The following is a 67,866-nucleotide window of genomic DNA, read 5'->3' as shown; positions in this document are numbered from 1 at the left end:
GTCTTGTTGCAAAGTAAGGGTAAAATTGCGTACGATAAAGATTCCTCTTCCGATCCTCACAAAGCGAGGAGCCTTGTTGACTTGAAATCGCCTTTAATCTTATATATTTATAGAACAAGTATAGAAGTTGTATTTGGTGCTTAATTGTAGTATAACTCCATAGGTCATCTCCAATGGAGAGGGTTAAAGGTCCAAAAGCCAAAAAATAACTTGATTTGCCTAAAAACTCATCTTCAACCAATGACTGGACTATAGTTGTATAGAGTCTACTAGACCATTATTTGGCCAAAGGGGCATCAGGCTGGTCAAATATAGCCCCCTTCTTAGCTTTTTTATTATTTATAATCAGCTCCTCAGTTGTAATAATTGATTCAAATTCAATGGTTAGATTTGAAAACATCCAATGATAATTTAACTAAATTAACCAATAAATTTAAAGTATAAACTTAAAACTAATCAATTATTGAGAGGGCTATGTTTAGCCCCTTTGGTTGAAAATTGTATACGAGTATGACCTGACACTACGATCTATTGCTATCTCTCTTCACTTGTAAGTAAAAAGTTTTAGCTTTGATTCTCGCCAAAGATGATTTTGAACCACATTATTGCTAACCCATTATGAGATTTAACTTACTCCCATCCCCCTTAATGTAGATAATTAATATCATTTGTTCAAAAAGTTTTTTTCTTGCAGGGCTAATTCTGGACGAGCTATGTTTAGTCATTTTGGTTGGAGATGGCCTTAAAAAAAACATTTTGTTTCCACCGAGCTAAAATAATTTGTCGATGTCCTTGGTAAACCAAAGTCATTGTTTAATAGCCATTTTGCTTCAATTTCCATAATACAAAGTCCAAATTAAAGAATTAGTTATGATTAAGAAACAACTTTCCTTCTTTATCTATGGATCCTTACTCATACTCATTCAATTAGAATTATTGATCTAATTAAACAAAAATTGTGTTTCAGAATCTTATAATCCAATTTTTCAAGTTTTAATTGATTATTGGATACAAGTCAATTAGTGGATACAAATCACGAGAATGTATATTTTTCGTTAAATTTTTCATTAAGAGGTAAATGATTAAATCTTTTTAAGAAACACAGCTTTTGATCGGAATGAAATATTAATTAACTCGAAAGACTCTTTAAATAAATAAAGGATTATACAACAAATCACACTTTTATTACTTAACCATGTACTCCATCTTTTCATCTAAATTCGAATTTTTTACTTTATAATTATTTTGTTAAAAAAAAACTGAAATAATAAAGTAGAACATTTTGGATGCTTCTTCTTTCACACATGGCTTTGTAGTTTGCGCCGCACGTTTATGGTAAAGACAAATAGAGCTTGCTGAGGTGTTGGCTGCAACAAGAGTGACAAGAGACCATCATCTGCTTTCCAAGTCATCTGCTTCTGGATTTTTACAGTAACTTGCAGTCATACAAAAGGTGCTGAATAAGACAGCAGCTTATGTGCTAAGCTGCTTTTAATCACTTTCACCATGTGGGTTGTTTATTTATTATATATTGAGCATGGAGGGACAGTTGCTTACACGGATGTCGGACCAATGCTGACTCATAGAACATGGCTTTTATATAAAAGCACTTCCCAGACTGTCAGGTCTCAGAAACAGAACATAATTTCAGCTGGAAAGTTTAAACATTGGAGAAAAAAGGAAAATGGATTTTAGCCAAGGCTGCAAGGTAGCAGACTGACTTCTTCTTTTTCAGCTGTAGAATCATTCACTTCAATTTCATGGGGGAGATTCTTCAGTCTCTCCCCGACGCCACTCGTGTATCCCTCTTCTTGTATCTCTTATTAAGTTACGTGATTACATTACTTGATTATTGTTACATGACAAGAGAAATGGATGAGATATATACGTTTCTCCAGTTGCATGCAAGATTATCTCCGATTTCGTGCCAATTATACGTGTGATTTGTAGATTTGTTGGGACCAAACCATCTATCCCTTGAAATTAACATAGTTCTAAATTTTAAGGTTGCTTACTTTATTTGTAATGTTCGTTAGACAAATAAGATTTCTTGCAAATGGAAAATTATGAGCTGCTAATCAAAGCTTTCCTGTTGGCTAATGCCTGCTGGAGAAGGATCAACCAGATGAAACTACATTCATAATTGATAAACAATAACAGCCGTACACTTGTCAGTTGATTAGTGCAAACTCATGACGTATGATGTGATTCTTATAAAGATGGTCTTCTTATTTAATGTTTGTTTAACTTTAAATAATTGCGTGATTAAGACCATTTTAATTTCTTGATAATGTTCCATTATTTTAGTTGACATAAAGTTCACTGCATAATGCAGACGTGACTATGATAAAATATTTGTTCCTTTGCACTTGATTTCAAACTTCTCTTTCGATAAATTAGATAGTGTACAATGTCGATTTAGGTACATTTTCATCTTCTAGGACACGATGTACAGATCTGTCTTAGTAAAAATCATGAATGAGATGAATGTTGTTATTGACACTAGGACAAGAAGAAGAAAACCATAGACCAGTCCATGCTACTGTGCTGCAAGCATTTCATATCTGAATTACGAAACCTCGCTGTTCTCGACGCCATTGAAAGTGCTGCCAGGCTACCCGAAGTCCGTCATCATTAACAAGTTTGAGGACCGAGCATACAATAGGGTCTGGTACACTATAATGTCATATGTTATGCATGATAGCACAGGAAGTGCCATGTATAGCCCCTTGCAGCAAACTGTCATGAAAATGGCTGAAGCGGCATTTGGAGCCATCAACCTTGAGCAGCACTCCGGGGCTCACCCTCGGTTGGGGGTTGTCGATGACATTGTCTTCCACCTGTTTGCTCGGGCATCATTGGATGAAGCTGCTTGGCTTGCTAAGGCAGTGGCAGTGGACATTGGTAATATATTCCAAGGTTGGTCCTAAGGTTTCAAACACCACTTTTATGTTGAGTTTAAATCTCTCTTCCCGTAGTTTATATTAATTTAGCATAGATTGTAAGAGAAACTCATTTTTAATTATGTACTGCAGAACCAGTTCGTTTGCTGCAGCACACCTTACAGGCAAGGCACTAGACACAATCGGGCGTGAGCTAGGCTACTACAAACCCAATTTCATGGGGAGCCAATGGGCAGGATGGCCCATGCCAGACGTTCTCCAAGAAAAGCCCACTGAAGGCCCAACAAACGTATCCCCGGCAAGAGGGAATCTCAATGATCAGGGGACGTCCGTGGGTTGCCTTGTACAACATTCCCGTATTGTCCACGGATGTTGCGGCCACTCAACTGGTTGCACGGATGGTGAACGCCCGAGGGGGCGGACTTCCAACCGTGCAAACACTAGGCCTTGTGCATGGTGAGGACTCAACAGCGACAGCTTGCATGCTCTTAGAGCCCAAACCAGTTGGAGTGGACCGGGTCCAGAACCACATCGAGATGCTTGCGGCACAAGAAGGGTTGGATGCGGCGAAGGGGTACTTCACTGATCACTCACCCTATATGATTATTGAAAAATACATGAAACTAATTTCATCTGCAGAACAATAATGCCAAGTGGATATTGTGAACTCGCATCTTCTATTTATATTTCTCAAAAAACAAAAAACAAAAAAAAATTAATGTCATTTTACATCAGCCTTGTAAATATATGGTACAGTAATGTACATTTGGGTTCTTTTGTTCCAACTCTTACCTCTGCTCTGTCATGTACATTGCTTTCTTCGAAAATCTTCGGATATTAGTGTGTGAAGCAGCTCTTGGAACCTCTCTGAACCAGGACCTGGCTTAAACACTGAATCATTACCACGCACCGAGCATGGGTCAGCCCCGCCTTCAGGGCTGCCTATGCACCACCCCCCAGGCGCAAACCGGCTTGTGCGACCTAGAAGCTCTTTATCAATTTTGTCTAACACTGGGTCATCCTTTGCAAACTTTCGAGCAAAGGGAGCGTTGCTCTTTACCATTTTGTCAAAGTCCTTCATTGATAAAGAGATGGGATGCTGCTTAGGTGGTCTGTCCCAAGCAATGTAGTGGAGATCGTGACTTATTGCAGTGTGGCGATATTCCTCGTTGTTGCAAATAACAGTATGAAAATAGCCTTCCGGAGAAGAAACAAAATTTGTGTAGTACATAAGGATCGTGCGTGGGAGGTTATCCCATCCCCATATACAATACTCAAGAAATGATCGCGTTAGCATTACCCACGCTGAACCTGCACACAAAGAGAAATGCAAAACGAGGGAAGCTATTTATTTAAATACAGATTGACTGCTAATTTCAAAATGAAAATTGAAGTCATAAAGACTATTTCTAATCAGCCAAGTGAATTACAACTTGCAGAAGAAACAGAATTTGACATGTAAAGTTTTCATCTTCGTTCTATATCCCCCCTTTGTCGGGGCTGAGGAAGGCGGATAGTTCTGGTGGATCATTAGACATACACACACACACACACACATATATATACACAAATTGAATGGCATGTGATTTCTTTTCACAGCAAATCAGACTAGACCCACCTTCAATCCTGGTTCTTGTCCAATCCAATTTATCAGTGTGTTCATTTAGCCCCAAGTAGGACGATTAAAACTCCCTTGGCCAGAATTAAACGAGCGGGAAAAAAAAGCATTTCCATTCTAATACTTATTAAGTTTGGAAATATGTTTATGCTATGTAATTTTATAATTATTCAACAAAAAAATGCAATAAAAACTTCATATAAATGAAAATGGGCTGACAGTTATAAAGTGTGCATATATAAAGGGTGCTCTATATGTATGTGTATACATATATACCTGTAAACAACTTGAATGATGTAGGAAGGGATCGGCGCTGAGTAGTTAGTGCAAGGTCAGATTTTTTTGATAAGTACAGGCCTGGATCAATTATGATTGGTTTTGCTCTTTGGTTCCTGCAAAATAAGGCATTATAGCATAACCATGATTACGTAATGGTTAACTCCAAAAATGAAATACTCTCTTGTTAGGCTATATGCACTTTACTTACAGTTTCCATCCAGTGATCTGCATATGTTCAATAAAGTTGATATTTCTGGAAAGATTGGAGAAAGCATGAAGCAAATCTGCACCATTAGGAAACCGATCAATTAAGATAGACTGAAAATCGTCACATGACATACATTAGACTGTATCACACAGGTCCAAAGCTAATAACAAAAGTTCTGGGTGCAGCTTAATTAAAGAGTGTTCACGAGATTGCACTGGTAAATCAACAGGACGGAGCAGTTTTCACTCCTAGAACCAGAAAAACTCACATAAATGAAAAGTAGATAGATAGGCATCAGAACTGAATGTCCCAAACTAATATCTTTGAAATATTATGATAACTGCCTTGTAGGACTCTAGCACACAGGCTCTTATAAGAGTATTTCATAACCATAGGCAGGAACAGTCAATGAAAACAGACGTCATCAGGTATTCGAAGAAAAATGTCACTTCATGGGGTACCGATAGAGCACTGTGTATTAGCAGGCAAAACTTAGGTATACATAGGGTTCATTAACAAACCATAATTATCAACAATTGCGACATAGTAAGAGATACAGAATATATTGATTCATCAGCAGCCACAAACTCTGCTAGCACACTACGAGGGTTGAAAAGTTTGTCTTTTGAAATCCCCAACCCATCAATCTCAACAATAAACTCATTTTAACCCATCACCATATACAGAACCCCGCTTTCCCTTTCTGAGAAAGTCCGTCATAATTAGAAGTAGCATAATGGAGAACATGCAGCTACACAAATCCACACTACGACAACTAATGCTTCACAATTCAGGCAAAAAACAAAGTTCTTAAAATGAAGAATGTGGCCAGCAACGTTTTAACAGGCCGTAAAGAAGAAGAGAAACTCAATTTAAGTAATGGAATTGGTACCACATGCACAAATTATGTATCAAATATCTCTAACTATCGAGGCAGGAAACCTTATGCAAGCATACTACAAGATCGATCATGATCAAAAAAAGTAACAACAAGCAAAGAGAAAAGTCTGATACCATCTTGTGTCATGAGAGGATAATCTGATGCACTGAGGTTTATAAACCAGTCCCACTCTGAGCTCTCCTTTAATAGAATGGAAATGGCTTGCAGAGTACAAGCAATCATCGTAGGGCCCTTATAAGTCACCAAATTGGATTGAGACATAACACGCACATTCTCCACGTCGCGAAAAGTAAGATCAGCCCGCACTAAACTTGCCAATTCCAACCTTTCACGAGGCGGAGCCTCAAGATCCAAATGCAGGATATATTGATTTCTTGGATGATACACCGCGCTTAAAGTCCTCATCATCCTATGACTATCACCCCTTGTGCCGGATATAAGATACGCAAATCTAGGTGCCCCAATTTTGGAACTCCCATTGGTGTCCAATGATGTTTTCAAATCAGATTCGACATAATACTCACTTGTGTCATCTGATTTTGCGAAGGGAATAATGTCGAATGACAAATTCTCTCCATCGTGTGGGGAGGTAAAGAGCCCGGAAATGGCAGAGAAATAGAGGGTAATGAATATGATAAAGCTAGTAATGAATGGAATAACCCAATTCCTATCACCAATCACCCTTGCTGAGTGATGATTCACATACTTCCTCATACTCGTTTACGGTTCCTGTCTAACTAAACTTCGGCTTAGAACCCTAAAACTCTATCAGCTCACAAACCCAGAAAGGTTTATCAAATGCAAAGCAAAACCCCCATATATCCTGAAGATTCTAGAGCTAAAGAGGAGTAAGGAGGTTCGGTTACCGAACCCAAAACGCCATTTTAATCAGCAAATGAATAACATCAAAGGCGGGGGTTCACAATTTTCAGCAATAAAAAACATGGGTTTCGATCAAAATTGCATAAATTACAGAACTTTGAAATTGAGGAGCTACGATTGCCAAAAGGGCAGGGGAAAAATGTATACTTTTTATAAAAATAGATGCTTACAGTGATACGTTGGCATTGAGGAGAAACGTCAAAATGAAAGATTTCAGTTTCAGAGTTTCATGAATGGTGAACGTCTCTGTCGGCTAACTAACCCAGATCTAACTTACCCAAAATTGCATACAAAGCCAAAGTTCTAAGCATAGAAGCTTCAAGCTATGAAGTTTGGCAGAGGGGAGAGAGAGAGAGAGAGAGAGAGAGAGAGAGAGAGAGAAAGAGAGGGGACCCAGAAAAGATTCAGAAACAAGAAACAGCCATAGAGAGAGAGCTCAAGGCTCGATATAGAAATTTGAAGGTTCAAGTGATAGACTTTTGGTAATGTGGTGATCAAAAAGTGGGCAGCTTTGAGAGAAAATTAGGGTAGAGTGGGAGGGGAATCATGGGTGATTAAGTACATGAATACTTTGCTTTAATTGGGGGCAAAAGCAGAGTTTAATTAATCAGCTGATAATTGTTTTAGAGTTAATTAGATTATAGGAAGATGAATGTACAAGCTACAAGTAATGACATCAAAGATGTAAAAACCCCACCTCCATTATATTGGATTCTAATAAAGTCCTTGTACTTGGTAAATGACATTTGTTATCATAAAACACTATCTCAAATTCCTTTTTAAATCAAACGCAGTAATGTGTTCTATAATTCATACAGTCTATCCTATTTAATAGAATAAAATTTTATTATTGTTGTTGGATAAGGATGTTTAAGAAAAAAAAATGCATTGTTATTGATATTATAAAATCAATGATGATGCACTATTTTTTATAATTATTAAACATTTGATCTTTTTTAAGTTTTAATAACAATTTCTAATGGAAACTACTCCTACAATATTATAATATAGCTCATATAGTTTTTAATTATTGAGGAATTATGACATTATACCTTTACATAGGTGAGGATAAGCTATGGCCCCATACTTAAATGCAATGAAAATGTTTGGTGAGATTTTGACAATGGATCACCCTAACTATATGAAATGACTATCTCATAAACAAAATTCACAATATTGTATTTAAGCAGATAAAATAACAAGGTGTGACTCACATATGTCATGTATCTTGTAGTGAGGATTTTGATATCCACAACCAAAAAACAAAACTTGCAGTCTCTATTTTTGTTTTGCTTATGGTATACCACTAATTTGTACATTATAATTCGCTTCGTAATTAAAGAGTGCTTCTAATTAAATGGTTATGCGTATAGTTTTTGCTGCTAGTCTATATTGTGATAGCTTAGATGGTATTTTTCTATGCTAATCTGTGTTTTACTTGTGTTTTTGTTATCTAATATGATTCTTTTCTTGACTTAATAATAATCCTTATTTTGTAGAACTTTTATTCATTCATTATCTTGCAAATTCTCTACGTTTTATATTTTGATATGTATATGGAGATTGTGATTAGCGAAATGATAAAGAGACTCTCTTAAAGTGAGATTTTTTATGCACTCTTTGACACTTCATAGTTTAACATCAATTCTTATGCTAACATTATGCAACATTATGCTAAAAATATAACATAACAGATAATCGATAGAGAATCCTATTTTTAAAAAAATCCCCTACCATTTCTCTTATGGTTAATATTTCGATATAAATCCCAAAGAAACAGTCTTAACATGAATTGCTCCGTGCATTGCTGCATTTATTGTTTCTAATTTGGAGAGCTGCTTTAGGGTCTAAACCCCCAACTCACCAACCTTTGAATTTCTGCCGACCTGGCAAAAATATAATAAAAATATCTCCTTTGTGTTGCTTTTGAGAAATGTGCTCGGCACAAGTAAAAAGAGCTTGTTCTGAAACCTGCCAAGTAAATCATGACAAAGAGGGTGTAGGGCTTGCATGCATGGCACGATAACTGATAAGCATCTTTATTTACTGTATGTCACAGTGTTAATAATATAAATCTTGATTTATACCAAAAACAAACAATGATTACAATGTTGGAGTTCATTGCATTTCACTACCGGGAACTTGGGTGCTAGTTATCCCACATCGGAAATTAACAGAACATATGTATATACTTCGCGTGTATACTTAAAAGGACTTGCTCATCATTCTTTGAACATAATTGGTGCTCTTAGTTTGTTCACTTTAGGTGAAGTCAAGTCACATAAAGCATTCATGTAAACAAACCCTCAAAACTTTTGTAGCTCCATCCTTGCTTGCGCTAGGGGAGTGTTTGTCATTGTTTTCGAAGAAATGAAACAAAAGATACGGTAAAGAATTTGACAAGTAATAATCAACAAATTGGAATTCATTTATCAACAGATTAAACATTTTTCATTCCAGTTGAATTCGTTTCAATAATTAGTAGCATCATATCAACAGCTAGAAGAAAACAAATTTTTTTTTTTTCCAAAGACAATGAGTATTTCAACTTCCGTGAAAGTATATATGTTTGGATCAATGAAGAAAATTTAATTCATTGTTTACTGTTTAGACTACAAAAGCTTATTATAACACTAATACTTACATTCCCAAAAGTTATCTCACTTCCCTTGTAAGAAAGAAATTCACTGTACACAAGTTAAATAATGGTCAAGTTTTTCAAGATGATAAATATTAAGCAGACTCTCAAAAGTAGAACTCTCTCTTGTTGGATTTGACATTAAATCAACATGCCTAAACTAAAAAGTATTAGGATAACTTGGACACAAGATATTTGGATTTGTGTTTCCTAGTTGGTTTGGGATTTGATTTTAGTATAGGATTTGGGTTCCTATATTCTAGGGACTTTGTGTAAACCTATGACATCTATTAGTATAAATAGATGGATGTGAGATAGAGTTTGGTGTGTGAGAGTTTTTGAGAGACATAAGTTTGTATACTTGAGAACACTTTGTGTTTGTGAGTTCTCTTGTATTTGTTGGTAATCAATAAAGCTTTCGTTGTTAGAAAGGTACTCCTATATTGGAGGAACTTTGAAATTGTTGTGTTTTGTTTATTGCTTGATTGGTTTTTGGTTTAGTTTACAACAAGTGGTATCAGAGCTTAGGTTCTTACGTGGGTTGTGACTATCAAGCAATGACGAAGATTGGTGATTCTACCAGTGGTGATGATGTTGAAGAAAAGTCTGGCACTAGTGGAATCAAGATGATTGGCCATCTAGAAGAGTTTAACAAGCTTCTAACTGAACTGGCAAATCTTGAAGAGATAATCAAAGATGAAGACAAGGCCTTGATTGTGACGAACTCATTGCCTGAATCCTATGAGCCTTTCGTGACTACTTGGATTTATGGCAGGAAGACAATTAAGGATGATGAAATCTCAAGTGCTCTTATGAATCATAAGGTGAGACACCTTGACAGGCAAGAAAGGAATAACTTTACTTTGATGGTGAGAGGGAGATTGACAGAAAAGAAAGGTTCGTACAGGGAAAATAATAACTCTCGTACTAGAGGAGTCTCAAAGAATAGGAAGTTCTTGGACAAAGATGAGTGTGCTTTTTGTCATGAAAAAGGACATTGGGAGAAAGACTACCCTAAAATCAAAGAAAAGACTAAAAAGAAGAATGACGACTCAGAAGGAAATATGGTTGAAGTCAAGGATGAGGAATTTGTCTATGCCCTAACTGCATCGAGCACTGTGGATTTTACAAAATAGTGTGTGCTCAACACAGGTTGTACCCATCACATGACTTCTCAAAGACATTGGTTTTCAAGCTTCAAAGTTAAGAATGGAGCTGTGTATATGGGAGATGATAACCCATGTACAACTCAAGGAATTGGAAGCATCAGGATCAGCATCATGATGGTGTGATTCGAGAATTGCATGGTGTAAGGTACGTCCCAAATCTGAAGAAAAATTTGATCTCACTAGGCATTCTTGAGTCATAAGGCACAAGTTTTACTCTGATAACAACGTCCTCAAAGTTGCTAAAGGAGCACTTGTCATAATGAAAGGGCCTCGGAATGGCTTACTTTATATGTTACAAGGAAATATTTTGGAAAATTGAGTGGTTATGGAATCTGATGAAGTGCAAAATGATAAAAATGACTTGTTTGCATTATGGCACATGAGGTTGGGACATGTAGGAGAAAAAACATTGCAAGGATTGATCAAGTAAGGGTGTTTAAAAAAAGCAAAAACTGAAAAGATAGAGTTCTGTGAGCACTACATTCTTGGTACATAAACAAAGGTGAAATTTGGCTCAGCTGTTAATCAAACGAAAGGGATTTTAGACTATGTTCACTTTGATGTTTGGGTGTAACGACCCGTCCTAAACTTTACGAAACGGAAGGGCATTTTGTTAATTTCACTGTGGCCGAAAGATATTTTGAAATGTTTACTTTTTGGGTCTTAATTAGTGTGCCTTGTGGGGCCCACTCCTTTTGATTTTGTTCCTCTGGCCTACTTTCCTTCTTCTCTCTTCCTTCCCTCTCCTGTGGTTAAATGCTCAGCTCTCTCATTGTCATTCTCTCCATCTCTATCTTGTGATTAAACGCTCAGCTCTCTTACTATTCATTGTCTTCTCCGTTGATATCGTGGTACACCTCAAGTTTTCGAACAATTAAGGCCTAAAAAACAATGTAGGTCATCTAAGATCCCCTTTTCACATTATTTTTGGCCTCATTTCAACCTTTGACACAGAAAAACCAGCTCGGAGATATTTCCCCAGTTTCCGGTGAAAATCCAAAGCTTGCAGGCCGTTTTCTGGCCAACTTCGGCCATGACTAAGGAACCTAATGGTATGATTCGAATCCTTATTCCTTGGGCTTCAATTTGGTATATCATATGACTTGTTTTGGTTAAGTTTTGGGGTTGAACGGAGCTTGGAAAGCTCCGGCTTTCATCTTCGTCAAAACCGGCCAACTTGGCCTGGAACCAAGTCAAACCTGACTTAGAACCATTAAACCGGCCCAAGCCTTTGGGCCATGCAACCTAGGCCCATCTATGTAACATGGGCCCAACATTTAGTTATCCGGCCCAAATATGTTACCCAACTTAATAACCAGAAGCCCAACCCATTAAACTAAACCTAACCAAATTCGGGCCCAACCTAATAACCCAGTCCAACCTAGAAACCCAAAGCCTAGACCCGAATCTGACCCGTTGACTATTGACCCAACCCGTTGACCGTTGACCTTGATTCATTGACCATTGATCATTGACTTTTGGTTGACTTTTTTGGATTTCGGCTCGGAGCCCTTCTAGACTAATTTCGACGTCCTGATTCCAAATCCGCGTTCCGTTTTCCCAAATTCAATCGTTTTAGTATAGTTTTATTAATTGGACCCTTTATGTGGTTATGTGCGTTTGTTAGTGGCGTTTCCGTCTTCTTTAATTTGCAAAGCCCTTCGACGACATAGTAAGGTGAGTGGACCCCTTCCAAAATGCATGATTTTTTTTTATTAGAAATGCATGCATGAAAGCATGATTTTATGACTACATTTTATGAAACATTTATGAGTAAATTGAATTTACATTTTATGAGATATCATGCTTTATCTGATTTACGTTCTTTGAAATATTTATGATTATATATACTTATGAACATGGTTTATGATGATGACTTGAGCTAGAATGCTCATACGATTTATAATATGATATTTGAGCTATTGAGCTCCGATGAGATATATATTTAGGAAATATTATGTTCATGATTTTCTGTGCTTATGTATGCTTACGGGCAAAAGATACATATATTGGCTTTGGCCGGGAGATGTAGCGCCTACGGGTGAAAGATATATATATTAGCTTCGGCCGGGAGATGTAGTGCCTACAGGCGATTGTGATACCACTATTAAACACACTATATATGATATATGTTTTATGAAGGTTTTATAGCATGCTAGGGTTTTCGGAAAGCTTATTACATATTATGCTATTGAGTTTTCATAAACTTTGAGGGTTGGTACGTTGTTGAATAACGGTTTTAGTATTACTATATATCAACTTGGTCTACTCATGTTTTGGTTTGCACCCCTCAGGACTTAGAATCGAGACGTACAATCCTGGTGTCAAGGCCCTCCCGCATCGGCATCTTTGAGTCATCTCGGTGTAGGACCCATCCCTTTGTTGATTTAATTTTATATTATTCCTTTTAGTATCTTGGATTAGTTGTATGCTCTAAACACATTCCACAATTGCATATTCATTATAGTTAAATTTACATGTTTTCTTTATGTTAGTTATTTCTTTCTAGTTCTCATGCATTCTATTATGGCTTCATCATCTTCGGGTGTCGGCCAACACGTGCCTACCTTGGTATTTGGAGTATATCAGGGTCGGGCATGTCAATTTGGTATCAGAGCATGGTTTGTTCAGAGTAAACTTAGGATCTTCTGTTACTGTGGTAGTGTGTCGACCTTGACATCATTTGGATGTCACGATTTTAGGATTTGATGCCTTTCGGCGCAGTTGTGTAAATCTTTTCTGGCTGATTTTCACATTTTGTTTGAAGTACAAGAATTCGCGTCGGGATTGTGCCTCATCGGTGATGAAATGGATTGATGGACAACTTTCAACATCGGACCTATACTCTACAACATGTGTTCCCTAGGAATGGCAGGTAGAGTCGGTTTTACATTGACGTGATGTGAAATAAAAAATCTCAGTAAGATGAAGTTTGGTTAAGACCAGCTGAAAATCCAAAATGGCGATGCCACTCTCCAATATGCGTTCCTTAGGAATTATGGGCAAAGTCGGATCTACATATGAGTGTTGGGAAACGGAAAAAAATATTAGTGGTATGAGTTTGGAGATCTAAAACGGGGATGTTACTCTGTGACATACGTTCCCTTGCAATGGCAGGCATAGTCACATCTATTTGGAAATTGCTCGAAACATTTGAAGTTCGTGTTGGAGAAAGCAAGTAAGCCCTAGTTGTTTACGAAGTTTAGCAAATGCTAGTTTGGTTGGACCAAATCATTGTTCTCGAACTTGGTGTTACCACTGAGGGAAATTCGTGTAAACCTTAGATGATTTCTCAGTGATTTTCTTATCGTTGACCTTCTTACTTACTCTAACAACAAGGTCAAATTCACTAAACATCGACAGTCAGTTTTACACCAAATTCTTCAAGCGTTGGCTTCGTTTAGATTAAATACTTTTCTTGGGAGACTCTTTTATAGCAGACGCTATTCTTATCAATTTCCAAAAAGGTTGCAACGATTGGAAATTGAAAATCCCACAAAATATCCTTGGTCTTGTCATTTTCTATCGGTAGTTCTTAACGATTCTTTGAAATAATCAATTTTGTTGAGTTGTTGAAGGTGAACAAAGTTTCTGACAACGGAAGTATTGTCCCACTAGATCATTGTTCTTACACTTTTCGATGACATCGATGAATTTCAACCCTACAGTGATATGTTATCGGATGTTTGGTTGTATGCTGATGAAGCATGAACGAGTAATGCGTGTCCATCTTAACGGTTGGAACCGCAAGATGTGAACAATCCTATCTATGACTAAAGCTGGTAACAATTTCCTTTGCTAAAAAATCTAGTGACGTTTTCTCTACAGCGAGAAATGTTACATCATTTTCTAACCAAAGAAGTTGTAGTGTGTTTTCACACAGAAATAGTTGAATTGGAGACAAAAAAAGGTATATGGAACTTATGGGTGATTTTGATTACACTTTTGAGTACCATCTTAGTCAGGCAAATATCGTAACTGATGTGTTTAGTTAGAAATCTTATGGATAGTTTACTTTCATTCGAGCTATCCATATCCCACCATCGTTTTCCCTTTGAGGAATTGGCTTGCTTTGGCTTCCGATCCATGGTGAGTATTGTCGGCTCACTTTTAAGTAGAACCTGTAATGGTAGATTTCAGGTAAGAAGCCCAAGAAGTTGATCAATATTGTGCGTGGTTGAAAGAGCAAGTGTTGGATGAATTGAGACGGGACAAGAAAGTTCGAGGAGTTGGAACTTTGTTGTTAAGAAACAAATTGTTCTTGCCTAAGGGTAAGGAAATTGTGAAAAGGGAAAATTCTTGATAAGGCTCATGTTTCAACGTATGCCGTGTACACTGGCAGTACTAGATTGTACCATTGTTTTCATCCGCTTTATTACTGGTATAGTGAATAGGATATCGTTGAATATGTGAGTAAATGTATGTTTTACTAATGAGTGAAAGAGGTAAAATGGAAACCATCGAGCTTATCTCAATTTCTTTCTATTCCTCTTTGGAGGTGGGAAGAAATTCCTATGGTTGTTCTTCTTGGGTTGTCGAGGACCCACTGAGGATGCGAATGAAAATGGGTAAATGTCACTATAGATTTCATGTACAAACTACTTTGTACACGTGGAAACTATGATGACATTTCAGAATTTATTGATCAACTCACTCAGAATATTATCTACCAATCCGCGAGGACTATACTTTTGACCACTTGGCAGAATTCTTCATTCTAGACTTGTTTGACTGACATCTCAATTAACATCGGTTTCGACCAAAATCCATGTTTCACCTTCTGGTATTGGAATGCGTTCTAGTCAACTTTGGGTTCGTGCTTACCCTACGACACTTCGTGTCTTTTCCTTAGTATCATTTCTAAAGCAGAAAGACTATTTAGGAAAACCACTCAGATCTGAAAATTTTAGCCGGAACCATCAGTCACTCAATCACCCTTTAATATCCTATTGAGCGAATCATTACCTCTGGTGATTAAATATCTTTGAGATTATCGTTGTAACAAGTTGATGTGAATTTTGGAGTGGGAATAAGTCTTGAGTTCCGGGCTATCTGATTACTTTAGACTAGCACTCGAGTCGAGTCCGCACCCAACCATCTTGACGTGCCACCACAAAATCAAGTTTTGTACTCACACATGTTCTTACATCAAAGTTACGCTTTCCATCCAGTTATCTTGTACCCTCAACTTGATGGACTTGATTTGACCCTTAAATTATTGAGTGTTCTTTTAGCCTTTTCGCTGAAGCCGAGAGAAATTCTCAACGAATCAGCTTGCTTAGGCTTTGTGAATCACATTGTTTGATTTTTTTGTATGTTGTCACTTTTGTACCTCATCGTGATGTGCATTTCACTTCTAAGTATCGTGAAGCTTTCTTGAAGGCCTTAGGTATTAAATTATTGTTCGATACCACATTTCATTTTTAGACTGTTGGACGGTCTAAACGAGTTATCTAGACCTTGGAAGACGTGTTGTGTTTCATTCATTTTGTGGTTTCAGCATGATTATATTTTGCACCGATTTCTTTTGGAATTGTTTATGATGATAGTTTTTATTTTCGGATTAGGTATGGAACTTTGTGAGACATGGCATGAGGATTCATACAAGCAACATTGGTTAGACAATAGAGTTTTGCAAACTGGTATGTGGATGTTTGAATTTTCGATATAGGAAATTGTATACTTCAGATGATGTCGCCTTGGAGTTAGATGATGGTAATTTTGATCATTTGAGAATTACTACTTGCTTATCGAGACAACAATGTGTTGTCGATATCGTGGGTGGTCAACTGTAATATCGATGACTTATACGTTGGGTTCGTTAAGTAAGTGGACAGGTAGACCTGTATACGGTAGTTGTTACTGATTAGTTATTGTTAAACCTCGATCCAGTGACGCCCACATTTATCCTCGATGTACGTGACATTACGAATGCTTGGGCTAGACCCACTTCCATTTTCGTTTATGACTTTTTTTCAATACAAGTATTTTAAATTACCTTATTATAGTTATATATTTGTATTTTGACATTACAAATGTTTGGGTGAATCTTTTCCACTTTCAGTTTTAAGTTCAGTACGAGTTTTCGGCTTCTGTATTAGTACATATCTATTTTGATGTCATCCTATTATGCGTACATATTTTGGACCTTACGTTATTATATATTTTCGACTTTATATCTTTATAAAGTTTGTTCCTACTATTATACTGATGGGGGAAGAAAGTGTGAGCTTGGAGGTATGAAAGAGGAAATTGCAACACGATCGTGACGATGTGGCATATTCTCTTTCATGCAACCACTCTGACTTGATTTCTTATATATATATATATATATATATATATTCTTCCTATCTTCGAGTATTATTGTATAGTAAGTTATTTCAATTTTCGGGGACGAAATGTTCTTAATGAGGGTAGATTTTAACAACCCGTTCTGAACATTACGAAATGTAAGGGCATTTTGGTAATTTCACTGCGGCATAAAGATATTTTGAAATGTTTACTTATTGGGTCTTAATTAGCGTGCCTTGTGAGGCCCACTCATTTTGATTTTGTTCCCTCAACCCATTTTCTTTCTTCTTTCTTCTTTCTTCCTTCCCTCTCCCGTGACAAAACGCTTAGCTCTCTCTTTCTCTTTCATCTCTCTCACTGTCCTTCTCTCATTCTCTATCCGTGAGTACCACCCACACACTGAGACCACCACCAACTCATATTTCTAATGAGTTGCACCACGTCTAACCCTCCACGTCCCAAACTTAGGCCAAGGCCATGTAGTCCCGTCGCCCCAAAAGTGGCAATGCCATTGTTCATTGTCTTCTCCTCTGAGAGCACGACGCACCCTTAAGTCTTCAAACAAGTTAGGGCCTAAAAAATGATGTAGGTCATCTTAAATCCCATTTTCACGTTATTCATGGCCTCATTTCAACGTTTGACATAGAAAAACCAACTCAGGGATATTTCCCCAGTTTCCGGTGAAAACCAGAAGCTCATAGTCCATTTTTTGGCCAACTCCAGCCATGACTAAGGAACTTAATGGTATGATTCGAATCCTTATTCTTTGGGCTTCAATTTGGTATATCATATGACTTGTTTTGGTTAAGTTTTGGGGTTGAATGGAGCTTGGAAAACTCTAGCTTTCCTTTTTGTCGAAACCGGCCAACTCGGCCTGGAACCGGTCAAACCCGACTCGAAACCACTAAACTGACCCAAGCTTTTGGGCCATGTAACCCAGGCCTATCTATGTAACCCGGGCTCAAAACCCAACTATCCGGCCCAAATATGTTACCCAGACCAACAACCAGAAACCTAACCCACTAAACTAAACCTAACTAAAGTCAGGCCCAACCCAATAATCAAGTCCAACCTTGAAACCCAAAGCCCAGACCCGGATCCAACTCGTTGACTGTTGAGCCGACCTGTTGACCGTTAAACGATTTATTAACCATTGACTTTTTTACTGTTGACCGTTAACCTTTGGTTAACTTTTTCGGATTTTGGCTCGGAGCCTTCCTAGACTAATTTCGACGTCTTGATTCCAAATCCGTGCTTCGTTTTCCCAAATTAAATCATTTTACTATAGTTTTATTAATTGGACCCTTTATGTGGTTATGTGCGTTTGTTAGTGGCGTTTCCGTCTTCTTTAATTTGCACAGCTGTTCGATGACGGAGTAAGGTGAGCGAACCCCTTCCAAAATGCATGATTTTATTATTAGAAATGCATACATGAAAGCATGATTTTATGACTATGTTTGATGAAACGTTTATGAGTAAATTGGATTTACGCTTTATGAGATATCATACTTTATCAGATTTACATTCTTTGAAATATTTATGATTATATATACTTATGAACATGGTTTATGATGATGATTGGAGCTAGAACACTTTTATGATTTATAATATGATATTTGAGCTATTGAGCTCCGATGAAATATATATTTTGAAAATATCATGTTCATGATTTCCTGTGCTTATGTATGTCTACGGGTGAAAGATACTTATATTGGATTTGGTCGGGAGATGTAGTGCCTATGGGCGGAAGATACTTATATTGGCTTCGGCTAGGAGATGTAGTGCATACAGGCGATTGTGATACCACTATTGAGCACACTATATATGTTTTACAAAGGTTTTATGGCATGCTAGGGTTTTCGGAAAACCTAGTACATATTATGCTATTGAGTTTTCATAAACTTTGGGGGTTAGTGCGTTGTTGAATAACGGTTTTAGTATTACTATATATCAACTTGGTCCACTCCTGTTTTGTTTTGCGCCCCCTCAGGACTTAGAATCGAGACGTACAATCTCAGCATCAAGGCACTCCCGCATCAGCATCTTTGAGTCCTCTTGGTGTAAGACCCATCCTTTTGTTGATTCAATTTTATATTATTCCTTTTTAGTGTATTGAATTAGTTGTATGATCTAAACACGTTCCACAATTGCATATTCATTATAGTTAAATTTACAAGTTTTATTTATGTTAGTTATTTCTTTCTAGTTGTCATGCATTCTAATATAGCTTTGTCATTTTCGGGTGTCGGCCAGCACGTGCTTATCTTGGTATGTGAAGGATATCAAGGTTGGGCGTGTCATTAGGGGCCTGCAAAGAATGTTTCTTTAGGTGGAAAAAGATGGTTTGTATCTTTTATTGATGACTATTCTCGCAGATCATGGATATATATGATGAAATGAAAGGACGAGGTTCTTGACATCTACTTGGAAGGGAAGAACATGGTGGAGAACAAGATTGGAAAGAAGATTCAGATACTAAGAAGTGACAATGGAGGGGAATATACCTTTGATCCTTTCTTCAAAGTGTGTAAAAAGGAAGGGATTACTTGGCATTTTAGTGTTAGACATACTCCACAGCAGAATGGGATTGCAGAGAGACTAAATAGGACCTTGCTCGAGAAAGTTCGTTGCATGCTATCTCAAGCTAAGCTACCAAAGAGATTTTGGACAGAAGCTTTGAGCCATGCATGTCATGTGCTTAATCAACTACCATCAACAACATTAGAGGGTAGAACACCCATTAAAGTGTGGTCTGGAGAACCTGCTCAGGACTACGATAAGCTATGAGTATTTGGATGCAATGCCTACTTTCATGTGAAGGAAAATAAATTGGATCCACGAGCCAAGAAAGCTGTCTTTATGGGATTCAATAATGGTGTGAAAGGCTTTAGACTTTGATGTCCCGAGTTGAACAAGATTATAGTAAGTAGATATGTGACATTCAATGAAAGTCACATGAAATTGAAGGAAGATGTTCAGATGGTGGAGCTTGGAGAACAAGTAATTATGAATTCATAGCTAAGTAAAGAAGTTGTGGAAGAAGAAAGACAAGGTGATTAACTTGAACATGAAGAAAGTGATCACGAAAAAAAAACACCATTAGAAGAACTAAAGATATAAGATGATTGCATAGCCAAAAGGAAGGGAAAAAGAGACATATCCATACTTGCAAGATATAAAGATTGCATGGGTTGCATGGTATATGCATTGCCAATAATTAAGGCTGAAATTCCCACTAATTTTGAAGAAGCAGTAAATAGTGAAGAAGATAGTAAATGGCATGATGCAATGGACGATGAAATGCTCACCCTTCACAAGAATAAGACTTAGGAATTGGTGGAGATGCCTAGAAGAAGGAAAACAATTGGCTACACATGGGTTTATGCAAAGAAGGATAGAGTGGATGACAAGAGCTTGGTAAGATTTAAAGCTAGGCTAGTGGCTAAAGGATATGCTTAGAAGGAGGGAATATATTACAATGAGATTTTTTCTCCTGTGGTTAAGCATTCCTCCATTCGAATACTACTTGCTCTAGTTGCACAATTCAACCTTGAATTGGTACAACTAGACGTGAAGACTGCATTCCTTCATGGTAATTTGGATAAAGAGATTTATATGAGACAACCCGAGGGGTATCAAGTGAAGGGCAAAGAAGGATTGGTTTGTAAGCTTAGAAAATCTCTTTATGGTTTAAAGCAATAGCCCAGGTAGTGGTATTTAAGATTTGACAAGTTTATGAAGGGTCAAGACTATACAAGAAGTCACTATGATCACTGCGTTTATCACAAAAAGTTGAAAGATGGTTCGTTCGTGTACTTGTTAATTTATGTGGACGACATGCTCATAGCCTTAAGCAATATTTCAGAGATAGAAAAGTTGAAGGAGCAAATGAGAAGGGAGTTCGAAATGAAGGATCTCGGTGAAGCCAAGAAAATATTGGGAATGGAGATCACAAAAGATAGACAAAAAGGTTTGGTGTGTTTGTCTCAGAAGCAATATCTTGAGAAGTTATTACAAAAGTTTGGAGTAACAAAAGCCATTAAGCCTGTAGGAACTCCATTAGGTCCTCACTTCAAGTTGAGTAGTCAACAATGTCCCAAAACTAATGAAGAAAAGATGAAGATGGAGATGAAGATGGATGGTATTCCATATGCTAATTTGGTTGGAGGATTAATGTATGTTATGGTGCGTACTCGTCTTGATATAGCACACGCAGCTGGAATTGTTAGTAAATCCATGCATAATCCTAGAAGAGAGCATTGAAATGTTGCTAAGTAGATACTAAGGTATTAACATGGAACAAGGGACAAAGATATTTGTTTTGAAAGATGTGATGAAGGAATTGATGAGTTCTTAGTTGGATATGCGGACTCAGATTTTGTTGGAGACTTAGACAAGAGAAGATCGATGACTGGGTATGTGTTTACTATGGCAAAGGGTCCTATATGCTGGAGATCAATATTACAACTAACGGTGGCACTATCAACCACACAAGAAAAGTACATGGCGATCGCTGAAGCTATCAAAGAAGCAATGTGGACTCTTGGGTTGTTAGGAGACTTAGGTGTAGAACAACACAAGTTGAATGTATATTATGACAGCAAAAGAGTAATTTATTTGGCCAAATATCAGGTACATCATGCTAGGACTAAGCACATTGATGTATAATATCATTTTGTGAGAGAAGTGGTAGTTGAAGGTGAGATTCGTCTAAATAAGGTTGCTACAGAAGATAATCCAACTGATATGTTGACAAATGTGGTTAATGCAGCTAAGTTCAAGCACTGCTTGGACTTGGTGTAGTTGAAGCAAGTTTGATCTTGCGATATGGTGGAGCAACGGAAGTTGTTGGATGCCTCGTTATGGATTTCATGCCAAGGTGGAGATTGTTGGATTTGGCATTAAAACAACATGCCTAAACTAAAAAGGATTAGGATATCTTGGACACAAGATACTTGGATTTGTGTTTCCTAGTTAGTTTGGGATTTGGTTTCCTATATTCTAGGGAATTTGTGTAAACCTGTGACATTTATTAGTATAAATAGATGGATGTGAGATAGAGTTTGGTGTGTGAGAGTTTTTGAGAGGCATAAGTTTGTATACTTGAGAACACTTTGTGTTTGTGAGTTCTCTTGTATTTTTTGGTAATCAATAAAGCTTCCGTTGTTAAAGAGGTGCTCCTATATTGGAGGAATTCTGAAATCGTTGTGTTTTGTTTGTTGCTTGATTGGTTTTTAGTTTAATTTACAACATTTCTATGGACTCTCTCCACCTCATGTTTTTTTGCATAATGTTTATTAATGTTGGCATAGATATTGTTAAACTGAGATGGCTGAGAGTTCATGAAAAGTCTCACTTTTAAGAGAGCTGCTTTGCATTTCTCTTTCAAGACACTAACATTCGACAATCAATTTTTTCAGTCATAATTTTTGGGAGGACGAAGATGCATGATTCAAAAGCAGCTCTTATTCCTCGTTATAGTTCGCTTGTAATGATTCGTCTTTCAACAACTTACGGCTAAGTACATTTAGCAATGCCCTCGAATATTGACGAGAAGCCATTTTCCAGTCCATGCCAGTTTTCATCATTCCTTTAAACTCTCCAAAACTTATTCGCCCATCCTAATAAAACACAGACCAAAATAATTAAATAAATCTGCAAGTACACTACTACGATACCAACTTAAATCTTCATTTTCTGGACAGCATCATACGGTATTCGCAGATTTTTACGACCCAAATCCTAAATCCTAAATTCTAAAACTTGTGTTAGTAATATCAGATAGCAGAAAACTTAAGTTGGTACTGATAGTATAAATCAGAAAGCAATCAAGTTGGTAAATTTGTAAGAAATGAAAAGGATATTCTTAAAAATTAATTACCTTGTCCAAGTTAACATCGAATATCATGTCTTGGATAACCTGCTCATTAGCCGGACCAAGTGTGTCATCGAGCAAGGCTTCTCTCAACTCCTCGAACTCAATATATCCGCTGTTATTCTTGTCAAAATAGCCGAAAGCTTGATGGAGAAATTCATCGCTGTCTATCTTTTTTAAGTGAACAGACACCATAACGAACTCCTCGCAGCTCAGTGTGCCATTTCCATCAGCATCCGCCTTTTGAATATGTACAAAGAGATTGTTAATTAGATATGGTAAAGGAAAAGAGAAATCGAAAGACAGAAAGGCGTCAAGCAAAATAAACTCACAGCATCCAACAACATATGCACATCAGGATCAGCAACATTGTGTCCGATCTTCACAAGACCATCTCAAAGTTCTTCAAAAGTCAAGTTTCCGTTGTTGTCAATGTCCATCATTTCGAATATCTGTCTGATTCCATCTATTTGATCCTCTGGCAAGTTATCCGCCACCACCTGAAGTTATGAATTATTCAACAGTTAACAATGATTGTGAAAGAATCAAAGAACCACCTTTAACAATTAGTGAAAGAAAAGAGATTCAGGAAGTTGCATACTCTAAGAACTTTCTTCTTGAACTTATTCATTAACGAGGACTGCTTGATCCTTAATGTGACATTTTCTCCCAGAGGAACATTAGGAACTTGATTTGCATTTCGTATCCACGGATGATCTTCATGTAAAATGATAGGGAATGGTTAGTACAATTTTTATGTAGTCAACTTCAGAACAACAAATGCACTTTTGAAGACATGGACATGCTAAGTGAAAGAAAGACAGACGACGTATCCGACATGTTTTGCTCAAGCATGTGCAAAAATATACATACCGAGGACTTCTTCAACTGTGAGCCTGTTGTGAGGGTTTGGATCAAGCATGCACCTCACTAGTTCTTTTGCTTCCTCCGAAACCTGTTTCCATGTCTCCTTCTCGAAATCTATGGTACCCCGAACAATAGCCTGTGCAATTCCTTCCTCAGATTCTGCACTAGGTATAAACCGAACATTAGAAAGCATTCTCGAAAACATTATATTCACTCATTTTTTGCATATCATATGCACTGAAGTTAATCAGATTCCTGAGAAGAGAAAACTTAAATTCAACCACAATACAAATTTAAAATGAATTTACCTGCCCAAAATGGAGGCACTCCACAAAGTAGGATGTATAGGATAACCCCTGCACTCCAAACATCAATTTCCGATCCATAATTACGCCGTAGCACCTCCGGAGCCATGTAATATGGACTTCCAACAATTTCAGTGAATCTCTGATCTACCAAAATATTGGCAAGATTCGAAACGAGCAAAATTAAAAAAAGCAATAAGAACGCGAATAAAAGAGAGGTCATGTTTTGGAAGATACCTGTTTCGAAAAATATGGAAAGGCCAAAATCAATTGCCTTCAATTGTGCATTTTCACTACTATCTGCAAAAAGGAAATTCTCCGGTTTCATGTTTACTCCATGCTTGTGGCATACCTGCAAAAATCAATAACAATCAATTAGATAAAACACCCCGACAACTATAAGTTTTATAATATAAAATAAAAACTTAGAGCGAACGGAACTCAAATTATACCTGGCAAACCTCAAGCATTGTCCTGGTAACATTGGCTGCAGCGCGCTCCGTGTAATGCCCTTTGGCCACAATCCTATCAAAGAGCTCGCCGCCTTCGCAAAGCTCCATGACAAGATAAACTGGCTCCCTATCCTCATAAGCCTCCTTGAAGCAGACAATAGTCAGATGCTTAGGCAAACGACGCATGATTCTCAGCCTCCCTCCTTACATCCTCGACATCTATCTCTGTATTCAGCTTGCTCTTCGATATGGTCTTGCACGCAAAAGGCTCCCCCTTCTCCCTGTGGACGCATCTGTAAGTGATTCCAAACTCCCCTCGCCCTAATTCCTTGCCAAATAGGTACTTGCCGAAGATGTCATCACCGCCAGTCTTGTCCAGCACCCATATAATACTGCGGTGATGGGGAACCGCTGCAACGGACGACTTGCGCGGTGACGAGTCATGTACACTGTTTTGAGGTAGAGGTTTGATGATGTCTCTTCGTCTGTGGTGGACACCTGCTTTCGCAGGTGTGCATAAGCAGCTTCCCATGGGAATGAAGAAGGTGTATTTGGTCAATTATATCTGCAACATCGATCCCATGGGAAGAGAGAGAAAGAGAGAGGGAGAGGAGAGAGAGAGAGAGAGAGAGAGCGATTGAATAGGGACACTAATTTTAGGAAATGTTTGCGTCTGGGAATAGTTTTGAAGAACAGTTGGTATTGGTTTTAAGGCGTCCCGCCATTTTCTTAGGGTTGTTTTGTCAGTCACACTTGACGGCAAAACTTTACTGTCGTTAGGTATATCCCGTTATCAGTCTGTCATTTGGAAGGCCTGCAAACTAACGCCGTCAAGCCAAATCAAGTGTGATCTTAGATGGATGACAAAGATAGATGACAATGGTCAAATGTGGTCGTTGCTTGGTATTTTGTTAAGCAAAAGCATTTGCATAGAGAAAATATAGCTTCATAACCATCACCAGCTTACTTTGATTGGTATTTTGAGATAGGTCGCAATTGTTTGACTTATTTTCTTTCCCTTTATTGCTCCGCCTTCTTCTCTTCCGCTGCTGTATTCCCTCGCACCTATGCAGCGAGCGTTTTCTTCTATTTTATTGTGTCGTTGATTCCAGCCATGGGTATCAAAGCTCAGATGGAGACAAGCCAAAAGCCTCCGGTCCATTTTTTATTTACATTCTCGTCTCCAATGAGGACAATTGTTGTACTTGGTGCAGATCGGTTTTTTACACCCAATGAGGTCAACAAAACATCTCAAGATATATTGATTTCTCGGATGACACACCGCGCTTAAAGTCCTCATCATCCTATGACTCAAACTTTGTATAAGGTGGCTTAGTTTCGCAACCCCCATCGGTGTCCAATGATCTTTTCAAATCAGACTCCACAAAAATCACAAAATACCCACTTGAGTCATTTGATTATGAGAATGGCAATTTCTCTCCGCCATGTAGGGCCGTAAAGAGCCCAGAAATGGCGGTCAGGGAGAGGGTAACGAATATGATAAAGCTAGCATAGAATGGAATAAACCCAAATCCCATCACCAGTCACCCTTGCTGAGTGATGATGATTCACATACCTCCTCCATATACTCATCTACTGGTACCTGTCCAAAAAATGATTCGGCTTAAGACAATCTCCAAATAAGATGTCAAATATGCCAAATAGGATTAAAAGACATTCAAGTGTTCTCCAATGGATACGTCATATATGATGTGGTATGTGACTCATTTAACTTCCTGCTTTCTAGCTACCTTTTTTTACGGTAAACAAAGAAGGAATCATATATATTTAATTTAATTTTTTAATGCATGGGTCCCATAAACAACCAATAGAATACAAACTAAAACTAATTTTGATTATTTTTTAATAGTTAATGTAACTCTAGGCCCAATAAAATAATAAAATAAATATTTGACATATCTGTTGGAAAAGAAGAAGATTTTGCACTTGCATTCAATTTGTCACATCATCCATCAAATAAAATTTTGACATACTATATTTGACATATCCTTTGGAGATGCTCTTAAAACCTAAAAACTTTATCAGCTCAGAAACCTAGAAAGGTTACCAAAACCCACAAATCTTCTTAAGATTCTAAACTTAATACTAATTAAACAATAATAGAGATGAGCCACTTATTACTACGCTTTAGTAGTATTCTTTTTCACTTGTTAGTAATATATCTTATATTTGATTCTCGCCAAAGGCGAATTTGAACAACATATTGCTGAGACAATGTGAAGGTAAAAGAGTACCACATTGGTGAAAGGAGAAACCTTGCAAGGGTTTATAAAGGTTGGGCTACTCTTTATATTGCTAATTGATTTTATGGTAAAACCTCAACTTTCTTCATGGTCACAGAGCAGGTTGTCTCGTGTCGCGTGTGAAGCTGAACAGCCACGCGTGCTCCACCCATTGTGTTGCCCACTTGTTAAGGCTTGAAAATTCGCCACATGTGAAAGGGCGTGTTAAGAAAAACAATAATAGTGAGAGATAGTATTTCATTTCTTTTGCTATGTAGGGATGCACCCTATAGGCGACACTGTTTGCAGAGGGCTAGTTTTTGTTTTTGGGCTCTAACTTGTGTTTCGACCCCCGCATTGTGTAATTTTGGGTCCATTTCTTCTGCTATGTATCTTGAATTTGGACCCCTTAGACCAACTCCAACCTTTGGAGTAAATCCTTAATTTTCCCTTCGACTCTCCCCTTTCATTCCAACCCTTGTTCTATAATTGGATTAAGCGTTAGAACCTAAAAAAAAAAAAACCCAAATACTAGCTAAGATTTAGCCCAAAATTAGTGGTGGGGCCCACAAGTGAAAGTGGAAAACCTGATGTGAAGCCTAAACTCCCAAAAACCACTCTCGAAAGCGCCAAACACACTAGCCACAGCACCAGCAGAACCCCTTCCACGTGGGCATGTCCCCTGTGTGTTAGTAGCCATAATAGCTTAACGGCTGGTTTTTGTGATCCAATGGCCACATTTAAATGGGCCGTTGGTTGATCCAACGATCCACGTTCAAATTTCTTTCTTTTTTTAATTTTTTAATATTTATATATTTATTGAATCCAACGGGTGAGATCGAATATAATCAAATCTAACAACCCAAATTTAAATCCAATGGCTAAAATAATTATAAAAAAAATTATTTAACTCAAAATTCATCCAAATTTAATGGTTTTTCAATATTTATCGAAATTTAAATATTTTAGGTTAAAATATTCATAAAATTAATTTATAATAGTCTACATAATTTTTTTAAAGTTAATTTAGAAAAAAAAATTAGCCTAAATTCATTCTTTAATAATATGGGGCTAAAATTTTAGGCCATGAGAGTTGGAGCAGAAAAACTATTTCTTGGTTAAAACCTAAATTTTCTAAGCTAAAAATGTTAAGTTTTACTTCAAAGGTTGAAGATGGTCTTATTTTAGTTGTTGTTGATAATAAAGACTTTACCGTTGTCAAAAAAATTAAAAAAATATAATTAGGATTGATTAATGGGAGAGATTTTTTTTGCCGATAAAAGATATTTAAACAATTAATCAAATAAATGAAAGAGGTTTTTTTTTTTTTTTTAGTCAAACGATAGATTTTGTTGGATTAGATTTTTTTTTTTTTTTTTGAACAAATGGTATATCTACACTAAGGGGAGGTGGTAGGCTTAACCTCACAATGAGTTAGCAATAATGTGGTTTAAATTTGTCTTTGGCGAAAATCCAACATAAGACATCTCACTTACAAGTGAAAAGGAATACCACTAGACTGTATTATTAAGTGACTTGTTAGATTAGATATTAGATTAATTACTAACAAGATTTGAACTCAAACCATCATACAATAGCTTAATTCATTTCTACTACTGTAATAAAAGGGACATTTAAACGTTGACTTCATTGTGAATATGGTCATAGAGTACGGTTCTTTTTTGGGGATAGATGGTACGAGTAGCAGGCAGCAGGCAGTAGAGGAAGGAGACACGGTATTAGACCTCAGCAGACCTCTTAACTTTAGGTACTCCGACACTGACATTCAACAACAGAAACCCTATAACATTACCCTCTGTGTATATATGTCTACTATCTACACGGATATGTGCATGTACATATATATATATATATATATATATATATATATATATATATGTACTAAGTTTAGAGTTTACGTACCAAGTTGCCCTCCATCTCATGCAGTGTTAAACACGACTCACGAACCATGACCATCAGAAATGGATTAGAAAGTTTTGTGGGCTCATTTCTTAACAAACTTCTTTGCCACATGACAATTTAGGGTTTAGTTACGGATTTGTCAATATCGGTAATACATGACAATTAGTTAATGGCATGTTATCTGTCAATATTATCGGTTACTTTACTTGCACTAGCAGTGGTAACACTTTGTCTAAATTGTCTTAGCAACCTCTGTAATCTTGGAAAGCTTTGTAGAATAATCTTTACTAATGTATGTATGTATGGGTCAGATATATTGACATCAACCAAAACATTGGGTTTTGTGCAGTTTTACACCGTACCATACCTGAAAGCCCCACTTCAATAGAGAGACGCTGACAGTGCCTGAGACATATATTTTAAAGACCAAACGCATCAATCTTTTTTTCTTATCTATGTACAACAATTCGTATTTGAGGATTTTTCTGGATGGACCGATTCGTAGTATGGTCCAGGATTTTTAATTGTGAGATTCTCAATCGTGGACAACATCGTTACGGATTCAACGATTAAGAATTTTAGACTATGACAAGAACCATTCTACTCGAAAGTTTTCAATATTTTTTTGCTTCATTATCAATTTCATGGTTTCAATGTTATTAAGCTATATTGATTCAAACATAAAAAGGTAAGTCTATCAACCTAAATGGCAATTACAATCCTCTTTTAACTAAATTACTGATTAATGCAGTACAACAAGGAATTTTTTTTTTCTCAAATAGAAAAAGATTAGACGAGATTAGTTCTTTGGTAATGATCATGTGCAAGACACTTACCTTTCTCGCAAAGAGGTGAGGACCATTACACCGAAAAACTCCCTACCCATAAGGAATAATTGTTATATACAAGCACAACACAGAATATATATATATATATATATATATATATATATATGATTATATTCTTATGAATTTTTTGTGGTAGTAACCAACCTAGGTTTTGGCCATATGGATGACCTAGAATTCTGTTGTTTTTTTGCATCTCATGTTTGTAAATAGTAAAATAAAGCTCTCTTTCTAGGAGTTAGGTGGTTAGTAGGCACCGCCGGAGGTCAGTATATATAAGCTGGCAGATTTGGACCAAAAAGAGAAGAAGTTTTGGATTTGCCAATCAAAGTCTAGTTACCAGACAAAAAATGTTACATAACATTAAGAAAAAGACCCAAATGCATGAATGTGAATGAAAGTTGACTACGGCACAAGAATACATATATAGGTTAGGTATGAGAATACATGCTTGCGACACATATTTTGACATACGTTTTGGTGGAATTCACTTAGTAATATTTCAAATACATTTTGACATACACTTTTTTGGGACCCACTCAGTAATATTTCGACGATCAAACCGTCTACCTTTTATGTCTTACCTTAAAGGTCATGTACAAAAAATCACTCAAATCCGAAAACCATATATCGTTGGATTAAATTTAGTGTTCCTTTGTAGAACCGTATTCGTTTGTTTTTTTTACTACGAATAAATGTATTTATGATTTTGGATTTGTCTAATTTTTGTAAGGATGATCTATGAATAATGTACTAAAATATAGACAATTCGGATTGTTAAACACATTACAAAGTGAGCCGTACAAAGTAAATGTTAAAATATATATCAAAACATGCATCTCCGAATCCTAACTCATTTATACTATATCAACTATGTATGTATGTCTATAATCTATATAATTCATTTCAAATGTATGTCTATAATCTATATAATTCATTTCAAATGTATGTCTATAATCTATATAATTCGTTTCAAGTTGGGTAGGCCTACTTAGTAGAATGCTTGAAGTCCAAGTGGTCCTCTCGGCTGAAGAATCCAATGTAATATCATGGCTAGTGAAAATTGCAAAATACAACTTAGCTAAAGCTAATAAGTCAACATGGGCACCAATAGCAAGTGTCCGGCGTCCGGAGTACCAATTTCCTACGCCTCAGACTAAAAAAAAACTCTCATTGCCCACCCTCCCGATTTGAGGACGACTCCTACCTCGTTTTTGACCTCGTCCTCTCTCTTTTGGTATTGTCCGGCATTCAGACAAAAGAACTTCTCGTCTCCCTCTTTTGGTATTTTGCGGTGTTTGGACAAAAGACCTCCAATAACATGCATCCATGCACCAAATTCTATACAACAAGCTCGATAAAACAATAGTTTCTTTACTTTTCTCAGTGTATATATGGTTTGCTCACTTGTTGACAAAGATATAGCCATAATAACATGTTTTGATCATTTGAGAACAGAGATATACACATAATGAGATAAACGGCTCTTTAGAACTCTCTAACTAAACCTAATCATTGTCTTACACCTAAATTTATTTATACACTTTGAAAAAAGAAAAGCTTATAGTTAATCATTGTTGTTACATAAAATGTGTGCAGGGCAGTGTTTCATGTGTACTTTTATCATTTTATTAATATATTTCTAATGCCTAATGATTTTATGCTAGAGCTGTACAACTTTTTGAACGCAAAGAGAGAGAGAGGGAGAGGTAGAGGGATTATGATTCTTTTTTCTCCTTTTTTCATCATCTTCTATCTCTTTTTTTTACATTTTTTTATTTTGTCTTTTTCTTTTTATAAAAAATTAATACTTAACGTAGCTTAATTATAATCGTTCATATAAGAGAAGAGGGGAGAGAAAGAGAGTGAAAATTAGAAGAAGAGAGAATTCTACTCCGGCACATAGAGAGGTGAAGGTCGACCAAGCCCATATATGTCACTGTGTGTGGCCAGGTCACTTCAAGGGATATCAAACCAATCATAAACCGAATCGCATGCCACAGTGAAAAGAGCTAGGCCTTGTTTTCAATCATACTTTTTTCAACGGGACTACACTGAAATATTTCCTCTACCTTTTGCTAAAGATGATGATGATGGCATCATATCATGCATGGTTGAGGCATCATATCATACCTTTATTTAACTTGTTTATGTATTTTATTTTAATCCAACTCGATTTGATCTGATTTAGTATCAGCGTTGTTATAGTCAAATTGATTTATCAATATTTCTATGCTCATCAAATATGCAGCGGATAATTTTTCTATAAATTGAGCTAACAACTTACCCCAATTAGCTAATTAATAGGTAATGACTAGTGCATGCACTGAGTCATGAGCTAATGATGGGTAGGAATCAACCAGTTGAAATTGCTGGAGATATCAAAAGATGAAACCAAACTAACTACAGTCCTACTATGCTCCATGGTGTAGAGTACTAGTTGAGAATCTCTTCACAATCCCCCGCCACAATGGCCTTCTTGTGACTTATGATAAGATCGGACATTGACATCCACCACCGCCACTACCTGTCTTGAGATCAAACTTATTCAAACTCTCATGCAGTTCTTAATTTGACTACTAAAATAATGTGCTAACAATAGTTCACATTTATAGAAATGACTTTTTATATGTAAGATACAGAGCATATTTAAACTAACTTACAGAAGTAGGCACTTGTGCATAATATAATAAATATGGTATGAAAACTAGTGATCAAGTATATTTAAAGTTAATTAAACAATCGACACGTCCTGCATTGATCATTTAAAAGGTAATTTTGTAGTTGATGATGTTTAGCCTCAACAACTGAGAACTCAGCTGATGATGTTTAGTGGTATCCAACTTTGTCAACAAATATAGAAGCTGGCTCTAAGCTTAGTGTCAATAATGCATCTTTAAACAAAGCTTTAAGTTGTTTTTAAATAGCTTAATACTGTATAGAAAACAGAGAATGCATGTGGCAACTATGAAACGATGACGTACGTACATTAGTGAATGGCTCCACACACAAACTATATAAAATTATCCCCACATATTAAGGGTTGGTGAGATACCTAAAATATAAGTATATATTAGCACTTTTGTCAAATTAATTAAGTTGCAAGTATGATAATTCATATTTCTCCTAAATTAGTGTAACTAGTTGACATTCAACGTTACCTTAGAAAACTTCAGGCAACCTGAGAAATGGTAGTCTCGCTTTATATCGAAGTATGCAAGATGATGGTGGGATGAAGCTAAAGTTTGTATTTTCAAGGTTTCAGGTTCAGTATAGTCTGCCACCAATCTACGATATCCGAGCTACCTTAACATTTTAAGAGTTTGGTCATCATTCATCCATTAGACTAGAGACAACTCAACTGTTTGAAGACTCATTGTTCATTCTAATACCCTTAGAGGAGAGCTAGCGCAAGATGATAAACTTTTTAGGCGCAACATGATCCATCACCAACATCACTGATATCGTTTCTAAATTAACAATTTATTACTACGTGTAAAGTTTTATCGCAAAATGCATCAGTGACATTAGAAGTGAACCTATGCTATTTTGTTATCTCTTTGATGTGGGACTCTATTCTCTAACATAGTGTAAGGAAATATACCCAAATCATGGTTATTATTAGGGCAAATGAGTAAATCTTGTGTCATTTGATAAAAATGGCCATTATTCATGGGTGGTTTTATCCACACACCCCTTCTTACCTCCCACACACACTGCATGTTAATTTCTATCATTTGATATTTTTCAATTCATTCAATCCAATGACCGAAAATTAATAAATGTATATGAAAGGTAAAAAGAGATGTGTGAATATCCTCCTTTTTAATTATTATTATAGCTGCCATTCTCTAACTCGACTATTTTTCTATCCAAGTTTCTATTCAAAGTTGACAATGATTTGGATAGAGTTGTTTACACCTATTATGTATGCACCTCTTACCAAAATATAAAAAATTTGTATTGTAATCCTACCCAACCTCACCACCAACTAATGTGAGAGATGCTTTAGTAAGACGGCTATGCCAAATTTCTTCTTTGACACAAGAAATCGTTAACCATTAGTTTGGCTTTTAGTTTGTTTTAGGAACCAAAATTGTGATTGCAATGTTATAACACTCCTCTCGTAAAAAATATCATATGGTTTACAACAATTTTCTTAAATTTACAGTGTATGTCATGCACCGAATGAACAATAAGTTATATATACGGTCACTGATCTAACGGTAAAAAATCTCAATGTATATTGAACTATTTCGCTCATGCGTATGAGAGAGCCAAAAGGGTTTAGGTTTGGATTGGGTTTTACTCAACAGTCGGTTTCACCATTTGAAACTGCTAAAGACTAAAGCTAACTAAAAATCACTGGCATTGCTACTGCTTTCCAATCCCGACTCACGAGAATACCAAGTATAAACCTCCAATATCTGATCACAATCTTTGGCTCTGTTCACTACTTAATCGATAAAAGTCCAGCACCAAACTCATTTCCGTACACTTTCTGCATCAAATTCTTACACCTCGGCCTCTCTGGTTGCCTGGCGCCAACCACACAGCACCTCACCTCACTTCACCACCACAGTACCAAAGTTTTAAGACTATTTGTTAGCGAAACTGACTAGATCAATGTGCTCTGTTTTTTGCTTTAAATTTCAAATCCGTCTGGTTGGGATTTAGCGTAGATTATCGCTCGAATCAAAGATGCCATCTTTTATGAAAACAGTGCAAATCTCCAAGCAGCAGTAAAAAGAAGGGGAGTAAAAAAAGGACTTTGAACAGAAACCGAAAACCTCACCTCCTTCCCACGAGAGGGATTTTCCCATTAAACGAAAGCCCCCGACCCCAAGACCCTTTTTTTTTCCTTTCTTTTATCTCTCCTTCCCTCTCATGTCATATCATGCATCTCTTGCAATTGGCAAATAGGAGAGAAAGGGAGTGAGGAGAGAGAAAAAGAGAGGAGTGAGAGAGAGAGAGGCTTTTAACCCCTTGTCGCTCTTCTCAGCTGAACTCCACCCCACGACAGCCAGCTCATTTCATTCAAACCCCATTACCAACCAACCTCTCACTCTCACTCTCACTCTCTCTCTCTCTCTCTCTCTCTCTCTCATCTCACCCACACTCTATGAAACTCGTAACGCTTCTCCCTCTTTATTATCTTTCTATCTACAAAAAGACTATAACTTTCGACGTTTTCCTCCACCAGATCTCTCCGAATAAATCCATGGAGATGCGTGCGTCTTAGAAACCCTTTTAATTACAGCACTCGCCTCTCCCTTCCCCTCTCTCTCTCTTTGTGGTTTTCTGGGCTTTTTTTTCTCGACCTTTTTTTTCTCTTGTTCCCGATACAGCCCAGAAAACCCATGTTATTTTCCTTGATTTTCTTCCATATTTTCTGACTTTTCCTTCGATTTTACTTTCTGGGATTTCTGGGTTTCGATCAAGACTCCACCTTTTGTGAAAAAATGGCGAATGGGGTAGAGAGAGACTGTGGGTTGGTGCTGTTTAGCGACGATGAGCTGAGAGAGATGAGCGGGGTGAAGAGAGGTCCGGACCATATGGAGGTCACGTGCGGCTGCACCAGCCACAGATATGGCGATGCTGTTGGGAGGCTTAGGGTTTTCGTTAATGGAGACCTCGAAATCACCTGCGAGTGCACCCCTGGCTGTCAGGAAGGTCTTTCTCTCTGCCCTTTTGATCTCTCTCTCACTTGCTTTTTGGGGAAAAGGGTTTTGATTTTTAATGCATGTTGTTTGCGTTTTGAGCTTCTTCTTTAGTTCATCGTGTACTGGTTTTGACGTTGATGGCTTTCTGTCTGTCTGTCCCTTTCTGGTCTGGTTAATCTGCTGGGTTTGTATTTGATGACGACGAGCTTTTGCTTTGGAAGTTGTTCATTGTATTTTTGCTGGGTATACAGTTGAGGTGTATGTTGTTTTGTCTGACCGAATGCCTTCTCCGTGTTGGGTGTACAGTAGCTATATGTTTGTCTACTCTTTTGCTTAATATGGTCGAGTTCAGATGGTTTCTGGCTTGTTTGTGGAGTAAAGAGTTTTTCTTTAAGTTGGTGTATTGAGAATGAAACCTACATTGCCATTTTCGTGGCGATCGCAACCTCGTAATTAAACTTGGTTTTCGAAGTTTTGGTTTCGAATATGTCCTGAGTTCTGTTCTTTCTCTTCCAGAGTAAGATGTTGTAGAGTTGCATAGCATGGTTTAGTTATTGTAGGGCTTTGCGTATCTTTCTTTCGTCTTTGATGTAATTAGCACTAATGTGGTTGATGAAATTGCTTTTTCATACTTGGCTAATGGGCATTGACAGTTAATCCAATGTGTTATTTCATGAGCAGCCACCCTTATAACTTTCAAGCTTGACTGTGTTATCTGATGTCTCTATGCGCTTCTGGTCTTGTTTCTACAATGCTATTATCAGTAAGCACTATGGCGTGGAGTTTCCAAGAATACCTCTTTCTGACAACCTAGCGGTGCATCCGATAGCGTGCATCCTCTTTTACATAATTGCAGCTTTTGGGCGTGCTATATCTTATTCTTCCATAATATAGTCCTTGTGATAATTCCACAAGTTTGCTTCCTGCGTCAGAATTTGGCACACACTCGAAAGATTAGGGCATCTCGTAACAAGACTCTTATGTCTTTAGTGTTCATTGAATTGCCGGTATCTTTTCCTCACATAAAACAACTTAGTCCATCAAGGACAGTTGTTCTGTCTGTAAAGCAAATTGCTGCCTTAAGACACAGTCTTGACCCAATAATGGAGTCCACCTGCTTACAACCTTCGTGTATTTACTGTCAGCTCTTTTTGTGGTTCCAACAAGATAGAGGTGAAACCATTAGTATTTAATTATGTAGTTGAGTTAGCTATATGTAGGTCGTGTGGTCTGTCAATAATATCCAGAAAATGGTACACGTTGGGATGCATGCGTTTTAAGTATTGTTTAACTACTTTAATGGTCATGACAAAAGCTCAGATAGAGGTTTCGTGCTTATATCCAGGATTTTTGTTTCTGTTTTAGCTCAACTCTTGTATTATAACCATCTTATTTATTTTCCCTTTCTATTTCAATCACAAGGAAAACTGACTCCTGCTGCATTTGAAAAGCATTCTGGAAGAGAGACTGCTAGGAAATGGAAAAATAATGTTTGGGTGATTGATAACGGGAAGAAGGTTCCGCTGTGTAAAACGGTGCTGCTCAAGTACCATAACGAGGCATCAAAAAGTGCTAATGGTTCCCACAGATCCAACAATGGACGTGTTTGTCACCATGATGAGTTTGTTTCCTGTACTAGGTGCAACAAGGAGCGCAGGTTTCGCCTCCGGACAAAAGAGGAATGTCGGGTTTACCATGATGCTTTGGCTGATGTGAATTGGAAATGTGCTGATCTGCCGTATGACAAGTATGTTCCTCCCTTACATTGAACAAATACTTCTACTTGGTATTGATCGAGTTGTTTTTCTCTTATGCTATAGGCCATCAACCATTCATGAACCATACACTAGTTATAGTTTTATCTCACAAATGTGAAATAATATGAATATCGTTTCTGTTTAATCGTTATGCTAATGTTTATATAGTGTAGTTTGGTTTCAATATGCTGTTTTATTGACAGTTTTTAGAACTGAATGGTTGCTTATTGTAGCTTTTATATTGATCGCTTATTTTATGTTTGTGTATACTGTTCATCCAGCTTCGTTGATTCAGTAGTTAGAAATTAGCCGGATTAGCTGCTTAAAGATGGATTGTGGCACCATTTCCGGAAAATTGAGTAGTTATTACTTTCTGGGGTAGAGTAGGTGGTGTTTGTACGCATATACCCATCCAATAATGGTAGTTTTTGGCCATTCAAGTTATCTTAAGGTTTAGAAATACACATTTAATTAAACGTTAGGAAGCACATAGGGACGTTCGATTGGGGGAGTAAATATAAATGGCGATGTAATTCCTTGACATTCACCAGTAGGCATTTTAGATTAAGATGGTAGGTTGTAAACTAGTGCACACACCCAATATACAAAAAAATGGTTGGTATGTTGTAGTTATTACATATGTTTAAAGGTTCAGTAATTCAAATGTGAATGTTTGTCTATATTTCAGAATAACATGTGATGATGAAGAAGAACGAGCAAGTCGAAGGGTATATAGAGGCTGCAGCCGTTCTCCGACGTGCCAAGGCTGTACTTCTTGTGTGTGCTTTGGCTGCGAAATCTGTCGTTTCTCGGATTGCAGCTGCCAGACCTGCACTGACTTCACAAGGAATGCTAAAACTTGAATAATATCCCTGCAGTCCTGCTATTCCCTTTTGATCATATGGGTTACTTGTACCCTTATCGCCTCATTGAAAGCAACCCCCTACCCCTCCCCGTTCCCCACATTGGAAAAAAAAAAAGGCAGCTTCCAATGACAATTTCCCGAGTTAATGTCTCTTGTTCTCTTGACTGATTTAGAACCTTCTAATTTGATAATTTATTCTCATGCTTACTAGGTGATATTTCTTTTCTATTTTCCTTATTATGGGTTTTTATCACTAATAGTCCTTGAAATTGACTCACTCCATCGAGATGGTTCCTGATATTGAAAATCAATTAATGTTGTCTTTGAAAATGAGTGTCACAAATCAATGTGACTCATTTTTTGGGGATTATATTAATCGATTTTTAATTTCAGAGACTATCCTATGAATCAATTTCAGGGACAATTTGCGATGAAAAAACCCTTGAATTACTAAAGATTCCGTGAACTGATGTATGCTTAGTTTGACATAGGAATATTGTCCCGTATCCAAGGAGAAGTTCTTCGGTACGGGCTTTACGGTCACTTGAACTCGCACACAAGATCATCCCAGCATTCGGGTAACGCATGTGCTGTTAACCAACTATTGCAAGATTATAAATTTGGGGCTTGAAAGTTTGCTCCCACATCAAAATAAGTACGCTTGATAGGATTAAATTCAAAATTATCGACGCTTTTACTAGACAGACCAAAAATCGTCGATGTTCAAAATTATATGCAACTAAGGTGGATATTGCATTTTAAGGAAATGGAGAACATGTTCACCGTCTATGTTCTTCCATATACTGGACCAGCAAATACAGTAAAAACCGAATACATAAAAACAAGCGATTTCGAACGATGGCTCTTCTCAAAGCCTACTTGTAGTTTAACTTTAGTGTGCTGGGTGCCACAGAGCATGCCATAGCTTTCACCTCGATTGCTGCCTGCCTCTTCCCCTTCCAAAATTACGACCCCCTCTATGGGAGGGTCTCCCAAAATTATGACCCCCTCTATGGGAGGGTCTCCTTCCATGATTAGAAGGTGCGCCCTGATTACATTGCTGGCTGTCCACATTGCCCGCATTTGCGACGGATTGTGGCAAATTATGGTTTTGTTCAGAATGTAATCCATTTGATGGCATTCCTTGATCTGCATTGAAGATTGGGTGAGAAGGTTGGCCCTGTAATCCCATCCCGAACGTGCTTTGGTTAAAATCAAGTTGACCCACCCTGGGTTCTGCAAAGGCATTGAATTGTTGGCCTGGAATGGGTTGGCCCTGTAAACCTAACCCAAGGGCTGTTTGATTGAACCCATGTTGACCCATCATCCCTTGTGAATACGCAGGTCCTGCAAAGGCGTTCAACTGTTGGCCCGGTAAGACAGCACCAGCCTGCTGATAGAACGGCATTCTGTTCGGAATAGACATTTGATAAGGATATTGAGGATTATACTGTGGAAGACTTGGAAAACTATTGTTTGGAAATCCGTTAGGGAAGGATGTGTTTTGTGGCTGAAACGGCACTCCATTTGCCCAACCTCCATTTGAAGTTGTGTTGATACCAGCGACCTGTGTAGGAGCTGGAAATGGTGGAACTAATCCAGTCCGACTAACCAATTTTTGTGATACTGCAGCAGAAGATGGTACACCTGGAGAAAAAGGATGGTGGTGTTGATTGGGAGGCTGCTTAACCGCATCCATTGGTGTTTGCTGCGTTGAAGGTTGACCATTTTTCCAGGGTCCCGGCTTATTTTTACCACATTTTCTGTTGTTTTTCTTATTGCCAACATTTTGGTCCTTCATTCCCCTCTTTGACATTTTTTGCATCCTCCTGTATTCAGCCTCTTTCTCATCATCTGAAAATTCTGCCTCATCTGATATCTCTTCATCATTTGCACCAGATGCATCATAACCCTTTCGGTAAACATCCTTGTTATTAAGCACATGATCCGCAAACTCCGGAATGAAAGAGACCAAAATTCCTGTTTGTATTCCACTAGGTATTTCACTTTCTGAATTGTATCTCACCACATAGTAAGGTTGTATGACAGGTCCAAAGATTTCATCTATCAACCCCAACGGAGATCTACTTTCAGTTACCCACAAAATCGAACCCTCGTTTAGAGGGTTGTGCTTCTCAACCCCTTCTACGATGACTTGGGTACCAAGAACCTGTAAATTCAAATTGGCATCAAACCGATTAGGCAACAATACCACAAATCACAATAAGCACCTTCTAGAGTGTCACCTAGATTCTAAATTTTCAATGACACTAGGGATTGATAAAGTTCATGTTACAATATAGGCTTCCTTGCATAATTGAGATTAAAAAAAAAAAAAACAAAAAAACAAAAAAAAGCTTTCACATCCTTGTGAGCTTACCGATAAGACAACTCCCACAGGTTGCATCTGATGATGTGGTTGCAAAGTCACTTCCACTGGAGGAATTGGGGGAAGCACCTGCGAAATTCAAAGAAATCCTGTCAAACTATTTGAAGCAGTACTAGATACTGCAGAAAGCTAATTTCATTGAAGGTTTAGAAGCATTGCATGTTTTAAGATATCATAGAATCGAGAATATGGTAAACAGAAACATAGAAAAACTAATTCCAAAAACAATTTGCAAGTACTGCAACATCAGAAATGCTAAATTTTTTACAATGAGTTATTACTTCCAGAGCAGTTGAGCAAGGTACTCAATTTACTAAAGAAAATTCTGTATATCAGACGAAAATACTGAAAATCCTGAATACGACTTTCTTGCAAGCTTAAAGATGATCCCAAGTACCCTTTCGTTTCCCCAATCCCAAACCAAAGTCAGACAAGCCAGCTCCACTATCACAGTGGAGTCTATCTTCTTATCTCCACTAAAACAAAATCAACATGTACTCCTCATCTAAGCTAATCTATCAGTAACGACCTAACGAATGAAATAGGAACTCTATGTCCACCTCTCACCGAATGTTCATATCAACTTATCAATTGAAATGTTCACAAATCCATTCACGGCTTCAAAGTACGAGATAACCAATGAACTTTTTCTTACCTCAAGCTCATTCTTGGACCTAATGGGTCCTTTCAGATCTCCAACATCATCCTCATCGCCGTCTCCCTCGTCAAAAGTTTCAGCATCGGCCCAAGCAACCATTTCATCTTCATCATCATCATCCTCACTTTCATTATCCATACCGAATATCTTATCTTCCTCCTCCCCTCCATCAGCATCCCTTATTTCACCTTCTTCCATTTCACCACCCTCGTTGCTCTCCTGCACCTCCACATTCATCTTCCCCTTCCTATTTTCCTCCTCTTCATCATCACTGCTGTCATCATCACTACAGTTACTACTCTCAGATGATGACGAGGATGACGACGAGGACGAACTCTCACTCTCAGACTCCGAGCTTTCACTCTCAGACTCACCATTCCCTGCTCCACTCTTCCCACTATTCCCACTCACCATTTCACTCCCCATCCCATTCCCGCCTTCAATCTTCGACTTCAAACCCTCACTCCCATTCTCATTACTCACCGGTTTCATTTCCCCGGTATCACAACTCACTACTTCACTCTTCATACCATTCCCACCATCAAGAACCGAACTTTCTTCACACCCTCCAAGCAAATTAACCTTCCCCAACCCTTCCGCAATCAAACAACCCGAATTCTCCAACATTTGACCCTCCACCTTCACCGCACAACCAGACCCACAATCAATCGGCACAGACCCATCACCCGCCGGCTCGAACCCACCTCCAATATACTCTGCGTCAACCGCCTCAGCCTTAAACTGCCCTGTTTCCGCCATATCAATATTCTTGAACCAATCCTCTATGGAATCAAAATCCAAGAACGAATCTGCAACCGAAAGGTCTCTGGGATCAACGGAGTCGGGCGGGTCCTTCGAATACTTGGGCTTTGAAGCTGGATCGAGGTCTTCGAGTGTTAGCTGAGGGATGAGCCCTACCATCTGTGAGCGCAAGAAAGAAGAAATTGGGTGGGGGAACTAGATGAGTGAAAATCCATGGGTACTGAAAGAAAGCGAATTTATAGATTTTGGGGTTTGGGCTTTGGGTTGGAAACGGTCAGGACAGTGCTTAAACCCTAGCTAGGGTTTTTGAACATTTTTCAGACGAGAAGATGGCGGAGTGTTAGGTAAATTAGTTATTTTAACAAAAAATAAAATTTAAAATGAGCTCATACGACGACGTTTTGAGAGGTTCATCAAGGACCAAAATCGTAGGGTAAGGGAATTAGGAGGTTAGACTTTGTTGTGTTGTTGCATTTAGCACCTTTTTTACTTGGAGTTTATGTTGTACGTAATGTAACTTATATTATGTTGAGTTTATTATATTGAACTTATGATATATAGTTTATCGTATTTATCAATTTTATCAATGTAATTTGCTTAGTTTTTTATTTTACTTTTTCATTTAAATGTATTAAAATTTTCTATATATTCACCAACCATTTTGAACCATTTGACCGTTTGAACAATTTGTTCAAACGATCAAATGACTCAAATTTAATTATTTTTGTTGATTGTACACTTATATTTATTACTCGTAGGACATTTGCTTAGTTTTTTTATTTTACTTTTGCATTTAAATGTATTAAAAATTTCCATATATTCATCAACCATTTTGAACCATTTGTTCAAGCGCTCAAATGGCTCCAATTTCATTATTTTCGTTGATTGTACACTTATATTTATTACTCATGTGACATTTTAGACTAAAATTAGAAAGATCAAAATGTCTCAAAAATATTTTACTATTTTTAACCCATAGAATTTGAATTTTTTTTTTCTTTTTCTAACTAGACATGTCAATATATCAGATTTCAATTCGAATTTAATCTTAACAGAATGTATTTGTAACTGTATATGAATTTAAAGGTTGGGTCTGATAATTTGATTACAATCTTAATCCGTTACATGCAACAAACGTGGGGTTTTATGTTATATATACGTATACATGCCCAGCAGCACAGGCCTACAACTGCTAATACACACCACTAGAAATTATAATTTCACCGACAAATTATAAGTCTCTAAAGCAAAATTTTGTTGGCGCAAGAGTCCTTTATTGATGAAAATTTTAATTTGTCGGCTAAATATTTACACCACAACCAATTTACAATGCCAATCTTAGCCGAAAAAATTGGAATGTTAGTCAACGATCATTTTGTACGCGTAAATTCGATGCCCTGACGAATTTTGTTTTGACGGGTTAACTGTAATATCCTGAAAATTTAAAATATATGCATATGTGGAGTAAATCGGGAATAAATAGATTTATGGTTATGAAAATTTTGATTAGAGAAATTTTAGAATTTTGTTTCCGGGATTTATTATAACTTACTTCGAAAAATTTATCGATAAGTGGAAAAGCGAAAATGACTAAGCGTAATTTTACGATGACGTATTTTATTTTCGTATATTATATCCTATTTCTTGACATATTTGGATATAGGACGATTCCATGAGCGTGTAGGCGAAAACCGTTCGACAAACGGAATTTATAACGAATGAAATAGAAACGAACGAAAGTAGGGGCAAAATAGTCATTTTACCATAAATATGGAAGGCTCCAGATTTGGCTGGAGGTGTGTTTTGGTGGAAATATGTCACGGGAAGGGATGTGAGAAGGGAGAGAAATACGGGAGAAGGAAAAAAAAAAGGAAGAAAAAAGGAGTGACCAATGGGGGGAATGGCTCAATCAGACGGGGAATGAATTAGGAGAGGGGAAAGGAGAGAAAGGAGAGGGGGAAAAACCAAGTGACCGCGCGACTAGTTTCCCCTACTGGGACCCGGTTTTGACCCGAAGCTAACCCGGTGATTTTCCATCATTTTTCTGGCAATTTTCATTGAGTCACCACCTGGAAACTTCACATTGGCCTTTCCTCTTTAGTTTCCACCCCAAAAAAGATAAGAGTTGGCCTTGGTTTAGTGAAACCCGCACCGGTGGGTGCGGTGGCACTTTGCCATTGATCCACCATTTCTGAAATGTTTACTCTCGATCACCACCATCTTTAGCATCCTATTGAGCCTACAAACAAAGCCCAAACAAGTTTGGGGGTGGTGGAGCTGCGGATGTGAAGAATTGAAGCTCACCATTTCAAGGGTTTCCAACAAAAGGTGTTTTTCAGCCGAATTGGACTTCGGCCCAGGTATGAAAGTTGTTCCTCTCATTGAACTTTACTTGCCTGTAAAATTTGGTAATTTTTAGAGTTAGTCGGAAAATTTGATTTCAGTTCGTCGGAAACCACCACCCACGACGGCGCGTGACCAGTGGGCCAACACTACCTTTTCATGCAAATTTTGATATTTTAAATCCATAATTGGTACCCATTTGATGCGATTCGATTGTGAAAACTAATGTTGAATATTTTCGTTACTATAATATTTTCGGAAATGGATAAAAGAATGAATGGTGAACTACGAAATGTTTGATCCTGCTCAAGGGTATGTAGACAGTCTAACAGGGGTTAGATGCAGCTTTAAATAATTGAGATTAATCATTTTTTGGGAATTTGATTTAAGAGAAGAAATTTGGTGAATAATTTGAAAATTTAATCTTATGTTTATGGTAAGTAAATATTGGTTATAGATTTTGTGAGTGATTAAGAAATTTAAATAAAGAATTGTGATTAGTGGTAGTTAAATAAACAAGAGTTTAATTTGGCCTATCACCGAAATTAGTTTCAGAAATAAAATTTTCGGGTCGGGGTGTTACATAAACTCTAGCTGAAACTTTTCCTGCTGTATTGAAATATTAGCCGACGATGTGAGGCAACAAGGTATTTCATCGACAAACTAATAAGAGAGGCAACAAAGTATGTCATCGGCAAAGTGATAATAACTTTACGTGATAAAAACAAACTTATCAAATTCCCCAGGCAATCCTAACCTATTTTGTCAGTTCACATCCCCCAATTGCTCATGATCACCCTCCCATATTCTTCCTAATCCTATTTTGTCGGTTCACATCCCCCAATTGCTCACGATCTCTCTCCCATAATATTTCTATTCCTATTTTGTTGGTTCACATCCCCCAATTGCTCATGATCTCCCTCCCATAATATTTCTATTCCTATTTGTTGGTTCACATCCCCCAATTGCTCATGATCTCCCTCCCATAATATTTCTATTCCTATTTGTTGGTTCACATCCCCAATTGCTCATGATCTCCCTCCCATAATATTTCTATTCCTATTTTGTTGGTTCACATCCCCAATTGCTCATAATCTCCCTCCCATATTCTTTGCTCTCAGTGCGCCATCTGATTTCACTTTCGTAAGAATTCATATTTAACTTGTAACAACTTGGCAGGGTTTTTCCGCTCAGAAACAATTTTGACGATCCTAAATCCCTAAGTTTATATATTAGGGTTCTCGCACTCTTAACGAACTCTCATACATGTCTTTGCCTTTATCATTTATCTTGCTTGTCTCGCTCTCACGATCATCTCCATAATTTTGCAGAAGCAGCAACCGGGCTTAACGGTGAGGATATAATCAAACTATTTAATATATTGCTTAATTATAGTTTGGTTGAAGACCTTTAGGCTACCATTACTTTTTGTTCTGATTTTTTATTGGTCATGACATGTTATTGTTCGGCTCTTGTAACTTAGGGTGCACCACAAATTGAAGTAAAGTTTTTTATTTGGATTTTTTATGCGTCAAAATCTTTGATTTTTATTCTTACCAATGAATTCCAATGCACTGCATCTATATATGTATTTACATTTAACTTAAACTTGGTTTTTGTTTTTTTTTTTTTTTTTTTTTTTGTAGATGCCAATGATTAGCCAAAAAATGAAACGACCTCTTGTGTCAACAAGAATCCTCTGCCAACCCAGTCACGGTCTACATCTGCTTTCTGCCATTGAATGAGATAGTAATTATCAATATATAAGATGAACTATAAATAGAAGAAATTAAGTAGCCATAAAAATGGATCATGTTAGCAACTAGATTCTTAAATAACAAAACCTTATATTCAGTCAAAAGTCCGATAGCAGATGTAGACCGTGACCAGGATGGCAGAGGTGGGATTCTTGTTGACACAAGAGGTCGTTTCCTTTTTTGGCTAATCATTGGCATCTACAAAAAAGGAAAAAAAAAAGAACCAAGTTTAAGTTAAATGTAAATACATACATATATATATATATATATATATATATATATAGTGCATTGGAATTCATTGGTAAGAATAAAAATCAAAGACATTGATGCATAAAAAATCCAAATCAAAATCTTTACTTCAATTTGTAGTAACCCTAAGTTACAAGAATTGAACAATAACATGCCCTGACCAAGAAAAAATTAGAACAAAAAGTAATGGTAGCCTAAAGGTCTTGAAGCAAACTATAATTAAGCAATATATTAAATAGTTTAGTTATATCCTCACCGTTAAGACTGGTTGTTGCTTCTGGAAAATTATGGAGATGATCGTGAGAGCGAGAGAAGAGAGAGATGATAGAAGCAGAGATGTGAATGAGAGTCAGTTAATAGTGTGAGAACCCTAATATATAAACTTAGGGATTTAGGATCGTCAAAATTGTTTTTGAGGGGGAAAGACCCTACCAAGTTGTTACAAGATAAATAGGAATTCTTACAAAAGTGAAATCGGATGGCGCGCTAAGAGCGAAGAATATGGGAGGGAGATCATGAGCAATTGGGGGATGTGAACTGACAAAATAGGATTAGGAAGAATATGGGAGGGAGATCATGAGCAATTGGTGGATGTAAACCGCCAAAATAGGTTAGGATTGCCTTGGGAATTCGATAAGTTTGTTCTTATCACGTATAGTTATTATCACTTTACCAATGACATAATTTGTTGCCTCTCTTATCAATTTGTTGATGAAATACCTTGTTGCCTCACATTGTCGGCTAATATTTCAATACAACAGGAAAAGTTCCCTCCAGAGTTCACCCGTGAAAACAAAATTCATCAGGACATCGAATTTATGCCTACAAAATGATCGTCAGCTAACATTCCAATTTTCTCAGCTAAGATTGGCGTTGTAAATTGGTTCTAGTGTGAGTATTCAACCGACAAGTTAAAATTTTCGTCAAGAAAAGACTCTTGTGCCGACAAAATTTTGCTTCGGCGGCAAAATTATAATTTCTAGTTGTGTGTGGTACCTGGTTTATGTTTCTGTTTCTTGCGACATTATCAACCACAACTCGTTTATGTCCACCATCTTCTTCTTAGAGGGCTCATAAGAAACCGTACCACAAATCCAACATATATCAAGGTCCTGGCTGCTTCATGTAGCATGGCATAGCATTTATTCTAAGGTCCTAGCTGCCACCCAACCGATCACGTCCGATAAATGTTTAAGTCCATTTCTATTAGCTGTCGCAATGTCTACGCAAAGTTCTATTTCTCCTTTCACACGTTTGTTTGGAGGAAACGACTTACTCAAAACGAGTCTATTATGATGTGATGTTTCTATTCAATAATACACTATTACGTGTAATAATTTTTCAACATGACAATCCATTATTAAACCAGAACGCTGCAATGACAATGTCTAGCGATATTGTGATGTGTATACCTCTACAACCGTTTTGAGGACGCTCAAAACACTTGCCAACAATCAAAAGATTAGTATATATTTTTCTTTACTTGTATATTGGAATTGCCTAGTATTTAGGGAACTTTAACAAAAAACTCCCGATACTGTTCATTTTAACAAAAAACCACATTTTTACACTAAAAAGTCAATTCAGGTACTATTCACTTTACCCTTTATTTTGTTCTTATAGATAAAACTCAAAATTTTCAAATTTTTTTTATTAGTTTTCCTTAGTATTTATTGCAGAGAGAAGGAGCCAGATTATGCTGAAAATGATAGACGACGTGAATAAGTAGCACAAGGTTTATGGTTTCAGTTTCACCCCCAACCTAACACCAACTTTGCCTTCATTTCATGTCATAAAAAAGCATGCATCTTTTACTTGTTTTTAACCCCTTGAAATTGATTGTCTACTTGCAAGTTCCAACTGGCCTCTGCCTTCAACTGTCTCTACTTAAATTCCGCACCATGAACGCAACCACCCGCAAGCCAAATATAAACATAGAGATACAATAAAAAAAATTGACAGAAATAGAATTGCGCATCTCATTGGGTTAATTCTCGAATATATAGTCATTAGCTTGTGTTAGAATTTGATGCAGTGTGCTAAACGTATGTAAAATTGTGTCTAAAAGCAACAAGTTTAAGCGGCATTTGGTGCGTCGGATTGGAGTGACGACGATTGAACTGAGAAATCTGAATAACGCAAAGTAAACTACTAAAGACCTAGCTAGCTAGCTATACATGCAAATTAACAAATCACCCTTTTGCTAGAAGAAACATGCAAATTAGCCAATAATTTATCGATAAGAACGAAGAACAGCTCCACAGAAAGTACATATTATGGCCCTCCAAGATTTCCAATAAAACGGGACGTAACAAAATCTTGTAGCGGTCTTCATGTCCGCCACGCTCGCTCCCCCGCCGCACCGCGAGCATATTCCCGCCGCCGGCTTGCTCCCCTGCACTTGCCTCTTCTGATCCACCAGAAAACAAAACACCACCATTCTGTTCCGGTTTCGGCTTTTAACTGACTTCTGAAGAGAGAACCAAAAAATGTGAGATGTTGGTTTTGGAAGCTGAAAAATAAGAAATGAAAATTTTGCTTATATGTGCGTCAGACAAGTTATAGATCGAGCAAGTTTTGTTGCCATTGCTGTTTCTGACCGTTGGATGAGTTCAGGGTTTAGGGCATCATGGCTCATGCAACAAGGCCAGTACATTTTTGCCAGCTGGCTGGGGAATTTAGAGATGAGAGCATGAGATCATGGCCGTACACGTGGTGGGAGATGGTGGTTTCAGAATGCTGTGGTGATTAATATGGGGTCAGATGGTGAAGAGAGTTTTCAGTATGACCGAAACACGATGTGGTACATCATGTGTCATTATACAAATGGTATGATATATGTGTTAAAAAGTTAGTAACTTAAAAAAATAAAAAATTTCACCACGTATATAAAAGCACATAATATACCATCCGTATTCCGATTCCAATGAAAAATTTATCCCTAAACGTGGGTGGCAGTTGGTAGGTATCGAAGTTGATTTGGAATGGGCTTCGGTTGGCCGAGTTTTATAGTCGAAACTTTGAAAATCCAACGGCCATCCGCCATCCAAGTGGAAAATAAAAATGGAAATACAGTTGACAGGGGAAAAATAAGGGAGCTTTAACTTTTGTTTGGCTGCTGAGAAAATTGGAAATGTGCTTCTGTACAGTGTAACAACACAGATGGAAATACAGTACATGTTTCGTCAAATCCGGTACATTTATACAATACGGTATTAGATGCATGAACAAATGTGTTTCTGAACAGTGTAACAACACGGAGTTCATAACTTTATACCTTAGAACAATTACACATCCTCAAGATCTGAAGTAGCCTCATCGGACTCATCTTTAGTTTCGGAACCCGTCTTTTGTTCTGAGTAGAACTCATATCTCATCTCTTGGCTAACGAGTTTGGCAAGGTCATGCCTGTTGGCATCTGTATAGGCATCCATAACAGCTTTGTACAAGGAATGATTTGGCTCTATCTCTTCGTATTTCAACCGGCTGTATATTCGCTTCACACCTTCGACCATACCAGTTTTTCCATAGCAACCTACTAGGTTAATATACGTTACAACGTCTGGCTCCAGGTCTTCATCTTGCATTCTCATGAACATGTTCAGAGCCTCGTCGATCTCCCCAGCAGCCCCATAAGCATATATCGCGACGTTATAGAGAAAAGAATCGAGCTTTACATCAGCTTTTGTGAATTTCTCACAGGACTCGAGCGCCAAAGCATGCATACCCACCATAGAGAAGACACTGGTGATGACAGCTTGCCTAGAGTAAGGTTTCCCTTCATGGTAGGATGACTCTAACTGCGTCACTGCTTCAATTGAAACACCTTTTTTCAATATTGTGAATAATACTTTAAAAGTCCCGACGTCTGGCAAGAGTTTCCGAGTTACCATCTCATGCAATAATTCGCCACATTCACGGAGCTGCCCGTTAATAGCATAACATGACATTACCTTGTTAAATGAACCGCAGTCCCTCACCAGACCTGACAGTTTCATTTCCTCTGCTATATCAATGGCTTCATCAAGCATCCCCACACTCTTGTAAAGATATATCATGGTCGCATATGTTATCTCATTTGCCCAACCCTTGGCTCTCAGTTTTTCAAAAATCAATTCGGCTTCAGACACCATCCCATGGTCTGCATAAAGATCGATCATGCTGTTAGATGCAATAATATCTCGGGCACACTCTAGATCTTTCAATCTCTCATAGAGTACTTTCGCTCCGTCAAGGGAGTCCACCTTACTATATGCCTTTAGGAGGGATGAAAGAACTATTTGATTTGCAGAAATCCCAGACTCTTCCATGTGACGAAAATACTTCAATGCTTCTTCAACTCTGCCATTTTCTACAAATCCGTTGATCAAAGAACCATATACAAATTCATTTGGTTTTACTCCCGAATTGACCAAGTCTTGGTACACATCAATTGCATCAGAAAGCTGGCCAAGGCGAGCACAGCATCCAATAAGAGCAGAGAAGGCTAGAGAGTGTGGCTTAAAACGCATTTCCTGCATTTCAGTTAAAACATCCCTTGCCTGGTCCACTAAATCACCTCCTGAGAACATCTGAATGAGAGAATTATACGTGCAGTTATCGGGCCAAGTCCCATGATTTCTCATGGCCTTGAAGAGTGAAAAAGCTTTATCATAAAGCTTTGCCTTACCATAAGCTTTGATCATGACGTTATACTCCATAACATCCTTCTTTTGTCTTACCAAGTCTTTCTTCCTATAGAATACCGCCTCAGCTTCGGTCCAAAATCCCCTTTCAGCATATGCATATATAATTGCTGCACATGTTTTTGATGATAACTCACCACTCAACTGGCATTTCTCGTAAAACAACTTAGCCCGATCAAGCTTTCCTTCAGCAATATACATCTTGATGACACCAGGAACAGAATGCTCATCGACACGCACACCAGATTTCTCCATATCCTGAATCACAGTCTCCACTTCTCGGACCATGTTTCTCTCACATAACACGTGAAGAATAGTCCTGTGAGAGACGACATCTGGGGAAAGACCCACCTCTCTGATCTTCCTATAACAGTTCAGAGCAGCATCAATGTTCCCCATATCGGCATACAGAGATAGAAAAATGTTATAAGTTCTTGTGTCAGGAGAAATTCCCCTTTCTTCCATCTTGCTAAGCAAAGTTTCCGCTTCTGACAAATGCCCATTACTTCCACAAGTAAAGATCATAGTGTTGAAAGTTATGACATCCATTGGGACCCCAGATTTCATCATTTCTCCAAACACATTCGCTGCATCATCCAGACGCCCTGCCTTCCCGTACAAATCAATCAAAGCATTATATGTCGATACCTGTCGTGGTTTTTGAACAGAGTTCTGTGTATCCAATGAGGTCGTAACCTTTGATGTGGGAATTCTCCCACCTGTCTTGAAAAGTTCAGTGGACAAGAAATGCTTAAAACTAATAGGCTCTGAGCCATAACTATTCACAGAGTCACCCATTGAATTCAAATCTAGTTCATCGAGCTCAATCTTCCCGGTGCACCAATCCTTATAAAACTTATCAGCCCTATCAAACTCTCCTGCATCCTTCAAGGCCCGAACAACCGTATTCATTGTAACATCATCCGGAAACATTCCCCTCAGTTTCATGTGCTTAATCCACAAAAGTGCTTCCTTCACAAGGCCGGCTTTCCCATACACATCAACGAGCATTGCATACGTGTTGTTTGTTGGCAGAACACCCCTTTTCGCCATTTCAATCCAACAAAGCCTCAATTCATCCCACTTCTGAGCCCTACCCAATTTCCGAAGCACCACATTATAGTGTATTGCATTAGGAACATACTCTTTCTGTGCCTTGAACCACTCGAAAACACGCAGAACCCTTTCCCAGCTTTTTTGTTCCTTGAGAATAACAGTCTGTTCTTTCGGATTCAAATTTTCACCTAACGAATTAAGGGTCTTTTCAACATCATTTTCGGACTCCATAGACCGCAAAATCGAAGACAACACGCCTCCATACCCCTTCTTCTTACCGTTAATCGAAGAAACTTTCGTGGGCAAAACCGAAGATTTCGAATGACACTGAATCTTAAACCCTACAAAAACCCTAGAACCTCTCAAATTCTGTTTCTGAGCTCTTGAATTCACAATCGTTTCGAAATTCGGAGAATTGGGTAAGTTAAATTCTAGAAAAGCCCTAGCTCTGAAAGGACATTGATGGGGGTTTCTAAGCTTACTTGGTGAAAAAGTGCGACGACTGTGAATTGAGCTCTGGAAACTTTCTTGCCCTAATTCCATGGAGCTGTAACTCTGGCTGTGAAGCATCATTGCCTGCTTTCTACTAGGACTCTTCGGCGGTGGGGGCTCGACGGATTTTTCAGCTCAGAGAGTTTTATTAGGGGTTTTCCTGCTGCAGCCCCTGGAAGTTGTTCCTCTCGTGTAGGAACAATATGAGCCTCAGGGCTAAAACCGACCAGATATTTTGAATCTTTATATTGAATTTCAATTGCAGCTTAAACAAAGTGCTTTCTTAAAATGCATTTAACATGTGCTTTTTCTTGAAGTACTTTTATGAAGTAGAAACACTTATAAGTGTTTTTTGTTTTTTTTTTCTTTTTCAATTAAAATCAGAAGCGCTTTTGATTGTCAAGAAGCATTTAAAATCAAAATGTAAGTACATTTATTTTATATCATGTACTTTTGGCCATAAAATAGTTTCTCAGCTGAAAGCGAAAACAGTTACCGAACAAGTTATAGGTTTCAGTTCTTTATAAATGAATACGGAAACTGAAGTTGTAGCAGATTCAAAACTGTAGAGACAATAACTACACACGAAGAAACCAAAGAGCAACATCCATCTGACTGCACAGCCTAACAAGTTACGTTTAACTATCCCGAAAATCATCTGGTTTGTGAAGAAACCATCGACCGACAATAAAATAATTCCTAACAAGTTACTATCCCAAGTCCATAGATTTTGGCCATTTCATATTGCTGCCATCATGGTGGTTCGTGCAGCCTCCCGCTTCACCTCTTCTGCCTTTCCGCTGCCTCGGAAATACGTGTATACTTGCTGCAAAAACGACGCACGAAGAGTCAGTTTCTCCGAAGAGGGGGAAGAAACGCAGAGTCAAGGGCAAGAGAAGAATGCAAGTTTGTTAATCGTCGAACCTGAATAACCCAAATGCTGAGAAGCGTTTCCAAGACGTACAACGCAAATCCAATGAAGTAGAGTATCTGAAATGAAGAAACAAAGTCTGAGTCTTCACCGCGTCATCAACTCAAAAGAGAACTTCAAGATCAAACCACTGACGGAGCAATCCAACAGTTCAAGTTTTTCGACTGAATTGAAAATTTCTTGTGACTAACACTGCTAGATTGCCGTCTAGCTGAAAAACAAAGTTGTCTGCCGCTTGCAATTACTTGAGGACAATATGGAAGCCAACATGTAATACTGAAAGCCTGAAACTTACCCCAACCGAAACGTTGTAACTCATCAGTTCTATTGCAGGCAAAATACCCCTGTCAACATGATCACACCGCAGAAAAATGAGCTTCAGAGCAGAAAGAAAACAGTGTTCAGGAGGAAATACGGTTAATATACATTTCTTCATTGCGGAAATAGAATACGACTACAAGAAGCCAAATATTGGGAGAAAAGTTTAGCTAACAAGGTCTGCACGAAATCATAATTATAGAAGTAGCCCACATATGGATGCAAATTATCCACTAAAGCAATGTTAAGCTGAAAATTATGATTTTGAATGATGCATCCCTTATTCATTTTTCATTTCTGCCTTGTTCCTCCCTAAACGAAAGAATGAATGTAACTGAGCGATTAGTAAACCTTGTAGACTGCACAGTAAAGAAAACTTACGTGATAGATTTCCCTTTTAAGAAGATTGGAGGAGCAATTGCAGCGTAAATGCAAAACGCAATATGAAGCTGCAAATAGAAAATCAGGACACAAAAGTGAGCTAATTTTCACATCTCGAATGCAGAAAATATAACTGCGGTAAGAACAAAACTCACCAGATAAGACAAGAAAAACCCAGCAAAACTCAGAGCACTATCAGTCCTGTAATAGATGGTACACAATTACAACTATGAGACCTAATATGTTAGGATGAACAAATAACAGCAAGAAAAAAAGTATAAGATAAAATATATGTCGGACAAATGACCGAGAAGTGCACAATGCATAGGCCTTGAGCCTCATATACAGTTCTGGCATAGTGATATACAACAAGGTCGTATCCATGGAATCGTAAATACCTCATAGCACGATAAAGAGGGCGATACCAGACGAAATAGGCTACAGGAACAGTTGCTAGGAAGTAGATTATAGCCAGAAGCCAAATTATTACACCTGCAAGAGGATACAAGTTCAGACTAAATTTTAAGTTCATTTATAATGGTTAATAGGTCTACACTAAGTCGCAGATCAAACCTTCTCCTTTGATCCAGGCTACAGTAACTGCCAGAATATTCCACAGGAGACACACAATCAAACCTGAACAGTGCCATAAACTTAGTTAACTTAAACAACTACAGAATTTTTTTCATTTAATAGTTAGAAGATCTTTTGGTACCAAAACAAGGTACGATATAAAAAGTTCAACAAGATTGCCTTGACCCAACCGAATAATGCAAAAGCAAAACCCAACTCTGAGAATTATAAGAGTAAATTTGAACAAATCATTCGATCTATATTGCTTCTAGATCCCTTTTTCTGGCAATGTTATAACTTTTGTAAGCAGTTTTAAACCCTAAACTACTAAAGTACATACAACAACAAAAAGGCGATCAACGAAAAATCTGCAATCAAATATCATCTGGAAACTGAGGCACCTGTGTGAACGATCACAAAGAAAATAAATAAAACTTAACCTACCCAAAAATGTTGTGAACGCAACATACTGGATCTTCTGCAGATGGATTGGTATTTCATTTGCAATGTCATGATGGATGATGGGGAAAAATGGCGGCCAGTTCTTCTCCTCTATAACAACTCCAGCTGCAGAACAAAACAAGGGAAATCACAAATTTGGACTTGGGTGTCATAGTTTTTCACAAGCACATATCAGAAAAGGGTGAACCTTGTTTTATGGCATCTTCTTTCCGCTTTAGTTCCTGGAAAAAGGACAATAAAATCGTAAACTCCACTTACTAAACAGAAGAGTAACTTGTTTAAAAGCATAAAAATTCTCATTCAAATCAATGTTGCAAGGACTGCTTAAAGGTGTTCAAATAAAAACTTGGATCAAATATTTTGTTCACCAGAACATTTAATCGAAAGTGGTTGATTATTCTTGTTCTCATTGCAACAATTGCGAGTAACGGTCTGGGAAATTTGTTTGTAAGATATTACCTGTTCCCTCTTTTTCAATTCAGCCTCTTTAGCTTTGAGTTCCTTCTCCTTTGCTTGTAAACTCTATAGCAACAAAAATAATAAGAAAAACAGAAAACCATTAATTGCTTGTACAATAAGTTAATAACAGATGAACAAAAAGCCTTGACAATGTGATTCCACATCTTCCATATACTGACTACCTTTGAATTGTCAAGAGGAATATCGATTGTTGCATTGCGATCATAGGGTTCCGGAGGGAGGGGCGAAAGCCTTGGATTTGCAGGGGCAACACCTCCACCTCCATTCTACAAATTCAACAAAAAGTAATAAGATAGAAAGTTACAAACGAAAGGAACTTTCTTTACAAATGAGATGTTCTAAGCTACTCCAATCTACCGGAAATGAACCGATACCAACTAGGATGCAACCAGTCAGATCAGATTCTCCAATTTCACATAACCCACAAACATTTTATTTCTTTACTTTTCTTCGTTTTCTAAGAACCGAAACGGATCATCGAATAATCAAAACAAGCTACATTGCGGATTTCAATTCCCAGTGGAATCAAATTCCAAAGAGAAACGGGAAACGCATTGAACATTTCGCACTCTGATCAAAAGAGTTTCAACATATCAGCAATTCCGATTCCAAAAACTCGTAACGTAAATGCAGGCCTGTAATGGAACTCACCGCAAAGGGATTGACCTCCTCGTCGGCGAAAGGGTTCGAATCGTATCGATTCATGGGAGCGAACCAGGAGATCCACGCTCTGGCGACTCTGTGATAACAATGGGATTCCTTGTCGGGAATGCGAGAGTTAGAGGCTTCGGGAATTGGAATCGCCGATCATGAAAAATGAGAGAGAGAGAGAGAGAGATTGAGAGGTTATTGTGGTCGATTGGTGAGACGAAGAGTGTACGTACGGCCTTGGTTTTAGTGGGAGCTGTTTGTTTCCTGGGAAAATTGAAACGGAAAATTAGAGAAAATATTATATATGAAGGCGTTTGGCGGGGAAACGTGGCGTGGGGCCTCTTTTTTTATCCCACGTGTAATATTTCAGACATTAAAAATTGGGAAGTGAAAAATGGCTTATTATATTAGCACCCCAAATATATTGAATACACCCCACATACTGAATACATCCTATATTTACTTTTTCAATTAAAAGTTATCTTAATACACTCCACGTAATTTCACTTAATACCCTCACACCCCATAGTCTCAACATACACCCCACATTTTTTTACCTACACTCCACTCCCCAATTTTTTTTTTTTTACTCAATGAAACCAGGTTGAAGAAGAATGTGGGGTTGATAGAACGCCTCTATGAATCATTGGATTGAAGAATTTCATTGTATGTACAAAACAAACAATTATATGTGCATCTGCGAGAGCTTTTGGTATCATAGCCAAAAAGGCGAGTAGCTTGACTTGGACACTCCTCTCCTTCCCTTCCTGTTTGGGTGTAATTTGAAGCGTCATAACGAGAATCCACATGTTCTGAGTCCCCTTTGTGAAAAGCGTCATAGCAAGGCAGATTCATACGGAGATGAAGTTGTAGTGGTACAATGAATGAAAATCAGGAGGCTATTGATCAATATCCCTAGGCTTTAAAGTTGTGATCAACGTGTTTGTAGTTTCATTGATTTAGGCTTTGTACTACAATAGAGGATGAGATTGGTTTTGAGAGTTGAAGAAAAATAATTGTAGGATATACACGTTAAAGTTGTGATTTGGGGTGTATTTAGGTTTTTTATTTAACTTTATGAGGTTAAAATTATCATTGTATATTAGATATATAAGTGATTTAATAGTAAATTTTAATGTGAGATGTATTCAACATTATGTGGGGTACTAATAAAAAAAGCCTAAAAAATAAGTCATATTTAATAGTCATTTCTTTGTCAGTAAGATTTGGAGGCACAATTTTATGATTTTATCTAATTAAGACAGTCACCTCACTAGATTTATTTTGGCTTATTTTTAGCTATACCAAATTCAATTTTATTTTCACTTGCACTCTGTAACTCAAAAGTCATAACTCTACTTCTTAAAATTCGAAGTTCGCTTCATTTTGTCTTCTGAACTCGATTTTGATCATATTTTGCCTCCTAAAACTTAAAAGTTGTCTTTATAAAACTCAAAATTTGTTTCACATTGTCTTAGATCTGTTAATTTCTTATGTGGATTTGATTTGGGTGCTCTAGGCTCATCAATTTCTTTTTTATTTTATTTTTTCATCTCTTCAATTTCTATTAAACTTAATATTCTCTACTTGTTGAATGTTAACACATAATAGAAAGTTATAATCAAATTTATTACACATGTGACATAGTCTTATTAAGTGTTGGAACGGGCATATGTTTAGAAGACGACTTATAAGTTTCAGAGATGAGAGAATTTACAAGTCAAAGTGAAACAAATTTTGAGTTTCAGGGAGTAAAGCGATGACTTTTGAGTTGCAAGAGATAAAGTGAAATCAAAATAGAATTTCAAGAGACGTAGCTAAAAATAAGCAATTTATTTTCTTAATACTATATTGATAGAAACTAAATTTGTATTTTAGAAGAGAATGAGATCGTCATGTATTTAGATTGGACTAGCATCTAAATGGATTTATATATATCTATACAAGAAAAAGTAGGAGCTATTTGCGTTCTACTCTTTGAGGCTTGCATTGTGGGAATGCATTAAGGGAGAGTGCAAAGCGGTGATTAAGTAAAACCACAATCACTAAGGTATCGAATTTGTTTTAACTATTTAACACCAATTAAAATAGCTTCAATTGAGACCAATCAAAATGAATTCAATGCGGACTTGGTTTTCTTAAGGCAGCTGATTTTGTAGCTGTCGGCGAAGTGGTTGCGGCGGTGGCGGCACGCTTGATGGGATTAGGGTTATGGTTTTCCTTTTATGATTTTGTCTTATTGTTGAAGGGTTTTTTTGGCTTTTCCCAATTTTTATTGAGCCGTTTGTTGTAACTTGTATTGGGACGTTTTCAATTAGTAAAATTATGTGTTTTCTCATAAAACAATTAACCATTGGTTATTATTAAATTTTACTCTTCGAGACGGTAAATTGACTATAATGCTCATATAATCCTTCGCCTTTTCTACCTATTGTGTAATCAACCTATGCAAGAACTATTATATTCTCAATACATCTCCTCACAAGTACGGCAGAATTTATCAAATACGCAGATACACGGAAATCGGAATACATGCAGCCAAATTGGTTGTACTTGTAGCATGTCAATGAAGTGTCCATCCTAACATCATGTTTAAGTAGAAACATTCAAACTGAAACCAGTTTTAACTTCATCTTCACTACTTGACTAATGCAGTCGCAACATGTTGCTAAAACTACAATCAACCGATGCGTGAAGAGCCTAAATGGCTGAACAAATCAAATTCCTGCCGTTGTTTATGAGTGATTCGGGCATTCGGCGTTTCAATCCGTGAAAAATTCGCAGTGCACGTCAGTTACGAAATGGAATAGAACAATTTGAACCGGTAGAAATCAAATTTGCAAGGCATCACAGAAATACAGCAGCTGAAAATGATTCACCATCAAGAACTTCTAGTGACAAACAATAATTGCTAAACAATTGGGTTAGCTCATTCTTGCAAGATAGACGACGTTGCACAAGTTTAAATAATAATTGAATGACCAGAAAATATGAACACCAAAATCGGACTGTTGAGCTGTTCACATTCCAGAACTGGCGTAGTTGATTGCAGCGAGCACTCCCTGGAAACGCTTGTGATGTGAATGTTGATGGTGATAGTTCCGGCCATCATCTGCAGCACGTTTACACAGATGTCTCTTCTTGGTTCTAGCAGTAGCTACAACTAGTACACCCCCATCAATACTAGTGTGGTCATTAGGTCTATTTTCATAAATGTGAGTCTTCACTTGATCCACTGCCATTAGGCTCTCGCCGTATCATGTCTAATAGGTCTTGAACAACTTCAGACATCGGTGGCCTGAACTCTGGTTCCGACTGTAGAATATAATACGCGTCAGGAATATGGTTCGCTTTGAAATCAAATTAGTAAACATGTGGTAAATAAAACTCAAGTGTATGAGCATTTAAAGCATATTATATCTTGACCGAATAGAGATACCAGGTATCTTATGTCTATCAACAGAATGATGCCCGTGTTGAAGAATATTACGTCCCAAACTCCATAAAACAAAGTCTTAATTAACTGCATAATTTAAGAAGTCAAAATGATGTTGCTCACCTGAACGCATCGAGATATAATGTCTGCAAAGTGCGATAAAGACTTTGTAGGATATTGTCCATTTAGAGAAGGATCGACCATCCTCGATAATGCAGCAATGTCATGAAGCTGGGTAGTGGCCCATCTAACCAGGAATTGCTCCCCTCGGTTCCTTGTGCTGTGAATTCAAAATTTTCAAATACAAAATCAAATCAGAGGTGGACGGGAAGGAGTGAGAATGCAATTAAGAATTCGTCATTCTTTTCACCTGTCATAGGACTTTCGGCCTGTTAATAGTTCCAACATTACCACCCCAAAGCTGTAAACATCACTCTGACGAGTATAAATTCCAGACTCAAATTCTGGAGCTCCATAACCATAGGCCGCTAGCAGATGTCCTGACAACTGAAAGTAAGAAACAAGTTAGCATTAGTAAGTAGCATTGAGGATGACACTAAGTAGACAATCGAGACACTGCATGTTTTTCAAAAACAAAGTAACAAGGAAGACCAATAGTCCAATAAACAAGCTTCGAGATCAGAAGACGAAGTCAACCAACCAACAGGCCAAAAGCTACAAAAATATAGGGAATATTGTCTCGCACTAGTGTGCACAATTACATCCATCTAAAATGCAGAGGAATCGTTTCCATTCATACATTATTTTTTTCGTCAATACTCCTCATTTGAAGGCTACTTATCTATTCTATATATTCAAACAAAATGGAAAAATCGTTCATCACACCAAATTCTCCCACTAATTAAAACCATGAAAAAGGAATACAATACATCTCCCCGGAAAGAAAAAAAAACTTAAAATCGCCAATGTTGGTCATGACTCATGAATCATGACCCACACTTTTGTAGACAAAAAGCAGCGACTCTGGAAAAGATGTAGAACAATGACTCACCTGACTAACAGAGCCTGATGAAATCAATGGAGCCAAGCCACAGTCAGAAACGTGCACGGAAAGGTCATCATCAAGGAGAAGGTTGGCAGCCTTGAAATTTCTGTGTACAATAGGTGGCTCGCAGATTTCATGTAAATACCTTCTCAAACAAAATAAAAATGGAGTTAAGACTCACTGTATCTCCTATTACCATTGTGATCAGGGAAAAAGATGTGCAAATGAGTAAATTTGGAAATTGTACTCACTCTAAGGCTCTTGCAGCTCCAAGTGCCATTCTAATACGAGCATTCCAGGGGAGTTTCTTCTTGAATTCGTCATCCATGTGCAGAGCATCATGCAGTGAACCATTACTGCAATACTCATAGATAAGAAGCCTTTGACCATGCTCTGCACAGTAACCCATAAGCTCGACAACATTAGCATGCCTGATTCTGTCAATGTTGTTTACCAGTTCAAGGAACTCGTCATCTTTCTGCTGACTGGAAGCTCTCTTGTCCAATTTCTTGACTGCAAGTAGCTGCAAAAGCATCCCAAAAGATAGTGTCAGTTTCTAAACTAGTCTATGCATATAACAGAAACTGCTTGATCGCTTTAGATAGAAGCACATGACACGGGAAGAGAGAAGAATGTCTTCGTGCATACAAAAGTACCCAAAAAAATGAAATAATTCTCTTCATGCAACTCTTTGACGGGGTTTGACGGGATGTGCTATCCACACACCCCTTTTTACTTCTCACACACCCTTATTAATTTCTATCCGTTGATCTTCTTCAATTCATCCGATCCGACGGTTGAAAAATAAAAGGTGTGGGAGAAGTAAAAAGGGGTGTGTGGATATCACACCCCCTCTTTGACCAACTTTAGTCTTTATAAAGTAAAATATCCACATCTTATCTGTTTAAAGTGAAATTCATAAAAAAATTATTATGAAGTCTTCCTGAAATTGCCTATCAAGTTTGACACTTGATCTCGATGAAAATGGGATCTCTCTACATATCAATTCATATATTCTTGGAAGGAAGGGAAAAATGGTTTTTGGCTTATCACATAATGAACATGAAGCACTGAATCTCTATATAAAGAATTAGATGCACACATGCTACATGGTTATTTCGCTACTAGATCAATTATATGGTTCAAAAATAACTCTGCTGTTTCAAGTACACATAGCAGATACTAAATAAACAGTAAACACGAAGGTTGTCGAAAACTATCAAGCAATGCTGGTGGACCTAGCACAACAAAATTGCGAAAATGGTGCAAAACAACAAGCGCCTAACATAAATTTCATTCAACAACTCAGCCATTAAGAAGATGCAATAAAAGAAAAAGCCATCATGAAGAAACAGACCTTTCCGCTAGGTAGCTGTGCCCTGTAGACACTTCCCAGCATGCCTGATCCTAGAAGGTTATCTGGCGAGAAGCTGTTTGTATGTTGCTGAAGGGAAGCAATGGTAAACGACTTTGCAGAAATTGTACGATTTGGACTTTTGGTGGAAGGCTTCTGTGTAGGCAGTTTGGTAGGCACAATTGGCTTCACAATGACCTTCTGAACAGGCGGTGTTGGAGGAGGGGGAGGAGGGGGAGGAGGAGGAGGCATTGAATACGAATCAAGTGCACTCAAACTATCCTCTCGCTTTGGTGGTGCGGCCATTCTACGTACCTTTCTGTCTTGCTCATCATTTGGCTTTGGAATTGCCCATGTTCTTCTGGTTTCTGGCTCATTATCCTCTTTGGGCCTCACAACTTCTTCTTTTGGAACTGTTCACCAAAATTTTAGTGAATTTCTTAGAATAAGATGAATGAAAATGGACAACCGAAGAAACAAATTAAACTGAAGAAAAAAGTGAGAGAATTTACCTTTCTGCATTTGATTGGTTGGTTGAACCACCAAGGACCCATTGTCCCTGGGAGGGTTTTCCCTGTCACCTGTATATGCACCTATTTGATGCCGCTTGGAAATTCTGTCAGCCTCTTCTCTTCGTCTACTACGTCTTGGCATGAAAAACAGAATCGCTAGAATCAAAATAATAAACACCAAAGCCCCTCCAATTGATATTCCAACCACCCTTTTTTTAGTTAGAAATTTCTTCGGCTTTCCAGAATTTGATGCATCTTGTGAAGATGGTCCATCTGCCGATTTCCCAGTTTTTGGAGGACTTCTGCCAGGTGTTTTCCCAGTAGGTGGCCCCCAAAATGCTAGCGGAGGTGCTGGTGGACTCGATGGAGATGTGGGTGATGTTGGTGGAGGGACTGGAGCAAGAGAAGCATTGAATGGATTCCCATCTTTTCTGCATTAAAAATATAAGAATTAGCTACGTGGAGAATCTCTTTCCTTGATAACAATAAAACTTAAAGCTTAATTTAAAGATAAGTCTACAATGTGTGAAACCGCACTTGAAATTCGGGATGCTCAGCAACTTTTCAGGTATGGGTCCAGCAAAAAGGTTGTTCTCTATATTCCTGTTCAACAAGGCAGAAAATCATTTATGATGGGAAAGAAACAGTGGACATAATCAGAAGGCAAGATAAAACTATAAACTTCTGACTACTGTATATGACAATCAAAATGAGTTGTTTAGAGGATTACAAGTCGCTTAGGGGAAGATCCTGCAAAACATCGAGGGTTCCAGACAGCTGATTGTTCTGCAAATGTCTGCCAATAGAGGAGTTAGCTCAACTCATCGAGATAAACCATGCATAATAAAAACCTGACACAAGATACTCACAGAGTGGTCAGAGTTGTCAGGCTTCCTAGAGAGGGTGGCAGTTGGCCGCTCAAATTGTTACTGGAAATATCTCTGCAAAAAGTCAGTGTGTATATCAGCTACTAATAGTTAACAAAAGTCATACAAAGTATAATTCCGAAAAATTCAGAATAAGAACCTACAAGTTGGTCAACCCTGGAATGCTCTGAAAGGAATCTGGTATTTCTCCGGTTAATTGATTATTATTAAGAGACCTGATTGGCGAAATAGTATATCTTAGAAACAATTATATAAAAAACCGGGAGCTGCTGGGCTGTACCAAAAGCTAGCAAATTGATGACTTACATTGCTGTGAGCACAGCTAACGAGGCTATAGAATCTGGGATGCTTCCGGTGAATTGGTTAGCTGAAAGAAAACTGCCAAAGGTAAAGACTATCATATCTTTTGCACAAGGATGTGAGCACAACAGGTAGGAAATAATCAGCAGTCTGGGGCTAGTATTTAATATAAGCAGTACGAAATTATTATTTCATGAAAAGGGTTGACGTACAAGCTTTGCAGGGTAGCAGGTAAACTGGATGGAATACTTCCCCCGATATGGTTGTTGCTTAGATCTCTGCACACAAACACCAATGTCAAAGGTCCACAAATGTATCAAAAACATAAGGTCAGCTGCATATTATGATGTGAGGCAAGTATTCTACGATCTTTTCCAAAGTCAAAAACTCGAGTAAAAAAAATATGTGGTGACCTTAAACACAAAAAGCCCATACAAACTAATCAAACCTAAATCTACTCGCAATCACCCCATCATGCATATCACTCCCATTTTGCCTGTTTTGTCTTGAAATGAAGAACAATGTAAAGGATTTTAATGCCAGTGAATGAAAAAAATTAATTTGGAGCAAAAGATATAACAAACCAGCAATCTCGCACACGTACACAATCATCAAGTTCAACCAGAAAAAGAGAGTACAACTTACATTGACCGTATTGAAGAAAACATTCCCAAGTGTTCACCCAGTTCTCCTCCCAAATTAGCGCCATTAAGAACACTATAAAATCATTAGAACCATAAGCCACTGACAATTAACAGGTTACGAAAAAAAATTATATAAATAAAAGAAGCCGAGCAAAGAGATTAACGTACATTTCCAATATTATAGAATCGTTGCAGTGAACACCTTGCCATGCTTCACCACACGGGTCCCCTCCAGCGGAAGTCCACCCAGGAAGAACAGGCGTGCCAAGCGAAGCATGTAAGTTGTTAATTGCAGCAACTGATCAAACCACAAGTAAAACACATACAATAAGTGTTTAAATCTCCAATTAACCATATGAACTAAGAAAAACAATCAAGTAAACATATTTCCACACACAATTTCACTAAACTACGCATATGAACTCCGAAACTACCAGACCGAAGCCACATTATAGTGAAAAATCTATCGAATAAGTAGAGAATTACCATCAGTAGTACTAGTTGCTCCAAGAGAAACTTGAGCAAAGTAGATCAAAAGCAACCCCACTGAAACCTCAGCGTAGATCTTCAACTTCTTGTGCTCCAACACAGATCTCTTCCTTCCCATTGCTCTCAAATTTTAGTTTACTTCTCAATCCCCTTTTTTCTATCCAATCACTCACACATCATCTTCCAATCTGAAAAGCAATTAAAAAACAAATTAAAAGAGATTACTAAATAATAAATATTAATACTTTACATAAACAGAAAACAACCCATGATCTTAACTTCCCAGAAAACGAGAACCCAGTTGCCAAAATTCAAAGATAAACAACCTCATAAGAGAATCCAACATACAGACAAGCATATGGTTCATGTAAAAAAGCAACGAGATGAACTTACAGAGAAAATGGAGAGGTGAAATACTAATTAACCAAATGCTGAGTGAAACCAACGGAAATTATCGAATTAAATAATGCAGGAAAATGCAGAGAGCTTTGCGGAAAAGGAAGTGATTGCTTATCCGGGATATTTTTAGTAGAGCAAGATAAAAAAACCTTAGACGCTAAGATGCAATGGATCAAGCAATGGAAGTGAGGGATGCGAACATAATTATCGCGTCATAATTTGGATTTATATTTACCGGAAATTGTTTTTTTAAGCCTTGGGAGAAAAGAAAGAGGTGGAGAAAAAGGCAGAGGAAACTGCAGAAAGTTCGGAGAGAGAGTGAGGAAGGAGGGGGTGTTGTGAAGCTCTGAAACCCTCTTCCTTCTCTCTCTACTTTCTGTTCTTTCTTTCTCTCTCCTTCCACTATCTTTCTCTCTCTAAACTTCTTGTACTGAGGAACACTGTATGTGTGTGCGTGTAAGTCATGCATATCTCTTTGTAAGAAAAAGGGTGAACATCAAGTCCACGCTCTCTGTGGGGCGCGTGTGATATTTATTATATTTGAGATTTATCTTCCAAGAATAATAATATCTCAAAATATTTTTATTTTTCTTTCATTTGTAAATTTTGGGATAAATATTGTGAGGATGCTTGAATCTTGTGAGTCCATCTAAATTTGTGGGTAATGAATTGCACATCTTCAACGTGGGAAGATATTCTTTTTCAGGTGTATTTGGCTCTTTAGAAGCATGAAAACAAAAAACTTAATGACTACCATGTATTTTTGTGAAAATTTCCTTCTTTGAATATAAGGTTTAACGCCTTCAAATATTATGCAATCTCTTAATACTTTCAATTTAAGTAGAAAAAGCAAGTGTATTTACTGCAAAATTCTATCGTTTTACATATTATGATTTTCTTTTTGAAAAACAATTGAACGTAGAATTTAAACTTAAGATCATTTTCAACAAAATAGAAATTGAGCGTTGTATTTGGACTGAAATTAGATGACAAAAAAAAAAAAAAAAACATTTGCCATGGTAGTGTTTGTGTTCCCACGCTTACCCCGCGCGCGTAACTTGACAAATTAAGGGACACCGGCAAACTAATTTTCAAAAGTTTTCTTACTATACAGTCAATAATAGCCGCCAGTTTTCTTATGGGCCTCACGTGTTTCGTCGAATGATTACTATGGGCCTTTTGTTTAGCTCATTGAAAGCCCACAAGAATTAATATATTTAAAAAACCGCTGAAAACAAAATTACGAAAACGGTCATAAGTTTTGACTTTTTCCCAGAAGCCCGTCTAGATGAGGAGCGTTGGAATATTTTTGTCATAAACGTCAGGGTGTGGAAATAAAATTGTAGGTCAGAAAAAGCGCTTTCGAAAAAAGCAATTTTATCTGCTTTTTTTCAGAAAAGTCAGAAGTTGGAAGAAAAATTGGAGAAAAAAATGGGTATCTGAAAAAAGGGCAGCAGATTTTAGCTGTCACTTAACGGGGAATCTATCTGATAAGGGCCAATTCAGCCCACCGACTAAATTTAAACGCCAACTTTTGTGTCGTTTTGTTCACGTCAGCAGATTTAATCATAGTTTAATGTGTCTGTTTTGTCCCCGGAAGAAATAGTATATTACGGCGACACCACGGCTGGATTAAGGTTCTATTAGGTTACTATATTAATGTATTTTGCTCAATTATTGATCAATATATCACATGGCACAATTTACGGATATAATATATCTGCTCTCATCTTTCAATATTCATTAAATTCATATGAAGGCAGTGTCATACGCTCGTGAACTGATTCTGACCATTCATGTTTGAGAATTAAGATAATTTCATGTGCTTGTACGAGATTCCATTATTACATAATTTATGGTGATCATAAAACGTGATCATTGTCTCAAAATTTCTCCACCCCTTTATAACGAAAGGAAAACAAAGCTTATTTTTCATGGACATAGTGATTTGGTCTAAGATTTGTATAAGCATTTTGATTCAACAGAGAGAAAAGGGGAGTAGGATTATCTTCCCTTCAAATCTTCTTTCCTCCCCTCTCATCCTCTCATCCTCTCACTTTCCTCTTTGCCTTTCTCTCTCTATAAGTCAGCACAAGATGTTGAAATGGAGCGTTCAAATAGGAAGGAACGGGAGGGGAAGGAAAATAGAGAGGAAAAAATCGAGATCCAAGAAAAGGTAAGCGTGTCAGAAATATGTACACTATTATTAACATTAAAAGTCTAAAACAAAAAAGGCCAACTATTCATAGTATAGTGGCAATAATGAACGAGAGATTTTACGATCGAATTTTCATTTTACAAACAAAATAAATTAGATAATGCATGAATTTGGAGGAAGGAAATTAAATGATATTAATGAATGGGCATATCTGGGCATATCTGGTAATGGAGTTGGAGGAGAAAAGCATAGAAAGCAACATAATAACTGAATTTTAGCCATGAATAAGGCTGGCTAGGTCACACTCATATTTTTTGACCCAAAAAAAAGTCATACTCGTATTATTAAAACATGGAATTTGATTTGGATATCTATACATATTTAGTGCATGCTAGTCTAAGCTAAGTGTGTGTATGTATATTTGGATAAAGATGGTACTATCCACACACTTATTTTTATTCTTCAAGCATCTTCTTAATTTTCAACCATCAGATTAAATAAATTGAAGAAGAACAATGAACAAAAATTAAACAAGGGCAGGTGTGAAGTAAAAAATAATGTGTGAATAGCACTACTCTATGGGTAATGCTTGCATTTGCAAATAATATATAGTTATATTAGAAATTTATAATTGAAATCGTTTAATTTTAAACCATCATTTGAAAATCATCCTTACAAATAATTATTCGATCGGAAACTGTTTAGTCATTCAAATATATCTCGTAAATCAACAATCTATGTATCAAGTAACATATTCATGATGAATTGTTAATTTATTTATCACACTCGGATGACTAACCGGTTTCTAAT

General features: G+C 37.4%; 6 protein-coding genes and 3 pseudogenes across 13 annotated transcripts; 2 read left to right on the top strand and 7 right to left on the bottom strand.

Annotated features, from left to right (window-relative positions):
- The first annotated feature begins 2,379 nt into the window (after positions 1-2,379).
- Positions 2,380-3,766, top strand: LOC137709201 (formiminotransferase cyclodeaminase-like protein; annotated as a pseudogene). The gene is made up of 2 exons (XR_015958669.1): positions 2,380-2,923; positions 3,036-3,766. The product of XR_015958669.1 is annotated as a formiminotransferase cyclodeaminase-like protein (transcript).
- On the bottom strand, positions 3,564-7,501 carry LOC137708114 (beta-glucuronosyltransferase GlcAT14A). The gene is made up of 4 exons (XM_068447107.2): positions 6,023-7,501; positions 5,009-5,084; positions 4,798-4,913; positions 3,564-4,214 (listed from the first exon to the last, which is right to left on the bottom strand). Exons 1-4 carry the CDS (start codon positions 6,621-6,623, stop codon positions 3,706-3,708), a joined length of 1,302 nt encoding a protein of 433 aa, XP_068303208.2. The 5' UTR covers positions 6,624-7,501; the 3' UTR covers positions 3,564-3,705.
- Positions 7,502-22,337: 14,836 nt separating this feature from the next.
- LOC137708818 (calcium-dependent protein kinase 24-like) lies at positions 22,338-24,935 on the bottom strand (annotated as a pseudogene). The gene is made up of 8 exons (XR_015958615.1): positions 24,389-24,935; positions 24,174-24,288; positions 23,940-24,083; positions 23,638-23,790; positions 23,366-23,481; positions 23,097-23,264; positions 22,771-23,004; positions 22,338-22,510 (listed from the first exon to the last, which is right to left on the bottom strand). The product of XR_015958615.1 is annotated as a calcium-dependent protein kinase 24-like (transcript).
- Positions 24,936-33,769: 8,834 nt separating this feature from the next.
- On the top strand, positions 33,770-37,891 carry LOC137708391 (protein ULTRAPETALA 1-like). The gene is made up of 3 exons (XM_068447452.2): positions 33,770-35,072; positions 36,485-36,809; positions 37,508-37,891. Exons 1-3 carry the CDS (start codon positions 34,862-34,864, stop codon positions 37,680-37,682), a joined length of 711 nt encoding a protein of 236 aa, XP_068303553.2. The 5' UTR covers positions 33,770-34,861; the 3' UTR covers positions 37,683-37,891.
- Positions 37,892-38,354: 463 nt separating this feature from the next.
- Positions 38,355-41,985, bottom strand: LOC137708248 (uncharacterized). The gene is made up of 3 exons (XM_068447284.2): positions 40,729-41,985; positions 40,065-40,142; positions 38,355-39,854 (listed from the first exon to the last, which is right to left on the bottom strand). The coding sequence occupies exons 1-3, from the start codon at positions 41,650-41,652 to the stop codon at positions 38,613-38,615; spliced, it is 2,244 nt and encodes a 747-aa protein (XP_068303385.2). The 5' UTR covers positions 41,653-41,985; the 3' UTR covers positions 38,355-38,612.
- A 5,895-nt stretch (positions 41,986-47,880) lies between these two features.
- LOC137749421 (uncharacterized) lies at positions 47,881-48,349 on the bottom strand. The gene has a single exon (XM_068489514.2). The coding sequence runs from the start codon at positions 48,280-48,282 to the stop codon at positions 48,076-48,078; it is 207 nt and encodes a 68-aa protein (XP_068345615.1). The 5' UTR covers positions 48,283-48,349; the 3' UTR covers positions 47,881-48,075.
- Positions 48,350-48,969: 620 nt separating this feature from the next.
- On the bottom strand, positions 48,970-52,287 carry LOC137709452 (pentatricopeptide repeat-containing protein At1g73710 pseudogene; annotated as a pseudogene). The gene has a single exon (XR_015958469.1). The product of XR_015958469.1 is annotated as a pentatricopeptide repeat-containing protein At1g73710 pseudogene (transcript).
- Positions 52,288-52,567: 280 nt separating this feature from the next.
- Positions 52,568-56,146, bottom strand: LOC137708889 (secretory carrier-associated membrane protein 1-like). Of its 2 annotated transcripts, none has more exons than XM_068448051.2 (12): positions 55,872-56,146; positions 55,382-55,486; positions 55,200-55,262; positions 54,928-54,961; positions 54,723-54,845; positions 54,279-54,341; positions 54,104-54,197; positions 53,861-53,906; positions 53,706-53,773; positions 53,302-53,350; positions 53,000-53,065; positions 52,568-52,901 (listed from the first exon to the last, which is right to left on the bottom strand). In XM_068448051.2, exons 1-12 carry the CDS (start codon positions 55,923-55,925, stop codon positions 52,815-52,817), a joined length of 852 nt encoding a protein of 283 aa, XP_068304152.1. In that variant the 5' UTR covers positions 55,926-56,146; the 3' UTR covers positions 52,568-52,814. The 2 variants fall into 2 exon arrangements, with proteins under 2 accessions (XP_068304152.1, XP_088545313.1); XM_088689187.1 differs by having other exon boundaries at positions 52,640-52,901; positions 55,379-55,486; positions 55,872-56,052.
- Positions 56,147-58,686: 2,540 nt separating this feature from the next.
- Positions 58,687-65,354, bottom strand: LOC137708036 (protein STRUBBELIG-RECEPTOR FAMILY 3). Of its 4 annotated transcripts, none has more exons than XM_068447002.2 (17): positions 65,134-65,354; positions 64,497-64,687; positions 64,179-64,308; positions 64,012-64,083; positions 63,579-63,644; positions 63,373-63,444; positions 63,210-63,281; positions 63,049-63,120; positions 62,910-62,975; positions 62,717-62,782; positions 62,180-62,610; positions 61,671-62,080; positions 60,565-60,836; positions 60,320-60,458; positions 59,678-59,814; positions 59,431-59,587; positions 58,687-59,186 (listed from the first exon to the last, which is right to left on the bottom strand). In XM_068447002.2, the coding sequence occupies exons 2-17, from the start codon at positions 64,615-64,617 to the stop codon at positions 59,079-59,081; spliced, it is 2,391 nt and encodes a 796-aa protein (XP_068303103.1). In that variant the 5' UTR covers positions 64,618-64,687; positions 65,134-65,354; the 3' UTR covers positions 58,687-59,078. The 4 variants fall into 4 exon arrangements, with proteins under 4 accessions (XP_068303103.1, XP_068303102.1, XP_088545312.1 ...); XM_068447001.2 differs by having other exon boundaries at positions 64,893-65,348; XM_088689186.1 differs by lacking the exon at positions 64,179-64,308 and having other exon boundaries at positions 65,134-65,337.
- Positions 65,355-67,866: the final 2,512 nt, after the last annotated feature.

The sequence above is a fragment of the Pyrus communis genome, chromosome 17, assembly GCF_041283825.1.
Source record: "Pyrus communis isolate YQ-2024b chromosome 17, ASM4128382v1, whole genome shotgun sequence".
In the NCBI taxonomy this organism is placed as follows: domain Eukaryota; kingdom Viridiplantae; phylum Streptophyta; class Magnoliopsida; order Rosales; family Rosaceae; genus Pyrus; species Pyrus communis.
This window is presented reverse-complemented; position numbering and strand designations above follow the sequence as displayed.

Bases quoted from the DNA above. Each gene is read 5' to 3' on its own strand.
- LOC137749421 (XM_068489514.2), bottom strand. From the start codon at position 48,282: ATGGTGGTGTTTTGTTTTCTGGTGGATCAGAAGAGGCAAGTGCAGGGG.
- LOC137708114 (XM_068447107.2), bottom strand. From the start codon at position 6,623: ATGAGGAAGTATGTGAATCATCACTCAGCAAGGGTGATTGGTGATAGG. The intron at 4,914-5,008 runs GTAAGTAAAGTG...CTTATTTTGCAG, and splicing joins CAGATCACTGGATGGAAACT to GAACCAAAGAGCAAAACCAA. The intron at 4,215-4,797 runs GTATATATGTAT...CTTTGTGTGCAG, and splicing joins ATCATTCAAGTTGTTTACAG to GTTCAGCGTGGGTAATGCTA.
- LOC137708036 (XM_068447002.2), bottom strand. From the start codon at position 64,617: ATGGGAAGGAAGAGATCTGTGTTGGAGCACAAGAAGTTGAAGATCTAC. The intron at 62,976-63,048 runs GTGAGTATCTTG...CTCTATTGGCAG, and splicing joins CTGACAACTCTGACCACTCT to ACATTTGCAGAACAATCAGC. The intron at 59,187-59,430 runs GTGAGCAACATC...TATATTCTACAG, and splicing joins TTATATCTCGATGCGTTCAG to TCGGAACCAGAGTTCAGGCC.
- LOC137708889 (XM_088689187.1), bottom strand. From the start codon at position 55,925: ATGAATCGATACGATTCGAACCCTTTCGCCGACGAGGAGGTCAATCCC. The intron at 55,487-55,871 runs GTGAGTTCCATT...TTGAATTTGTAG, and splicing joins AGGAGGTCAATCCCTTTGCG to AATGGAGGTGGAGGTGTTGC. The intron at 52,902-52,999 runs GTTCGACGATTA...TCGTTTTTGCAG, and splicing joins TCAGCATTTGGGTTATTCAG to CAAGTATACACGTATTTCCG.
- LOC137708248 (XM_068447284.2), bottom strand. From the start codon at position 41,652: ATGGTAGGGCTCATCCCTCAGCTAACACTCGAAGACCTCGATCCAGCT. The intron at 40,143-40,728 runs GTAAGAAAAAGT...TGAATTTCGCAG, and splicing joins GGTCCAAGAATGAGCTTGAG to GTGCTTCCCCCAATTCCTCC. The intron at 39,855-40,064 runs GTAAGCTCACAA...TTGAATTTACAG, and splicing joins CTGTGGGAGTTGTCTTATCG to GTTCTTGGTACCCAAGTCAT.
- LOC137708391 (XM_068447452.2), top strand. From the start codon at position 34,862: ATGGCGAATGGGGTAGAGAGAGACTGTGGGTTGGTGCTGTTTAGCGAC. The intron at 35,073-36,484 runs GTCTTTCTCTCT...TTCAATCACAAG, and splicing joins CACCCCTGGCTGTCAGGAAG to GAAAACTGACTCCTGCTGCA. The intron at 36,810-37,507 runs GTATGTTCCTCC...TCTATATTTCAG, and splicing joins GCTGATCTGCCGTATGACAA to AATAACATGTGATGATGAAG.